We start from the raw sequence: 72089 nt of genomic DNA on the forward strand, positions 1-72089 counted from the left end.
TGACCTCTTTTCTCACTAATTGTCCTTGCCAGCTGCAACTTCCCACCATCCTGTGAGGCCAAAAACCTTGGGGTAATCTTTGACTCCACTCTCTCCTTCACCCCTCACATCATGGACCTTACCAAGAAGGCCAACTTCCAGCTGCACCTCCTCAGAGACATTCTCCCTTTCCTCTCTTCCCCCCAGAAGCTCAATGTCTCCAGAGCTCTGGTCCTAGACTGGACTACTGCAACATCCTCTTTCTCAATTTCCCTCGTTTCTCCTTAGGGCCCCTCTAGCTAATTCAGAATAGGGCTGCAAGACTTATGCTTGGCCTCAAGCCCAGGGACCGTATCTCTCCAGCCCTAAAGTCCCTGTACTGGCTCCTGGTCAAGACTATAAGGGAGAGTATCGACACTCTCCCCTGAACCACAGAAGCCAAATGGGATCGACCCTCCCGCCGTGGGTGGCATGGGTACCTGATGGTAGAAACACAAGTGACCATGTGGCAGCCAATGGGGGTAAGAAGGATTAGGGAGAGGTTGTGGATAGGAAAGGGGGAGGTAGGAAAACCGGGTAGAGGGTTGAGGTAACAACAATGGATGGGTAGGGGGAGTTTAGGAAAAAACACACCTTGATACCTTGTAATACATATTTATAACTTGACATAACCTGCTGTTGCCTAACCTGCATGCTGCATAACCTGGCATACCTGCACTCATAATATAAACATTCATTACCCATTCAACATGAACAGTTGACCTTAGCTAGACTGAGACATCAAGCTGGATAAGAGCATGAGGGTGAACTGAACTGACATGAAGGACATGGCAGGTGTAATGGGACAAACACCTGGGGTTCTCCCCACATGAACTTTCACATGACTCAAGGCCTGATAGGCAAAGCATTGCATGAAGTGACAAAAACAAACATATTATATATTGCCAGCAAACACAAAGCGTTCCAAACAATATGCCATTTCATGATCCATATGCAATGTAAGTCACTGAACACAAGCACTGGAAGACAACAAGTGTATCTATTTCCCGCATGTGTGTTAATCACAAAAGAAATGCAAGGATTCAATGCGGCGTGAGTCCTTAGCTTTAGTCCGGGAGCGAGTAAGAGGCTACATGGATGAGATTGTAGATCGCTGTACGGAACCAGAGCCTCTCCTTGTTACTGCTGCATGGACCAGGTGCTTACTTCCCTCTCCTGTACTTGCCGATGTCTGTCCTGGCTGCCTTGAACCAACACTGCGTCTGCATGGGCAGGCGGACTGCGGCTTAAATGTGTAGCGTAGAAATTAAGTTCCCAGTGACCCGGGATGCAAGCAACCCCACATGCCTGCCCCCACCAATTTTATGACAGTACCTCCTGTCGCAGGGTCTTTCGCCAGCCCTGGCTTTCCAGGATTTCATGCATTAAATTGTTATACTAACCTTGGTGTATGCACCGCCTCGTCCGGTTCTCAAGAATATTCCTCCACACTGTAACCCAGCCATTCTACCAAATACCACAAGCGTTGCTGTCTCCTTCTGGAGCCCACAATCCATTTAACTTCATACTCGGCATGTCCATCCCTCATGATGACTTGTGGCCTCTTGGTAGTAATCCCTAGAGCTGCGGTTTAAGCAGAACACAAGGAAAACCAGATGTATCTTCACATTTTTAGACAACCTTAAAAGTATTGATGTCTGTAATGCACATCTTTCAATGTCATATGGCCCAATAAACCCGGGGTTATATTTACAGGTTCCCACCAGGTGTAGATTCAGGGCACTATGTAATGTAAAGTACAATTATGTAATGTAAAGTATAAGCAACCTGTAACCAAGCTTTGAATCACCTTGCTGCTCATGCGCCCTCATACCCTCGGGTCTGGTGTGCAATACAAATGAATAAACTAAACTAAACTAAACTAAACTAACCACACTCTGTCAACCACTTTGCACCTCAGCCCTTTGGTGTTTCTTATCTGCCTGGGCCTTGTAAGCAGCCTTAGCTTTCTGTAACTTGTGCAGTGCTTTTCGCCTAATGTCAAGAAGCAGCTGTTTTTTCTCTTGGAGGGCAGGAATCTGATCTGACTCAGGCAAAGTTTCAGGTATAATGTTTTGTTCATGCCCCTAAAGGCACTCATTAGGAGCCAGCCCTGACTCTGCATGTTCCCTGTTATTATAGGTAAACTCCGCCAAACACAAGGCTCTTGCCCAGGATGACATACCATCCCCTAATTAGCACTGGATATACTGTTCTAAAGTTTGATTAACTCTCTCCATCTGCTCATTGGTTTGGTTACTGGTGGATAGCGCAGAACTGATTCATAACATGCACAAAAGGTGCCCAAGATCTAGAAGTGAATTGTGGTCCTCTGTCAGATACAATACTGGTAGACCATGCATTGACTGGCATTAGGAATTGCACTGCAGAGGGAAAAAGGATCCTGCTTGGAGAAATAGTCTAACACAACCAGAATGATATCATGTTTGTTATCTTTTTGAAGATCTGTAATAAAGTGCATATAAATATGTGTCCATGGAATCCTGGGTGTAGGCAAAGGCTGTAACAATCCAATTCTTTTAGAATGGTCTGCCTTGCTTCACGTACAAGTCTCACATTTCTGTATGTACATGCTTTAGTGGGTAAATACAATCACCCTGGATGATATGTAAGAGCCTTCTGCACTGTCCGGGAAGAGTGACTGGCCCCCCAATCCTGTAATTCCTTCTTTCTCATATTCATGGGCACCTGTCCTAACTGTCATCAGTGACTACCCCAATGATCTTTCCAGGAGGAATAATAGCCTTCACCTCTGGGACCACTTTCTCCTGAAGAGAGGGTCCCAGCAATGCCCCTCCTCACCCCCATGAACATGACGGGCAGAAGAGTCAAGTACACTCAAAGTCACTCATAATTTTTTGGATGATCCCCAAGTGCACCACTGGTTGACACATATGCAGGGAGGTATCCCCTCAGACAGACATTCAAATCTTTCCCAGTGCATATCCTTCCAGATCCCAAGAATCCAACCTAAATTGTGGATCCAAACACTATAAGGGACTGTATCGATTAGGTGCTAAGAAGCCATGGTGCTGACATCAATAGTGACACCACGATGTAGCAGCGTTAGCCACAAAGAACAATCACAGCCATACACAGTTTACACAAACACACATGCAAACTTGATTATTGCAATGCCCTCTATGCTGGCACCAAGATAAAAATATCAAAAAACTGCAGGTGATCCAAAACAACCACTTGAGAGCAGCACTAAACATTCCTAAAAAAGACCCACATCTCCACCATCAGACAGAACACCCATTGGATTCCCATCCAGGAGTGATTCCGCTTGAAAACACTCTCTTGACACACAGATGTCTGCACAAGTCAACCCCTAAATACCTTGCAGACAAATTCACCACGAATCACTCTATCAGGGATACAGGTTCAGCTTACGTGCATCTACTCTCCACCCCACGATTCAAGCTTCACAATTCCAGCATCAGTAGCTACTGAGTGGTAGCAGCTAAACAATGGAACACTTTACCTGCCGCTCTAAGGTCAGAAACCTCCTTTTGGACCTTCCACAAACACCTGCAAAGGTGGCTCTTCACACAGGAACACTTTAGTAACCTTGCAACCATGTAATTTTCGATATTCTGTCAATGTCTAGAACCATTGTATTTATCAGTGTCAAGAACACTTCTGTAACCATTAACTATGTAACTCTTGATTTTCGCTCTCTGTCAAGAACAGCGCCCAGATGCCTTTGGGCTGGGTGCGCTATACAAATTTCAAAACAAATAAATACACAAAAAACATGCTTGCACAGTTCTGTAGAAAGAGGACAGATACATACACATGCTGTAAAGCTTTTATTATTTCTCTCATTAGCCAAATGCAGTAACGCTGAAACGCAAGGCAACAAGAGATCCTGAGCAAGCTTGCAGATGCTTATGGCAATTAATCCTATGAGACTACAGAAGTATATATGTGGTCTGGTAGGACCACGTACGGCTAACCGATAGGAAAAATAGCACAGCATGAGCATGGAGAAGTCATATTATAAGTCTAAGGAAAATTACAGAAGGCCTCAAGCCACAAAACACCAAACAAACGAGCAGGCCAGGCTGCACGAAGCGCAGACCGAGCTTGCGGCCAACTTTAGAGACAGACAGTCACATTCAAAGCTCCAGACGACAAAGGGGCCAGCTGCAGGAAAATTGAATGAATCCTGAAAATGCAGACCCAAAGAGCCCAATTTTGTGGTCCACAACCACGTGATGCAGCTGAACTAGACAATGTGCATTCACCCCTGATGGGAAGACAAGCCATTCTCAGCAACCCAGATAAAAAGTGAAACAAGTGTTGCAAAGGGGAACGCACTCTCATAGGCAAAGGTGATCTACTACCAGATACAATTTAGGCACATAGGGCATCATTACGAGTATGGAGGTAGCCATGGTGCTATTAGCGCCATGGCTGCCCCCATCCCGCATACCGGGTCCGAGTTCTCAGTATGGGGACTTACTGGGTCATTCCAACCTTGGAGGACTCGGTAAATCTCATTCTGAAAACCATTCTCCATTCCCATTCAAGCCCCCATAGGACTCTATGGGAATGGGGAAGGAGCTAATAACGGACCCGCAAATAGCTCCTTGGTCCCTTAGCGGCTCCCGCTAAGGGCAGCTGGTAAAACCAGCCGGCCTTAGTGGGACCCGCTAAGGGACCTCAGAATGCGGCGGTAAGGGGTAAACGGCACCGGCATCCTTACCAGTGCCTTTAAACCCTTACTGCCACACTCGTAATGGGCCTCATTACATGGTAGGCGGTAGCCATGGCGCTATTAGCGCCATGGCTACCCCTTTACCGCATTTCGGGTCCGTGTTTCCGGAATAGGGACTTACTGGGTCATTCCACCTTGGAGGAAGTGGTAAGTCCCCATTCCGGGAACCATTCCCCATTCCAATTTGAGCCCCAATAGGGCTCAATGGGAATGGGGAAGTAACTAATAACGGTACTGCAATTTGCGGTACCGTTATTAGCTCTGAAGTCCCTTAACGGGTCCCGTCCTTAACACCAGGTCAGACCTGCCGTTAAGGAAGGGACCCGCTAAGGGACCTTATAGTAGGGCGGTAAGGGATTACCGGCACCAGTGCTCTTACCGGTGCCGGTAATCCCTTACCGCCTACCGTGTAATGAGGCCCAATGAGTCCCATAGTCTTTTCACATCATCTTCAAGAGGTACAAAGAGGGTTGAGAACCAACCTGGGTCCCAGGCCTGGGGAGACCAGATCCAGCCAATGAAGAGACAAAAATCCAGGGGTGGATGGTAAAGGGCAAGGGCCAATGGTTAGTCTACAACCCTGCAACAATGTAATAGATAGTTTCTTGGGGACGGGGCAGGCCAGCCAACTAACATGCGAGGGCTAGTAGAATAACCTCTATAGGGTTTAGCTATATGTGTTACTACTCTCAGCACCCTATTAGAAACAGCAATGGGTTTTGTGGGAGGGCCCAGGTGATGACAACATGTGGTATCAAAACTGGGAAACAGACCTTGGAAAATTATGATGTACTGGAGAATTGTGATTGTCTTGTATGATCCCTATCCGTTTTTGTAATAAATGACAGTTCTTACGTGCCCTTGGCTGAGTCCTCTGTTATTTTTGGGGAGAGGGTTGTTGGGCCCTCAGGAGCAATCCCTAAGACCTCTGGCATACTGGGTATTATTCTCACCTACAAGTTGGTAGAAGAGGAGTGGGATGAGCTACGCTAGTCTGGCACGAAGCTGGCCCTCCCACTGCAGAGCATGGAGGGCTGTGGGATGCCTTGCTGGTTTCGAGATGACGGGGAAAGCGCACCGTGTGGAAAGTTCATCAGGAGCCAGCTTGGGAAATATCCTCGCCACTGTCCGTGAGGAGTCCAGCAGACGAGAAGGGTGGCGTGGCATCTTTGGGGGACGTGGCAGCCGAGCAGACTCAGCACATCATAGAGTCTAAGTATTGACATAGCCACACTGCAATTAAGAGGAGAGGAAAAGTAATGGGGGTGTGTGGGTATTATCGAGTATTGTTGAGTACTGCCAAGTATTGTCAAGTTGTGTTAAGCATTGTCAAGTTCAGCAGGGACAGTAGGTAGATGTCATTTTTGTGGTTAGGGCACATACGGTTTTGAGGTAAAAGGTTCTGGTGAACAACCTAGACTATTGACTCAAAGGCACAGATGACAAAAGTTATGAAAATTTTGGATTTCCTGAGGGCTGGGCATTTTAGCTCTGGTCATATCCCTGTAAAGTTTAGAAAAGGGAGCTGGCCTAGGTTGCAGAAAGTGATTTGTCTGGTTAAGTCTCGCGGATGCAGTTATCTACAAGGTGATGCTGTAGGTACAGATCAAACACTACAAAAAAGTGGTATACTCTGCTAGGAGGCAGGAAGACTAATTTGGGTTCATGTTGGGGTTTTGTGGATTTTTGGGTCAACAGGATTCTAGCATTGTGCATGCTGTAAATGATATTTAGCACTACCTTGCTTAGTGAGTTTGTGACGTCACCCTTGTAGGTTTGGCATAGGACTTGGAGAGCGTGAGGTGTTGTGGACACGGGGCCTCATTACGAGTTTGGAGGCAGCCATGGTGCTATTAGCGCCATGGCTGCCTCCAAACTCGTGTCCGGGTCAATGAGAATGGGGAAGGAGCTAATAACGGGCCCGCAAACAGCGGGCCCGTTATTAGCTCCCTGGTCCCTTAGCGGCTCCCGCTAAGGGACCTCGGAATGTGGTGGTAAGGGGTTAACGGCACCGGCATCCTTACCGGGGCCGTTAACACCTTACCACCGCACTCGTAATGAGGCCCGTGGTGTTGAGAACATGAAATTGATAGAGGAGGTTGTCCAATGGTGGTGCGCGGAAGGTGAATGCGCAAGATTGGTGGGTGTGCCTGAGGCGGAGAAGTGTGGAAGGGTGGTGCGCAGAGCAAGCCTGACATGTTGTTGTGGAGCCAGAGAGGGTCAAATGATATTGAAAGAATTACCATTGCAATCAGCAGATTGTTGAAAACCTCGACTTGAGGTCAAGTAAGAATAAATGCAATGTATCAAGGAAATGCTGGGGTAACACGCCCCTACAGCACTTACGTAAGACCCTTCCGCCCAGTAAGGACAAGCTCTGTAAATGTAGGGCAGAATGGACTAAAGGTACTGAGCGAAAATTGGCTATGCCATGGTCACAATGCAGATGTTTCTCCAAGAATGTACAGCAATCACTACTGACACAATTACAGGACACTTTTAAGGGGAAGAGGTTAGCAAACAGCATGGCAATATTCGAACTGTAGTGGATGTTTCAGGAGTGCGAGTGGGAAGTGGTGATGCATCATTGGGCATGAAGGAGGGCTAGAGGGCATAGCCACAAATGAGTGGGTAGGGGGACATATTCTCTTAAAGCTAGAAGGTAAGACAACGGGAGAGGCAGCAGGGGCGACCAAAGAAATGGGTAACGTTAGGAGGTACAGCAAAGCCAGAGACTGGGCAGAAATAATGGATGAAGTAGACCGAAGAGAGATGAAGCAGAAGAGAGCGCGAGAGATCACAAAGAGAAAGGGAAAATGATGAAGAGAAAGAGCAAGAGCAGCGGAAAAGGAGAAGAAAGGAGCTAGCAGAGAGAGAGAGAGAGAGAGAGAGAGAGAGAGAGAGATGTAGGAAAGAGGATGAGATGGTGAAGCAAGTGTTAGTGGATAGGGAACGGAGGAAGTGGCAGGAGGAGGAGCACACGATCAGAGAAATAAAAACACAGACAGTTAACACGATAAATGACAGAATGGGAGGGGGTAGGTGAGAAGAGTTGGACAGGACAACCTCACAGGACAGGAGTGTCGCTGTGTAAAACAGGACAGGCATGGGGACCTTCAGGGGAGGAGGCAGGCAAGACTGGCATGACATTGACTTCACCATGAAGCCCAACACAGACACAACTTCTAGGATACAGTACTTTGTGGATGATTTTTGCAGTAATGTGGACCCTGACTCAGACAACGACTCAAGGAGTAGCAGGGATGTGGAAAGAGGGCAACTTCAGCACCATTCAATGGGGAAAAGCGCAGAAAAAAGTGTGACATGGGCTATGGGGAGAGGTACAGGGGGTTCTAAGTAATACAAGGATGACCGAACACTGTGCGCGATGGACAAATTGTGCAACCTAGATGACCTGGGTGCATATGATGACAGAAAGGGGAGGGGAGGACAATAAAAGGATACACTGACATTAGAGATGCAGACAAGCAGATTAGACTGACTAGAGAAGCAAATGGAGAGTTAGGATTTACACAAATGGCCCTATTGGAAAATGGAGGGGGGCAACCTCAATATATACAATGGAAAAACATTGACAAGGTAAACTTGAGGTGTCGGCTATGCTCGTTAACCACTGGTTTGGGGAAATGGATGTACGAAATAGAAAGAATGAAAGCGGAACAGAAGTTAGCAGTGGGGACATAAAGGGACTACTACTAGCAATCCTCGGGGAGGCCAATGATGATGTATGGAGATGGGAAGGGTACCCAAGAGTGACCATCCAGGACACGGCACATGCTGGTTTGCCATTTACAAATGGCCGAGCAGCTGTATGGCAAGCTCTGAGGACACAATACCCAGACAGGTCAGACGTTTATTGTGATTATTGCACGCAAATTGGGGGAAGACGAAGACCCCTTACACTGTATCCAGACGATCCGAGAGCTTTGACTCCTTGAAACGCGAGAACCATGGGAAAAAACTGTAGGATTATTTTACTGCATATGGTGCCAACAGCTATCAGAGCCAGTACAGAAGCAGCTTAATTAATTAGTGGGCATGGAGTCAAAACCTTGGCCGGAAATACAGCTCACAATAGTACACCATTGTTGGCTATTGCAAGAAAATACAAGGAAGAAGCACGAGGAAAGGAAGCAAGAGGAAGCAAGGTTAGTGCAGAGGATGTTTTGCAAACATGCACTAGAAGGGGCGTTACTGACAAGCACAGGAGAACAGGGGACACCGCAGCAACAGTGCGCACTGCCACCCACGGGTGTAGGTTTAACGGGGTGGGGGAACATGCATCACTGGTTTTGAGGAAGACGGGGGCCACCTAGAGGACAAGGGTATGGACCACAGATACATCACAACCAAGATGAGTACTATACACATGACCAAGCACAACAACAAGGACCAGCACTAACCACATACCCACAGCCACACCAGCCCATGACACAGATACCACAAATGCAAGCACCTATTAGCGCAGTATTGCCAGTCACCACAGATGCCCCCGATTCAATATAACACACAGCACCCGTACATGGCACAGCAGGTGCTGTATATACAGAATAGCAAACAATCAAACAACAGGACAGTAGCATGCACAGACTACATAGCAACAATCCCCATTAGGAACCTGGGAGGGGTCACCATGGTGGGGAACAATCAATTTTCAGGGAATGGGATGTCCTTATACCCTCAATAGGACAGCCCACAGATGGACTTCATGTGTTCCACCCTGTTGATTACACCCAACCTTGTGGAGGAACCATGCATAGGGTGAGGATAGGTGACAATACATTTTCTTTTCTTGTAGACACAGGGGAGACTAAGTCCTGCATCTGGGAGGGAAGATATAGGTTTTCAGGTGATGCCATGAATACTCAAGGATTCACAGACAATATTTTATTTTCTATATGTGAACATGATTTACCTTTGCCCTTTCTTTACTCCCGACAGACATCTGTAAACATACTGTGGAGGGACATTATGAGAAGACCTAACATGACCATTTAATTCACGGACAGGGCAATAGTGTGCTCCACACCAGGGATACATTTTCTCAATGTACGAGAAATCATTCAAGCCTATTGTTGACGGAAGGTAGGGTGTACCAGTGAATGAGGAACTGTTCCAATACAGGACTGAGACTGTAATAGCATGGCTCTCAGGGATTCAAGGGAAGATGTAGCACATTCCAAATGAGCACTTATTCAGACCAGAGATACCATTGGATGAAGCAGATGGGACAAAACTGCCACTAGAATTGGAGACAATAATTGTGGGAGATGAGTGGATAGCAGTAGATGGGATGGATGACACAGGACGACCATGGCAAACAGTGATCGGCGTACCCGAAGGACACAGGTTCACCACAGTGAAAGATGAAGAACTATTCAGGGTACCCAGCACCTTATTGACCACTAGACACTATGATGTGGTGCTTCTGATGGGGGTGGGAGGAGTGGAGATCAAGCTGAAGCCAGGAGCAATCTTACACTGAGTCAAACAATTCCCACTCTCAAGGGGGGTAGACGAGGGCAATTATGAGACAATTGCAGCATTAGTGAAGCAAGGCATCCTAGTGCCATCAGAATCACCATGCAACACGGCTGTGTACCCCATTAAAATGTCAAAGTCAGGTCACAGTGTTTTATACAGGACTTGCGCCTTCTTAATCATATTGTAGAAGCAGAATATCCTTTAGTTCCGAATCCAGCGACAATTTTGTGCAGCATTCCTGTTGAAGCTGCCTGTTTCACGGTCATAGCCTTGAAGAATGTGTTCTTCTCTATACCACTACACCCAGACTCACAAGACTTGACTTATTTTCTGTATAGAAGTAAAAAGTGGAAACATACAACACTTCCTCAAGGGTACTGTGAATCATCCTCCATATTCAATAGGGTCCTCCAGATGAACTTAAGCAATGTATAGGTGCAGAACATGGTCATAAAGTATGTAGATGACATATTGATCTGTAGCACAACTGAAGACCAGTGCAGAAATGACTCAATACACATGCTGACAGTGCTAGCTGACAAGGGATACAAGGTGGTCAAGGCCAAACTACAGTACTGTCAGAAATAATTACTATACATTGGACAGATGATCTATCAAAATGGCCGACAGGTGATGCCAGAAAGGGCAGAGGCAATACGAAGGACAACAAATCCCACAACAGACAGAGAGATACAGCAATTCTTGGGGTTATGTAAGTACTGCATGGCATGGTCCTTTGACTACAGCACTAACATCAGGCCTCTACTGAGTGCACTGAAAAAAGCACAAAAAGGGGAAAAGATCATACAATATACAACAGAAATGACTGATGCATTCAATGAACTGAACAAAGCAATATGCACAGCTCCAGTGTTAGGGATCCAAGACTATAAAAAGGAATTATTTTTGTTCTCACACTCCAATGGAGTAGTGATGACTGCAGTACTGACCCAGAGGACAAGCTTGGTGCACAATCCACTATCATGCTACAGTGCGAAACTAGACCCAGTAATGAGAGGACATTACATTTGCGAACAAGCTTTGGCTGCAGCTGCAGCTGCATTCACAGTAGAAAAGTCAGCAAGTATGTGGAGCATGTCCTCTTTTCAATACTGGAAAGACACAAGAGCACACTGACAACGCGAAGAGCATGAGGGTATGAGGTATTACTATCAAATCCAGCACTCAAGGTAGTGAGGTGCAGACTTGTCCATTCAGCGACATTTCTCAGTGACATTCTAGAAGAGGGTGACTACTCACATGACTGCACAGCAAACTTACACGAATTCAGTGGCACTCGCAAGGTACAGGAGGATGCACTTGAGGGGCAAGATGTGTTCATCAACAATTGACCAGGCAGATGGGATCAGACATATGAGGACAGCAGTGGTGAGACTGAGGGAGGATGGAACCAGTGAGGTAGTGGTAAGTGCATGATCGACATCACATTATTCAGGGCAGGCAGCAGAACTAGTAGCCTTAATATTAGCATTGGAGCACAGCAGAAAAAGGGAGGTGATGATCTACTCAGATTCAGCCTAAATTACATCCACAGTAAACTCAAACTTGCACGATGGCTGAGGAGAGGTATCAAAAGAGCTGAGAGATCACCAGTGGAACATGCCCTCCTATTGGGCAGATTGGTGGACGTCATAAATTATCCTGAGCATCCAAAAATAGGGAGGTGCCAAGCACACACATGAGGGGAAGACCCTGTCTCAAGGTGAAATGAAGCAGCAGACACAGAAGCAACGTGTGCTGCATATTTTGGAGAACTTGTGTAAATGGAGGCTTTGCCACATGCCTGTGACTATGCAAAGACAATGATACTAAAGGAGGGTTATAATGTTTTGCCAGCAACACAAATAATGGAGCTGCAGGGAGCTGCACCCGGGGAGGAAAAGGACCTATGAATTAGGAGGGGATGTACAGAATCTCCAAAGGATGCCCTATGATGGCAGAATAACACATGGGAGGTGGTTATGCCGCTGGCATTGTTGCACATGGCACTGACACAGGTACATTATCCAACACATAGAGGGAAGAAGGTGCTTGCCGTTCATATTGGAGAAACATGGTTCTGCCCTAACTTGGTGGAACACGTTGCTGAATTATGAGTAATTGCTTGACCTGCAAGCAGTTTACTGGAGGACACACATTGAGATTTGTATTTGTGAATGAAGCCATACCTAGCCCACTTGGTCCATTTCAACTCCTCCCCGTCAACTATGTCGACATGATCCAAGTCTGCCAAGGATACCGCTACATGATAGTGGTTATATGCCCATTCTCTCAGTGGATTGAGGCAGTCCCTGTTCTCATCCTGATGCCCTCAGAGTGGCGAAATGTCTGGTTCGGGAAGTGTTCCCACACTGGGGCATGTGTGAGGTCCTGCGGTCTAATAAAGGCCCTCACTTCTCCAATGAGATGTTCAAACACATCACAACGTTGCTGGGCATCCAACACAAACTCTCCTGTGCTTATCACCCACAAGCAAAAAGGGTGTGTGAATGCCTCAATGGCCTCCTGAAAGAATCAATTGCCAAAACAGAAAAGAGTACCAATAAGAACTGGCTACATTGCCTGCCACAGCCCTGTTTGTATTGTGCAAAAAGTCTTGATCTGACTACCATTTAACCTTACACAAGGTGGTGACAGGATGGCGCATGCAACTTCCCCTGGCTCTTCCCACTAAGTCGCTCAAAGATGCACAGAGTAGTGCGAATGTTTTGGGTCCGGAAATGTATGATTATGTTACTTCCTTGATTGCTAGTGCCTCTTTTATCTCTCGCCAGATACAACAACCCCTATGCCCTGAAGCAGACGGGGGAAGTGACAGTGTCACCAACACCGAGGACTTACTTGAACAACTGCCCGTCTTTTCTGGGGATAGTGTCCTCAGCCGCAACTTTGGTGGGGGCTGGGATGTACCCAGCTTTACGGGCCCACACATCGTAGAAGCAGTGAATTAGAGAGCAGTCAAGTTTGTGGGGAAAAGAGCAGTCAAGTTTGTGGGGAAGACTGTCTGGAATGACATGAACAATGTAAAGCCCTACAAACCTGTGGCCTCACCGGAAAGGAGATTGACAGGGCCAAGGATCATCGGCAAGAAGATCAAGGAGATAATTAGGAAACCAGCACTGCTGAGTGGAGGACACCCAATGGTTACTCGCTCACGGGCAGCAGAGTTGGGGCATAGACTTTCTACACATTCAGAGTGAGAATACACTGTTTGTAATTTTTCTCTTAACATACATTCGTCGAGAAAGTGCAATTGTCTTGTTTTATAACTGTTCATGTTGCCTAATGATTGACAACGTGATACTTTTTTGGGCCAATTTGTCCACTTCGTTAGAAGGTGCAACAGATTCCGAGCATGTCCCACTAGTGTGCACTATGACATTTTCATAGCATGTTTGGCCCAACCTTAATCGCAACTTGAATGAAGAAACCCATCTGTCCTTGCAGTAATCAGAGATCCTAGAATTACAACTGTGTGGAAACAGCTATTTATATCCGCAATTTCCGACTATATGGTCAATGGGACTTAAAACAAATTCAACACTAATCTTTTAACGCACAGTTTTTGTGCATTTCAGACAGGCAACTGATATCTACAAGCTGCACAAGGATCCATCTTGTCATGTCTTTTATTCCCAAGTGGGGTCCTTGAATTCATTTTCTGTCGAATATCACTTCTGTCCAGTGAAACTGCTGTTTCCTCTACTAACATTACCCCAACCACAGCAGGTGGAACACCATGTCAGGTGGACAGGAAAGCACTGTAAGCACAGTAAGGAGAGGTAAGCACAGTGCTGACACAGACTTTAGGGGGTTGGACTTATATCTTACTAGCACTGCTCGAGTGTCTAAAAACATGTGGTATAAACACATGACCAAAGTAGGCAAGGAAACCACTAGGGAGAGCTGTTATGTCTGCTCACTAATCTCCTATGCCATGAGTGCCTCCAGAACATTATTAGTAACTGAAATACCAGCATCAAGCGCCCAAAGCCTCATGTACCTATTCATTGCTACAACCTGAGGAAGATTCCAAGGAAAAACAGCAACACTGAGATGGATGTCTCAAACAACATTCTCCCATGAAGAAAGTTATATTAAGACTCTTGACACAATGAACAGTTATTGGCAGTTACACTAAGCTATACAGTACATAACTGATGGCCCACAGAAAAGCGTCACAAAAACAATAACACTGAAGAAACTACCTTCCCCAAAGAGTGGGGTGAAAGAAATAGGAGGACACCAGGATGTGAAGGGAAGGCAACGGGAGAGGCAGCGGGGGCGACCAAAGAAATGGAGAACCTTAGGGTGTGCAGCGAAGCCAGAAAATGGGCAGAAATAATGGCTGAATTAGACCGAAGAGAAAGGGAAGCAGAAGAGAGATGCGAGAGAGCATGTTGAGAAAGGGAAAAGGAGGAAGAGAAAGAGCAAGAGCAGTGGGAAAGGAGGAAAAAGGAGCTAGCAGAGAGAGAAAGAGAGAGAGAGAGCGAGCGAGAGAGAGAGAGAGAGAGAGCGAGAGAGCGAGAGAGAGAGAGAGAGAGAGAGAGCAAGAGAGAGAGAGAGAGAGAGAGAGAGAGAGAGAGAGAGAGAGAGAGAGAGAGACACGAAGGGAAGATGATGAGTGGGTGAGATTGAACAAATAGCAAAAGAGTGTGCCTGAAAGGAGGAGGAGGAGCCTTACTCACCCTGTCTTAACAGACACATCTTCCAACTGTTATTGCTCTGCCCTGATAGGCTTATGGCTTTCATTGTATTACATTCAGGCACATGATTTGTTATATGTTTGTGGAATGCTTGCCTGGGAACTCAATGGGACTGATATATTTTGATCAATCAGTATGCAGTGTTATGTCATTTTAGCACTAGGGTTTGCTATATCTTTGTTGTTTTTGCTTGAAAGCACTCCCACATCTTAATATTGGGAACAGGCTCTCCCCGTAAACCTTAGACAATCGATGTGCAGCATTTAACTGTGTGCTCTGGAAAGTTACAGTTGAGATGTTGGTATGCTTCCTTGCAATGTTCTGGATGATATTGTCTGCTGTGTGGTGAGGGATGTCATCCTTGTGAGTTGGCTGACTAGATTTTGAGGCCTACATGTACTGTATTCTCAGTGTAGTGCAATAGGCTACTGTCATTCATCATTGCTGTTAATACATTTTATATTTCCCTAGCTAATGGTAAATTCTGCTGGTTTCACTATGGCACAGGGTTATGTTCAGCTATATGTTGAATATGCTATGATTCACTAAAGGGTGGCTACTAATGCTTTTTTGGGCCTACACAATGGAATCTTATTTGTGTGTGTGTGTGTGCAGTTGCTGGCTTCCATGCTGTTTGCTCATTTGTATAGGGTCTCTCGCAGCTTGAATGTCTGTCCACGTTTAGGGTGCTGGATGTAATCTCCAATGCTGTTGTAATCCCCCATATTCTCATACTACCTCCCCATTCACTCTACTAGTCAGTCTAATCTGCTTTTCGGCATCTCTAATGTCAGTGTATGCTTTTATTGGCTCCCCTTTCTGTCGCCCTGGAAGATATCGAAGCCTTTGTACATATATACCCAGGTCATCAAGGTTGCATGTACCATCATGAAAGGAGCATGCAAAGTTACCAGTGAACAGAGGCCGCTTGAAGAGGTTGGTAGGTAGAAATAGACCATGTTGCTGCACTGCCACAGGATGCATAATTCGTCCATCTATCGCGGTGTTCAGTCATCCTTTTTTCCCTTAGATCCCCCTGTACCTCTCCCCATAGCCCACGTCACACTTTTTTCTGCACTTTCCCCAGTTTACTAGTGCTGAGGTTGCCTGCTTTCCTCGTCCCCACAACTCCTTGCATCATTGTCTGAGTCAGGGTCCACAATACTGCAAAAATCATCCACAAAGCTCAGTCTCCTAGAAGTTGTGACTGTGTTGGGCTTCACGGTGAAGTCAATGTCACGCAAGTCTTGCCTGCCTCTTCCCCTGCAGGACCCCATGCCTGTCCTGTCTAACATGGCGACACTCCTGTCCTGTGTAGTCGTGCTGGCTGACTCCTCTTGCCTACCCCCTCCCATTCTGGTGTTTCCTTTGTTTACTGTCCAACGTGTTTTTATTTCTCTGCAGGATAAAGCACACTAATAAGGCCCCATTTGTTAAGGAATAAGTCATGCAGAATTCCTTTACACATGAAGTAGGATTGATTAGGAATAATTCATTTGTTTTCCAGGAGCTCACACCTAACCCTCACCACATGTACATAATAGAAATAAATACACCTTTATAAAGTCACAAGGTTTATAGAGGCACACATATAAGCATGTAAATACATACACAATCCATGTCATTATCAGAGAATGAAGTTCGCAAGCAAGTTAAGGTCCAAATTGGGATAGATGAAATCATGAGAAAAGGAAGCCAGGCAAGTAATATTTCCAATGATGAATAGCAAAGTGTATCATAGAATAATGGTACACTACGATAAGAATGATAAGATGTAACATTTTTCGTCTTTTTCCGTTCAGGCATACACTATAAAACAGGCAATTTTGCAGAATGTGATTTGTAGATGTTTCCCTGCTTAGGCAGTTTAATACATTTTTGTTCTTCTCATATCTTGTGCATTGATTTTTGGCTCTTTTGGATTGATTTTTGAAACTTGGATCAGGTCTTAACCAACACCTCCATCCTGTCTTCCAGGTGCAAGACGTTAATCTCAGCATCAATTAGGCTATTAGTAAAGAGCTATATTGTCAATTTTGTTAGAATATTTAGGGGCTGAAGAATGTGTTCAGTATATTCAGTGTTTAGTTTAACAATTGACACTTTGACATTAACACTTAGCATTGGGGGAAGTAGAGTGGGTTAGATGTGTTATGCCACAATCCACAACAGTGCTGGCTTAGCAGCAGGCGCACAAACCCAAACATTGCCACGTTCTGAAAAGAATGCAAAATTGAAAGCTGAATGGCAGCACCTTGAAAGGAAAGATTCCGTTTGTGTGATGTATCAGAAGAGAGATGGTACTTTGAAATAGAATGCTTATTGTTCATGTAAGGCATGATGGAAAGAAAGAAAGAAAGAAAGAAAGAAAGAAAGAAAGAAAGAAAGAAAGAAAGAAAGAAAGAAAGAAAGAAAGAAAGAAGTGAGAAGTGTAACATATTCCCTGGGTCACAGGAAGTCGTGCTAATCAGAATACTGTCCAAAGGGCACCAAAACCAGGGACTAGAAAATTACATCAGCTGATATGGGGGTGGTGACGGGTGACAACACGAAAGAGACTGGGAAATGGTAAAGAAAATGTACATAATCATATAGAAGAGGAAGTGTTCAAGGGGGGTTTGAAAGAGAGGCATAGAAAATTGGGAAGGGAGGACTTCCTGGAGGAAGAAAGCTGTTGAACCAAGGGGTGAGGCAGACTTCTGAAAGACATGGAGACCAGAAATCATTTGGATGGTGAGTCTAAATAGGTCAACAAGTAATTAGGGCCCTTACTACAGGCTGATTGGCAAGGTGTCAGACTGGACACCAAGAGCATAACTTCCTTAATCTTTTAGGAACCAGAAAATTGAATGGAGTAGCCAGATTCAACACTCTGAGGGCGAGTTTGTCCCTTTCTTGCAGATGGGGTCCTAATCTAACAACCTATCAAATGATAAGCAAGGGAAGGAGAATAATCAAGTGCTGAAACCATATCCCTATTTGTTTTGCTTTTATAATGAATTATTGCAAGTTAGGGCCTGAGAGGATAGAAAGAAAAATGCATGTGTTTGACATTCCATGCTGGAGTAGAGTGTGTTGTTGCACATGTGCCTAATGCTAAATGTTTATTCCAAAGGTACTCATGTCTAAAAAGATGACCTTGTTGAATAGTCTGTCTATTCTTGCTGATACTGAATACACATATATATAAAGTGTCTAAGTGTGAAAGTGTGTAGTGGTCATTATTGTGTCTAGAGCCTGTGCGTTTTCTTGCATGTAGAGGTCCATGTGCATTATGAGTGAAAGGCACAGTGTGAAGCCTGAAGTTGCATAGCTAAGGTCCTGAGGCATAATAAAGGGGGTAGAAAGGAAGAGTCTGGCTATTTCTTCTTACAACGTGCATCAACTTTACCTTATCTTGCACCTTCTGTATGGATTTGTCCACTGAGGATATGGTTTTCTGGATCCATGCACGTTTGGCCATAATGAAACTTAACTCATTTTGTATTTTGGCCTTTTTCCTGGGGGTTGAGGCGTGGGGTGGGATTGATTTCATTTGACTTTGGGAATTTCCCTTTCTCCTATGTGAAGTGCCTTTTTTATGACATGTTACTGTTTTATCTTCTGCTGTAATGGGCAACGGGATATCGTGTCCTCAGTCACTCTGGGATCCACACCATATGATAAAAGAGACAGTGTCATTAGGAAAATGTTGGTCGTCTGGGTATTCTTCCTGGTCTTTTCTTTGCTAGCTGTCCTCCTTCTTCTATTGCACCCATACTTCTGTCTCTCACTTCAGTAACATTCCATGGGGCGACCTCTGCCCTCCCTCTCATCTCTTCCCTGCCTCTTTTGGTCTCTTCTCTTTTCTCAGTCTCGCTTCACCAGGGGGTAATGAACAGCATATTGGGGTGTATTGCTGTTTGTCTCTCATACTGTGGTGTCAGGATGGCAGACAAGCTTCAATTTCTTAGAAGGCGGATGTGGGTTGTCCTGTGCTCTCTCTGCTTTTCACTGTGTGCTCAATGACGTCTTCTAGCTTGGACATGTGCCCTCCCTATGGTCTATTGGATGTGTACACCCTTTTTGCTGTTCTCTTGATATGTGTGTTCTCTTTGGCGTCTTCTGGCTATGCACTCTCTTTGGCATCTGTTGGATGTGTGCTCTTTCGTTATCATCTATTTGATGTGTGCACTCTCTTGGGCACCTTCTGTAAGCATGTCTTTGGCATCTTCTGGATGCATGTGCTCTTTGCCCTCTATTGGATGTGTGCGCTTTCTTTGGCGTCTTTGGGACGTGTGTGCTCTCTTTGGTGTCTCCTATATGCGTGCGCTGTTTGGTGTATTTTGTAATCCTTGTGTGTGATCGCTTCCTCTGTATTGCAGGTTTGCTTCTGCAGAAGGTCAGTGCCGTGAGCTACAGGCATGGAAGGATTCTTCTTGAGGGAGGCTGTTTGCAGCACAATGGTGGGAGCTGTTCTTATGGGTGTGCATACCAGCACTTTGTCCCTTACAGCTGCGAAAGATGTTGGGTCATTGGAACCTTTATTTAATTATTATTTGTTCTCACTATGCATGGACCTCTTTCTGTCGTGCGGAGCAGCTTACTTGTTACCTCATGCGGCTGAGTGCTGTGCTATTGAGGCATGTGGGGAGCAGCTGGACAGCTTACTGTTGGTGGGGCTTGAGCAATGGATCCTGCAGTTGGAAGCCGTTTGCTGCAGTCTTCAGGCCTACTCTCTTGGGCCAAAAGAAATGCTTGTCAGCTGCCTGAACTCTCCCGCTCCAAGCACTGCTGCATGGATTTGGATCACAGCGGAGTGTTGTAGGTGAACCGGGATCGGTAGAGGTGTTACAGAGGGTGGATTTGCCCTTCTTGTTTTCTCTTCCTTTCCCCCGGTGGAGTACCCTTTTAATCTACCAGCTGGGATCGGCAGGGTCAATTGCCCTTTTTCTCTTTTTCTTTTCCAGAAGCTGTGTGGATTTTATTTCCCTTTCAGGTTTACTCTCTTTGTCCGTATCATTTCTGTTCGTCGCCAGATGTCTTATCCTCTGTTGTAATGGGCAGAGAGAGATGGTGTCCTCAATCACTCTGGTGTCCACACCATACGATAATAGAGACGTCGCCACTAGGACAGTGTACCTTCTTTATTCTCCCTCTCCAGCTTCTGCCTCGGATTTCATAGCCCCTCCTCCTCCTCCCTCATCTCTGGGCCATGCTCTTCCTCTTCCTCCTTTAAGGTCATCTCTGGTTTATTGAGGATTGTTCTTATTTGCTCTACACCAGTTACCACAGTACAATTTATTTGTCTTCCTTATTAAGGTGAGTCTCTCGGTCTATGTCTATTCTGATGAAAAAAACGAGCCCTTCTTTGTACAGACTTTCTCTTCCTAAATCTACTGCAGGTACCCACATTTTACTTCGATCATTACCATCTATACAGTTAAGTTTATTTCCCCATCCCAAAATGACCGTTGCTCTTGAATTCTGTGCTTCCAAACTGCAGCGGATGCAGGGAAATCACGACCATATGCTGGGTGCCCCCTTCGAACCGGAGATCCCGGGAAACACGACCTTTGGAACCCTGACCAATCTTCGGGTCGTGCACTCTGCAGGCTCTTGGTCAGTCGCGCACTTGCATTTCATGGGATGCTGAAGCTGTCATTTGGTTCCAGCAGTGATTCCACCGCACTTCCATAGGTAAGAACGACAGTGAACAGGAGGAACTGCAAATGTTGCATTGATGACTGGGTCATGGGAGCTGAGTTAAGAAGATAAGTGCCCATCTTGTGGGCGTCAGGCCATATCCTTGAGAAAGGTATGTTTTACAAACTTCCTAGAATACTTAAAATACAAAAATAGCAAATAAATTGAGAAGGTGATGGGCTCAATCAAACAACTGTAAGATTTTTACTAAGTGCTGGTTTCTGTTAATATACTTCTATTTTTTGCTCAAAATTGTACCCCTGTATAGTTGCCTGAACTTTATCTCCTATTTATTTATTTATTTTATTGCATTGGGTTTTACGCCCAGACCCTGAGGTATCACGGCATAGGTTACAAGATTACTCACAGCTTCCTTCAGATTATTGGTTCCTTCCTTCAGACTATTGAAGTTACCAGAAAAGAAACTCTTTGGAAGGTACACCAGTTTCTCACAGCATAGCCTACATCATTTTAAGAGTGTCTTACATGTATTTGACATCAGAAATATAAAACATGAATTCGGCAGACGCATGTCTTTATTGATCAACGTGAAAAGCAAGAATACAGTCTTCATAATTGTGTTTTTTTCCCGTTTTATGAGTAGATCGCACGTCCTTCTGACTTAATAACAATACGTACATAAAATGTCATATAAATATATAAGCCATGTTGCTACCTTCTGCGTGAATGGCAACTGCAGTAGTAATTAACATTGAAAATTAACGTTGCGTGAAATTGAACATGCCACTGATACATTAAATGCAAAATATAGATATCTGCCATGTCAGTAGATATGGGCAGTTCTTTACATAGTTTAGGGCTTTAGTGGGGATCATTAATAAGCATTGCAGATCACTGCAATGTGTATCTAACGTTAAAGTTATTCATAATATACACACATATTTATATGTATGTAAGTATGTATGTATGTATGTATGTATTTATTTATATAAAACCAGTGAATACACTTTGGTTAAAGTGGTGTTATCGTTGCTTCAGTGCAGAACAACGAAGCCCCACAAATGTGTCAGTTGTTTTCTGAAAATATGAAAATACTATAACTCGGCCACTACCCTGCTCTGCTCATAATGTCTCATGATGTATTCATTGACATGGAAAATCTGTCTTTTTACAGATCGTATAGGCTATGTTTTGTGTTGGCCCTGAAATTAAATTAAATGGGACCAAATTTAGTTAGTCAGAGGTATCACTGTTTATGTTCCTCATGTTGTGTTATTTGATATTTGTATGGCGCCTACTCAAATTGGCTGGGGTGGCTAAATGCCCTTTGGCAAACCGTGGTCTGACAAACATGTATATGGCAGTTGCTGTACCATCCATGCAAGCATTTATCGCCATGTAAGTGATACGCAGAGGTACGGTAAAGTAATTTTAGTGCAGGGCATATTGCAAAGGAAGAGGGAAGAGTGATGTGTCAGAGACTATGTTACAGATGGACCACATTTTGCATGGGGCTGCATTCTGTGGGTTGCAGCGCGAGGGTGAGGGTGAAGTCAGAAGTCTGTCAAATCCCTAGGGCAACTATCTACAGTTGAGGGCTCTGCTGTTAATTATGTGCAGGATACCTGCTCTGAAACTAACAGGCAGTTGACTGACAATCTAATTGTTGGTTCCGGTGGAGGAATCCAGTCCCAACAGGGATTTGTGAATCAGTTTGGTGTGACAGAAATCAGTGCCAGTTTGCCTGTCGCATTGTATGTGGGCTTGGAGTGCACCCACTGCTCTCTTAAATATGATAAATCAATGGAATGCCTCCACACAATCACCAGTTCATATTTTTTTAAAGAAAGCAAACGGTCTGCTGTCTTTAAACCATAATGCAGGGAGGACCTAACTCCGTTAATTGTCTGTACAGGGATTTTTCCCAGTTACTAAATACTGCACAGGATTACATTTTGCAAACTCGAAGATACCCAACTTTGCTCATTGATTGGAGTAACTGTCCGGTTTTGAAGAAGGCAAAGGGCCGAAACACATGTCACCAATGGACACAATGCATTAATAAAACATTTTGAACTGGCGCTTGTGTGGAGTCATTCCATTGCTTTAACATGCAGTTGACATGCAAAGATGTGATTTAGGACACACATTCCATCATTATTTAGTCTTCTTTTCTGTAACCTTTTAGTAGAGTACAAATACTGCATTGGCTTCGGGCATGGTCGAGATGGAAATCGAGCTTGTCATCCGTCTCAGTGCTGTTCTCCTTTAGTGTGAGTCCCTTGATCGCTGGCCTATCTGAGTCCCCCAGGAGTTGGATTTCCTGCATGGCAGAGTACTGACTGACTAGCCCATATTGTGAGGCCCGGTGCAAGAGCTGAAAGAGGGGTAGTGTTGGTTGTCTTAGAGGAGGAGGGACACTCAGTGATAGTAGGGAAAGAGGTGCTGACTGGGTTGTGTTAGTCAAGTGTTTTTAATTACGTGTGCCTGGGTGCATCGAAGAGCCAGGATTTGAGTGCTTTCCTAAAGGTTGGGGTGGTCCTCTATGCGGCAGATGGATACAGAGAGAAAGTTCCAAATTGTGGGTGCATGCACTGAGAAGGAGATGCCCCCCAAATGAGTTGATTTGGTCACTGGAATTTCAAGTAGAAGAGCTGTGCCCGATCTGAGGTTTCTGTTCGGTCTGTAGCAAGTGACATTTTCCTACAGGTATTCGCATCCTTTGTTGTAGAAGGCTTGATGAGTGATACACATTGCCTTGAAAGAAGCCGACTTGCAGCCCATGGAGGAATCGGAGACTGGGGTGATGTGTTCTCTAGGGCCTAAAGCTAGGAGGAGCCTCACTGCAGTATTTTAAACTCGTCTGAGTTTTCTTTAGCTGCAAAGTGGGAGCCCCTAAATAGTGTTGGCATAGTTTAGGTGTGAAAAGATGATGACAAAAATATCATAAACTGTGTGGAAAGGTCATGAAGGGAAAATGCAGCAACGGATCTGTATGTGGAGGAAAAACATGTTGACCACTGAGTTTATGAGACGAGACAGAGTCAGGTTGGATTCAATATTGCAGCCAAGATAGTTTACTTTGTTGGCAATGTAGGGGGTGGGCGGATAGGGAGGAGGGCCGGGTGGTGGGCTAGGGGAAAAGAGTGGGTTTTTTTTCCCACATAGCTTGATCTCTGTTTTGACAAGGTGGGTTAGAAGGTGATTGCCCAACATCCAGCGTTTGATTTCGAAGAGGCAGGATGTGAGATCAAGGGCAAAAGTGTAAGACCTATTTGAGATTTTGAAGATTAGATGCGTGTCATCAGCATAGTTGTAGCAATATAAAAAATGACCTCAGATGAGGGCAGGCAGCAGGCTTACATAGAGGTTAAAGAGGGGAGGGGAGAGAGAGGCACCTTGTGATACCACATGGAGAACTGGCCGGGGTATCGAGGAGAATGGAGACAGATGAACAATTTGTGATCTGTTGGAGAGGAAGAGGATATCAATTGCAGAACTAGGTCCCTGATGCCTAGAGTGTGCAGATCTCAGTCAGTATGAAGTGGTCTATGCTAGTGACATGCTGCTGAGTGGTCGAGCACGATTAGGTGGCCATTCCCACTGGGCATTTTACCCAGATCTCTAAGAGCGCCAATGTGCCCACTGGAGATGTCCAGGGTGTGACCTTTATCCATGCCACATGTGCTCCCAAAACTCACATGGGACCACTTCCTGACTGAACACTTACCAGTTTAGGTATATAACCTCAAAATGTAATCCAAGATATGTGTTCTCAGACAAGTATATGAAACACTGGTCTGGATTGCAGTCTGTGTCCATTCCTATACTGATTCCTGCACCACGATATGTCCTGGTCTGCTTGTATACTCATGAGTAAAGAGAGTTTTAAAGATATTAATATTTTGACCTAGAACCAACTTCTAAAACCAATAAACTCACCTTCCCCGTGCTTACCTACCCTTACCTAATTAACTCTAGCTACCCAATTGTTTCAAGCAAACACGTTCATTCACGCCTGATTAGCATTCTGTAGCAAATTAGCATTCTGTTGTGGGTGAAACTAACCTCTGGAACTAAATGAGGGCTGATGATGTTTTCAGTAAATAAGTGTCTCTGCAACACACATCTGAGAGAGAGTGTTCCAACGTACACGATATTGCATCATCAAGGGTTGGGCAGAGCTGTAAAAATGTGGCGGTAACGATATTTCCGCCACATTACTGCTCCCCCAATCCCAAGTTTGGGCAGAAAGTTGCAGATAAAAGCTGGAGGTAAAACGTGACACTTTCCACCCATTTGCAGCGCTATTATCGTGTCGCTATTAGCGCCGACGGTAATTGCGCCCAACATGCCTTCATACAGTCCTATGGACACTGAGTTGCAATAACGCTATTTGTATTGGGAGGTATCCCTGCGGATTTACCACTGGGAGACCACCCAACTTGTGATGTGGGCCATTGTCTCTTAAAAGCATTGGAAAACAGTTTAACCTTGGCACATACACTCTGCATATACCAATGGACTCCTTCTGTGGGGCAGTTACCCGTGTTTCAAGCTTGAGGTGAAATGCAGTGAGACCTCTCCACAGAGCTTGGTGGCCTGGATATCACACGAAAAATACTGCAGCCTTTGAGCTGCGTAAGGAATCACTGCTCTGTTTTTGGACTGCAAGAGAAATGCAACCCCATCCCACTCAAAGGTAAAATGGACACACTGAACCTGTAAATATGGTCTAGTTGTCAGCAGATCTACGGCCTATCAATGATTGGGGGTAGTCATCAAGATGAGCTAGACCAACATGCACACATGTTTTAGTATAGCTAAAGTAGGCTTTATTGTGGATAGTTGCAGCATTTGGCCAAATAATTGATAGTAACTTCAAACAAGTTTGAACAACAACAAGATGGCTTCTGCTTGGGTTTAACATTTCTCAATTTTGCAAGTCTTCATCTGAGTTCCATTGCTGGTTAGAGTAGCTAGTTCACAGTCATTCAGAGTCCTGAATATTTTGTTGACCCTGCCACATCTTTCTTGTATCCTGGATGAACAGGCTCAGAATTCTGCTTTTACTGCTCAATACAGTCGCAGATCCTCCCAAGGATTTCATGGTCAATATGTGCCTGCACAATAGATCTCCCAAGGGACAGCATCTGGGGATTGGTAAGAGCTGGCGTTCCCCCAGAACATCCACACTAGAGCTGCTAATCTGGTCTTCCCTTTTATGTCTAAATTGCCACCTCCCTGACCCCGGGTATTGGGTCTATCACACTAAACCCTAAACACATCTTCCTCCTTGACAATTCACAATGGTTTCTTTCCTAAAGGAACCCCCCTTTCTCCTCCTCCATCCCCTTTTCACTCTCCTGTCTCTTATGCCATACCTTACAGGCTCCACCTCTAACCTCTCCTCCAATTCTACTTTCATTCTCAATAATAATTACTTTGCATCTATCTTCCTATGGATTCCTCGAACCTCCTTCTGAGTACTCCTTGCACCTGTCTCCTGATATTCCATATACATTTTTCTATGATGTTTCCCTGTCCTCCTTGCACCTCCTTACAAATTCCTCTTTCATCATCTCTCCACCTAACTCTACAAAACCCCTGTCAATCTCCTCTCTGATGTTCTCTCCAAGCATTTATTTTTTCCTCTCCACACTAGCCAACCTCTTCTATAATGTTCTCCCCAAACTTCCCCCAATACTTTCACTTCCTTCCTCCTCAAACCTCTTCCAATCTTCTCTGATGTTCTCTCCAACCTACCTCTCAAATAACCTCTCCACTTTCCTCCTCCAAATTCCTGCAAACTTCCATTCTCCACGGCCCTTGCAACTCCTTCTATCTCTGCTCCTCCACATCTACTCTCTCCTGCAGTAACCCCTCTCACTCTTGCTTAACCCTGATGCCCACCCCAAAGTTGAAGTGTTTGCAGTTTTTATAACTCTATCCCCTTCCTCTGTGCCACGCTAAGAATGATTGCACACGTAAGCAGTGATGGATTCAAAGATGGGATTCGTTTCTGCAGCACTCTGCATCTTATGGCAATGCAGGGCTGTCAGGTTGCACAGAAAGAGCCCCCATGATGAGTGTTTGCAACCTTGTACTGGGCAGTGCATACAACAGTAAGGGAACTTGTACTGCAACCCGTGACTTGAAATTCAACATAATTTACACAAAATTGACCTGATTGGAAACAATAAAATAAATCTAATTTGCTAGATTTTATTTTTATTTTTAACCAGCCTATACTTAAGACAATTAACAATATTACTTATACAGTCAAAAAACAGATATCTTCAAATCATCCATATATCTACATATTGTTCCACATATATATCACCAGAAATACATGTTATTAACTTTCCATCAATAGAAACTGATTAAAAACCAAATATAGTATAGTGAGGCAACATAAAAAAATGACAAGGTGAACTGAAGACTTAGGGCCCGATTCATGGAATAGTGCACAGAGATCCCACAAAGCCTGTGTTACATGAGAATTACTCTGTACTTGCCTGCACGCTCTGAGTATTTATGGGTTTGTTCATGCAAAGTAACAGTATACACAATTCAGGGGTCGAACGTCCCCAACACGGCCCTCGCAAAGCAAAAACAGCCAGAAAAAGCAACCTTTGCATGCTCCCGAGATGCTCATACATGCACCCTTAAATCAGTGCGTGGAATCCCCCGCAGTTAGGCCTGCATCTCGGGGACCCTGCAATGGGGTCCCCCGTAACTGTTACCAGCACCCGACAACATGCGTACAACTTACCGTAGTTAGGTTAAAACTCATAAACTCTGCATGTGAATCCCATAAACTGTTCTTGTAACCTCTAAGTTAGATTAGTACCCTGGCTGCATACAAGCACCCCTAAATCCAACAACCGATCGTACGTCTGCGCAGTGAATCGTATGCACAAGTGTGTGTACGCCTGCCTGCCTTCAGGTGGTGGATGGAATGAGGGCTTTGTGTGCCGCCATTTCCCTCCCAAGATGGTGTATGGTCAGATCCATGAATACGTATTGTTCCCTGCAATAGTGGGTGTGCACCCCCTTCCCTGCCCTCTGAGCAAACCACCCCCATGCTCTGCGTGGTGTCTCGTGCAAGGCACTTGGCGCTAGCAGAGACATGCCGAGCCTGAGCGCCGTCCCTGCAAAGTACAAATAAGTGCAGCACAGTCAATTCCATGAATCGACAAACGGGATTATGCACGCAGTTTGGCGCGCAAAATTCCTATCCCTATTTACCACGCAAATAATTCCATGAGTCAGGCCCATGATATTTTGAAAATAGGAGAAAACATACACCACAGTATAATAAACAGGAATCCATGCTGTGTATTGAACAGAAGTAAACTCAATTCAAATTCACTGTTTAACATATTCAATTAAAACTGTGTTCATGCTATAGTTTAGCTATTCTTATTGTAGTTTGGCTGAAGAATTAGTCCAAACTTTGTAATGATAATTGCATACTGTATTAAGAATCACAATATTGTTTGAATTGATCGTTGCATTCCAGTGTATGTTCTTTAATTGATTTCTTTTGATGTAAAATGATGCAACCATTTTTTTCTGTTGATATATATGTAGAATAATATGTAAAATGTATTTTGTTAAAAAAGTAGTTGATGTGAATATTTTTTTTTTACTGCCTGATTAATTGTATTAATTGTCAGAAGGATATAATGGTTTAGGAACCCCAAAATATAGCAAAGTAAGCGCCATTAATTGTTTTCAACCACAACCATTTTTTGTGAGTTATCTTATCTCTGGCATGCACAACTTGCTCCCTACCACCCGTTGGTCAGACTGACCTTGCACAGTGTTCCACCACCAGGCTGGTGTGTTGGCTGAGCTGAATTGAATGTTGGTGAATCAAAATTAATCCTTTCCTCAGCCGGAGTGTTCTGTTTCTCTGCAAACCAGGTTTATTTAATGTTATGTAAGTGAACTGGGCATCAAACCAGCCTCAGCAGGTAAAGGGATTGGTCCAAAGACCCTGACCTGGTTATGGTAGTCACTAGACCTCTCATCTGGCATTGAATTGCCAGGGGTGTGGCCTAAGGCCATGGCAAAAGAAAGGCGACCACTTGACATGGCTTCAGGACTTGCCCAGTTGGTGATGACACAATGATGCTGTATATTATTACAAAAGACAATTAAGTCAAAGTACAAAAATTGATTAAAAACATGTTATGGGTAAGTTACCCTCCAAAAGGAGCATCAGCAAAGCCACCAGATTTGCACTTTCGGATGGCACGGGCTCGGGCTCTGCATTTGTCCAGGCACTGATATACTGGTACTATCTGGCACTATCTGGTCAATGTCATCACCTCCTCCTCAGCCTACTATTCTAAAGTCCTCAATGCGGCCAGACACTTCCTGTCACGCCAGAACTGCCTCACCATTGCCAGGGCAATAATTGGATCAAGGCTGAACTACTGTAATGCCCTACTCGCTGGGATCTCCGAACTCCAGCTAGTCCAAAATAATGCACTATGGGCGGCCACAGGTACCGCGAGAAAAGACCACATCTCTGAAGTTAGAAGACAGGCCCACTGGCTCCCGGTCAAAGAGAGAATTGTCTTCAAAACACTCCCCTCACCCACAAATGTCTCCATGAACTTGCTCCACCCTACCTGACCCAAAGAATCACCAAGCATACTGCCACAAGACCCTTAAGGAAGTGCTACTCCAACATGATTGTCACGCCTAAAACGTGCAAGGTGCACACCGGTGGCTCCAGTTTTCCAACCCAGGCCGCCATCCACTGGAACGCACTGCCACCTCATGTAAGAATGATTGAGTCGCACCAAGCTTTCCGCAAAGCCATTAAAACCAAGCTTTTTGTATGAATTGTACATGATATCAGTCTGTAACTGGAAAACGCATATCAAGCATCTTTATGCAACTATACTTGTATCTGTGTAATTAAGAGACCTCTGGTCACCTGTCGAACATCTGAATCAAAAGTCCAACAAATTCTTGTAACGGCGCCTCGATGCCCCCAGGCTGCAAGTGTGCTATACAAATGCAAATAAATAAATATAAATAAATATAATGATAGTGTCTGACAAAATGTCTGCATAATGCTTATAGAAGAGCTAAAACTGTTGTTTTGCCCATTCTTGTTTTTAACAGGAATTCAGTGCAAGGAATGACTTATTGCTTATAAATAAAGTAGCTAAAGGCACACTTGATTAAGACCGTTTCATTATATTGGAAACGTGTTTAGTTGGTTTATATCTGAAATTAAGGCAAAAGGCTGGTCATGAAGGACAGAGCTAGAATCAAAGAGATCCAGGAGGGGTGGGCATTTTGAATGGGGATAGGTAAATAGTGAGTAGTAATGGATGTAGGGACTGGCATGGGTGTGGTTGGCCAGTGGATAGGTAAATAACCACACAACACAAAGAGGCTGTGGTTATTTCCTCACATCTCAATGCACTCCTGTCTTCACTTTCATTGACAATAGTTTCAGCTTATAGAGTACACATGCAGCATCAACTAATAGCTGAAACTAATAGCTCAGACTTGGCCTCTCCTCCTCCCCCACCCACTCTCTCCTCCATCTCTGCAAGGAACTAGCCAATCCATCTGCATTCTCCACCTCACCGCTTCCTGCTCAGGCCCTGTGTACTGCACTGGCCATCCATTTCACCTCTAAAATTCAGGGCATTCTGACCTCTCTCTGTTCCTCCGTTTCCTCCATTCCTCCCCATGCCCCGCTGCCTCCCTTGGCCTCTCCTCCTCCCCCACCCACTCTCCCCACCTTCTCACCTATCACTACAGATGAGATCTATAGAGTAATCCGCTCTCTGAAGGTCTCATCCAAACAGTTGTCTCCTGTTCTTCCAGATCCATTAAGGACAACATTTCCTCCCTCATTCCGACCCTTACTGACTTCTGCAACCACTCTTTAGCATCTGGCTATTTCCCTTCCTCTCTCAAGTACTCCCTTGTGCACCCCCTGCTACCCTCTCATGTCCAGCCATCTACCACCCGATTTCTACTAGACCCTTCCTTGGGAAATCTCTGGAAAATGTGATCTTCCCCCAACTGACCCAGCACACTGAGCTTGCTGGTTTTTTACATGACCATCAATCTGGTTTCCGAGCATCCAGAGGCACAGAAACTGCTCTCCTGAACACCTGTGAAGAACTACTCGCAAATCTCGACTCTAACTCTCCTGCTATTCTCATTCTCCTTCCCCTCTCTTCCGCCTTTGACACGGTCAACCATTCTATCCACATAAAGCAGCTCCAAGATACTCTTGGTATCTCAGACCATGCACTGGATTGGTTGACCTCCTTTCTCACTGACTGCCCTTCTACGGTACTCCTACGCTCCTTCCCATCCTTCACCACTCCCTCTACATGTGGTATTCCCCAGGGCTCTATCCTCTCACTTTGGCTTTTCAACATCTGCTTTGCACCTCTTCCTCTACTGACCTCTGCCTTCTCTTCTAATTTTCAGTGTTACACAGATGGCACACAACTCTTCTTCAAGCTCCCATCTTCCCCCTCTATCAACCCTGACTGCCTGTCTGCTATTCAGTTTTGGTCCACCTTCAATGATCTCTGTCTTAATGCCAGTAAGAACAAAATCCTTCCTATTGGGACTCCTGTTGCAGTTTCCCTGCTGCATTCTCTGGTCATCCTTTATGGGCTCACTGCTCTCTACTTCCACTGAGGCCAGAAACCTAGGTGTCACCTTAAACTCCTCTCTCTCTCCTTTACTCCTCACATTTTGGACCTTGCCCAGAAGGCCGATTTTCAACTTCACCTCCTTGGAGGCATTCTCCCTTTCCTCACATTCCCCCAGAAGCTCAATGTCTCTAGAGCTCTTGTCCTCTTCAGGTTAGATTACTGTAAAAGGCTCTTTCTCAACCTGGCTCTTTCTCCGCTGTGTCCTCTTCAACTAATCCAAAATAGCACTGCAAGACTTGTCCTTGACCTCAAGCCCTGGGACCATATCTCTCCAGCCCTAAATTCTCTCCAAGGGCTCACAGTTGCTGCAAGGATCCACTTCAAGATCCTTTGCATCATCCACAAGGCCAGTCTGGAGTCTGGGACTACGATATCTAAAACTCTCTCACACTAAATACTCTCCTTACAGATCCCTTTGATGTTCTGGCTCCAATTCTCTGCTGATCAAACGTTTCTCCAAGCAGAGGGCTGTGGGCAAATTGGTCTCCTCAGCTGGCTCCCTCCTTAGAAAAAGTCTCCCTCTCACTCTTTGTCTTGAACCAGTCACCTCAAGGATCGCTAACAACTCAAGACCCGTTTCTTCTCCTCCTTCTTCCCTCTCCCCCTCCCTGGTACTAACCATCCCCTCTGTCACCGAGATTGGCGGTTTGATCCCTCAAGAGTTCAATAGGGTCCTGCCCTTCTGCCCAATCGCCAACAGCAGACACTTCTGCACTGCACTCTGGGCCAACACCCAATAGCCGGGTGGTTCTGCCCAGTCACCACCAGCACCGCCCATCCCTTTCCCAGCCCTCAGGGCCCATGCCTTCCTTGGGTGGATTGGCTCCACCCTGCACTTACCTGTTGGGTGGTTGACTTCCCTCTTCCCTCAGGATGCCTCCACCCTTGCACTTAGCTGTTGCCCCCCTCAACAGGCACCTCCTGCACTTCCCCCCGGGGCACCCTAACAGCACTTATCCCACCCCCCTCAATTCTCTCAATGCACTTGCACATTCTGAATGTCACAAGGCCTAGTAGGACCTCTGTTTGCCTCATTATTTCTTCATTGTCTTTTCCACTTTTTATTTACTCCCTTTTTCCCTTCCCTTTTATCCTTGTGGCGCTTTGAAACACTGGGCCTCATTACAACCCAGGCGTTAAGGGGTTAACGGCGCCATAAAAGGTGTTGGCGCCGTTAAACCCTTAACGCCTGATTACTAGGTCCCTTTGCGGGTTGCACTTTAATGCCTGCGTTTAGCAGGCGTTAAAAAACCAACCCGCAAAGGGACCTAGGAGCTAATTACGGCACCGCAATTTACGGTGCCGTAATTAGCGTCTTCCCCATTCCCATTGAGCCCTATGGAGGCAAAAATGGGAATGGGGAAGGGCCAATGGTGAATGGGGAATTACCGCCCCGCCAACCTTGGAATGGGGCGGTAATTCCGCCATTCACCATGGCGGAGTTGGTAATTTACCGGCGTCAACCATGGCGCTAATAGCGCCGTTATACATGTGCCTTACAAATAACCAATAAATAGATACATAAAAACATGCAAATTCAGGGGGGAAAACGTTCTTAATGAGACAGATTGTTGTCAGCACAACATAACAAAACCACGCGAATCTGCCAGTTTTCAAAAGCAACCATAATTCTGCCACTGCTGGCGTAAAACATCAATGACAAGGCTATTACAATGTAATCCTAATGGTGCCACAAATTCCAACTGAGTAGACATATATGTAACCAAATGTTCAAGCAAACATCCACACCAAATCATTTTATGGAAAAAATGGTTTGTTAACATTTCATGTAAGGGATAATACAATATACATTGTGATCAACTGAAGATGCCCAGCAGAACAAGTGCATGGAGAGGCATCATGAGCAGTGTAAGGTGGGGGCATAGGCACTGACATGGCTATGGTTGATCAGTGGATGGGTAAGTAGCCAGACACAATACACAGAGACTGTGGTTATTTCCCCACATCTCATCTCACACCTGTCTTCATGACAATAGTTTAGGCTTATCACAACGCATTCAGCACCAACTAATAGCTACAACTAAAACATACAACTTCAGGGGAAAAAACTAAACTGTGTTAAAGAGACTGTTTGGTGTCAGCACAAGATAACGAAACCCAACAAATCTGCCATTTACGCTTTCAAAAGCAACCACAATTCTTGCCGCTGCGGTCGTAAAACATCCACGACAAGCCCATCACCATGCACTGCTTATGGTGCCACACATTCCAACAGAAAGGACATATTTGCAACCAAATGTTCAAGCAGACTTCCACACCAAAAAATGTAACGGAAAAAAATGGTTTGCTTACATTTCATGTGAGGGACAATAAAACATATGTTGTGACAAACAGATGATTTCCAGAGGAACAATTGCATGGAGAAGCGTCATGAGCAGAGCATGGTGATGGACTAGTTTGTTTGACTTTGTTGAAACCCATCTTGCAGCCTCTGAACACTCATGTTAAATTTGGTGAAATTTCATGCAGGCTATCATTTAAAGAAAAAAAAATCTTTAAAAGTTTGCTTTTATAGTGGCTTTTTTCATAGAACCAAATAAAAAAAAAACATGCCCCAATGGAACAAAATATCAAAGAATGGAATGAAAACAGCACACACACATGAAGTCATTTGGTAGATGAAATGGAAAAACAAACATCTAAATGTACCATAGACGGACAAAAAAGCTATAGGTATGACGTTATATTCTAAGCATCAACAATATAAATGAATAATACTCTGATTGAACAGATGAAATCGCCACACTCACGTACGTAGTCGGTATGAACATAAATGGCGGAGGATTGCCCACACAAACTGACATCACCATCACAACAATAACCTGTGTGCAGCAAACATGTGTTGCTGTCGTGTGAATTAAAATCACCGAGGACAGGAGATGACACACACAAAGACATACAGCCAATACTTGTTAAGCAGCGCAGCACCTGTGTCTGGTAACCGATTGGGGACAAATGTATGCAAGATCTACAAATGTAGGTTTATTTTACCTACCATCACTGCCTCCTTGATTATACAGCACATTTATTTAAAGGGTTGCAAGAAAAAAAAAGCCAAATCGTAGCCCTAGAGGACCAACAGACAGCTCAAATCTACCCCAATAGCATGTTGGTTAATCTACGATATTACAGGACTAGCATGTATTTTCTATCTGGATTTGACACAGATAGTACAACTGCAAACATCTAAAAATGACAATTTCTCTATGAAGAGTGCAGGAAGTAAGTCTCTTCTCCGAAATCCAATAAATATGCAGTGCACTTGCTTTAGAAAATAATTCTGGTCTATATTTATTGCTAAAGCAACCACAAAAGAATGCCATGTGCAGAGCGCACAGGGTGCCCCACATCAAGTGTGGGAAGCCCCTCCATTCCGCCCACCCTAATCGCAACATGGGGCAATTATAAATAAGCCACTACACATCATAGAATGAAAAGTAAATACCAGATCTAAATGACGCTCAGTCCATCTTCACGCTACTCCCTGAAAGTAAGCATTTAAGTTATACATACCTAAATGTCCTTCCACAAATGCCACTGCCAATGCCTTTGTGCTCGGAAGCACACCTCCAGATAAAGAATGCTTCTTCGCCCATTTTTGAATAGACAAATCAGCCCTTTTGCTGCTGCAGGACATGCTAAATTGCTGAAATTACCACAGTGCACTGGTGCGTGACCGTGCCTCCCCTGCTTTTCACCCCTGGGAGTGATTTTACATTTCTGGAGGCACTCCATAATGGCTACCCCGCGCAGACCCTCCACCAGATGACTTGATCAGCCCAGCTGAGCGGATCCTGAGTGGCAGGCTCTTTCCACAACACCCTGGACAACTCAGGAGATGGCAAGCAAACGCCGGCCCCCTCAAGGGCCATCTACCAAGGACCTTTTTTCCTCCCTGTCTGACCCAGTGCGGGCCAAGAGGACCATGAGGCCCCGTCCGCCTACAACTTAGCTGATATTTCTTTTCACTTCAGCGGTTCACTAGACCCACTGGTAAGCTTTCTCATCCTGGATTACGGTCTGCTCTTTTTTCCTACTACCATTTACTCTTGGCCACCTTTCTCCTGCTATACCTCTCTATGTAATTGTCATCTTGCTCCTTCTGTCTCCTGATTCTATTCCATGATCACTCGCACCCCTTGTGTTCAGCGTTTGAATCTCTTCCCTCTTTGCTCATTATCTTCTCCATTTTGTGCTGTACTTGTGCTCTGTGGTAAAGTTAACTTAGGTGTGCTTTACATCTGTGCATCTCCATTTTGTGCTGTACTTGAGCCATCTGGATAACTCCCAGGCCTGTTCTCTCCCCGCTAGGTCCCTGTCCTTAATTAATATCCAGTGTAAATGTGTTCTGTATCCACAAGGCTCTCTCCCAGGTCCCCTCCCCACAGTGATTACTGTTGTTACTGCCATTTGTCTGGTGCATTGTGCTTCTGTGTTGATCCCTATTTTGACCCCTCCATCCTCCCTGTTCTGGGTTATGCGGCCCTCCTCTTTCTCTCTCCCTCCCACTTCTTACAACTTTCCACCACTTCCCATATATGGTGCTCTCCATTTCTCCCATTTTCTCTAACATACTCTCTTCTATCCTATCCCTCTCACTAAATCTGGAAGGAAATGGTTCAAGAGGGATATATTGGTCTCCAACCCTGGCCTCCCTATCAATGATACCTACATTATAGCTTCCTCCAGACAGACTCTCACTGACATCCTCTTTGTCATTTCCTCCAGACCTGTGGACCCCTCATATAGTCTCTGTTCTCTCTTCTTTCTCATCCGCTCCCATTAATGGGGGCACCTGGTGGGAGGTTCTCTTGGTGGCCTCCTTCCACTCCACCAAGACCATCAATAATGTCTATCAGAATGGTACCGTCTTGGTCCATGGCTCCAAGCCCAATCTCCACCTACTTGATAGGCAGCTCCCCCATATAATCAACTTCATCCCTTCTCCTGCTACTCCTTCTAACCCCTCTCTTGCTCCTCTGCAACTTCCTTCCTCCTCCACCACCTCCCTGGCATCCATCTCCACTCCTCTGGCCCTTATGCCACCTCTTGCATCTGCTTCTGGCCACTGTGGGGCTCATCTCCCACTTCCGCTGGGTTCCCCTCACCCATGTACTGTAAATGTGGCAACCTCCTGCATGTCACTACTCTCAACTCTCGCTCTCATGTCAAACACTCCTCTGACATCTGCCACCTCCTAGAAGACCTTGACATTGATGTTGGCGCTCTCACTGAGACATGGTTCATGGCCAGCTCTGTCACAAGTTTTGATACTCTCTTCCCTGAAGGCTACAGGATCCTCTCTCTACCCAGAACCAACCGGCCTGGAGGAAGAGTAGCCCTGATCTTTCCGGAGTGGGTTCCCGGCTTATGTTATTCCTGCGTAGTCCTATGCCTCCTTTAAATGCCTGGTCTGCAGGCTCTCTATCTCTCCTGGCTTCTCTCTTACTCTGGCCATTATCTACAGACCACCTTGCCAGGTCAGCCTCTACCTCTGAGAATGGGCGGGCCTCTCCCCTTCTCTCATTGCCTCGACCTCTCAACTTCTCCTCCTCTGAGACCTCAACATCCACTTGGATGCCTCTAATCCCTCCTCTGTGCTCTTCTGCAACCTCTGCGACTCCCTCCCCCTTTCTATTCTTCACTCTGGCCCGACACACCCAGCTGGACAGACTGTGGATATTCTTATCTCCTCAGACATCCCCTCTGTATCCCTCTCTCTGCTCCTCTCCCGTGGACTGACCACTTTATGCTTTCCTCTCAACTGACTCTTCGTGTCCCTCAGAAATGCCCACCCCCCCAGCACTGACACCGTCCTTCTCAGTCATTCGGCATGTGAAGCGAGTGTGAGTGGACACCTTGGCCTCTACCTTCTCTGCTCCTCCTACTTCTGTGGCTGACTCACACTCTGACACAGCCCTCTCTAACCTGCATCTTTCTATCTCCAACACTCTGGGCATTGTTTCCCCTGCCATGAGAATCTGTCTGAAGCCTATCTCCAAGTGCAACTCTTGGTATGACTACGACCTCACCACCCTTAAACGCAAGTGCAGGGTGGCTGAGAGGAAGTGGTGGGCTTGAGGTGCATCCTCTGAAAAACTGACCTGCCGCCTGCTCCAAAGGCAATATAGATTCTCTGCCACTCCAAGAAGAGGGTACATATCCAAGCCTGCGTCTCTGCGGCCTCTAATAACACAGTCAAACTCTTTAAAATCTGCAAGGAACTGGCAAATCCAATTGCAGTCTCCACCACTCCTGTCCCCTCCTGACCCGCTGTATGGCTATGGCGTCTTGTTTCACTACCAAAAATCAGGACATCCTGTCCTTGCTCCCCTCTTCCTCTCCCTCTACCCCTCTCAGGCCCCCTCTGGCCGCCTCTCCTTCTCCTCCTCCTTTTTCTTCCTTCTCTCTGACAACAACTGACAATGTTTCTTGACTTTGCCAATTTAAGCAATCATTCTTTCGCTACTGGATCTTTCCGCTCTCTCCTCAAGCACTCCCTTGTGCATACCTCTTCAGCCGATCCCACCTGTCCGGCAAACTATCGCCTGATTTCTATCACTCCTTTCCTGAGCAAACTCCTGGAAAAGCTGCCCATCTCCAAGCTCACTCTACACACTGAATCTGTTGGTCGTCTCCATCACCATGAATATGGCTTGAGGTCAGCCAGAGGCACGGAAACTGCTTCTCTGAACTCCCATGAAGATTTAATTTCTAATCTTGACTCCAGCTCTCCCTTTGTCCGTGTCCTCATTGATCTTTCCTCTGCTTGCGACACGGTTAATCACGCCACCCTGATCATCACACATCAGGACTTGGCATGGCTGACCTTTCCTCCTGGACCGACCGTCCCAGGACCAACTTGGGTCCTTTCTCTCCACCACATCTCTTTCCTCATTTGGTGTCCCCAGGGTTCCATTCTCTCACCCTGGCTCTTCAGTGTTTATCTGGCCCCTTTGGCACACTTGATCTCCGCCTTCTCTTCTAACTTTCAGTGTTATGCGATGACACTCAGCTTTCCTCAGGTTCTCCTCAGCCACCTCTCCTCCCTCGCTTATTCCTGACTGTTTTACGTGATTCAGGATTAGTGTGTCTCTAATGATCTCTGCCTTATGCCAGTAAGATGGAGATCCTTCTCAATGGGACCCCTGCTCCAGCTTTTTCTCTTTCAGTCTGGCCACCTTCCGTAGGCCTTCTTCCTTCACCTCCTGTCAGGCAAAAATCCTTGGTGTCATCTTCAACTCCACTCTCTCCTCCACTCCTCACATCACAAACCTCGCCAAGAAGTTGCACTTCCAGCAGCACCTCCAATGAGGTATTCTACCTTTTCTCACCTTCCCCCAGAAGCTCACTGTCTCCAGACCCCTGGTTCTCCGTAGGCTGGACTACTGCAACAGCCTCTTTCTCAATCTGTCTGCCTCCACTCTGTGCTCTATGCAACTAATCCAGAACAGGACAGCAAGACTTATCCTTGGCCTCCAGTCCAGGCACTGTGTATCTCTCCATGCCTGACATCCCTCCACTGGTTGCCGGTGGCTGCAAGGATCAAGTTCAAAACTCTCTGCATCTTCCATAACGCTTTCTGGGGCCAAGGCCTGCATTACATCCAACGTTCTCTTCTGAAACACCTTCCTTCTAGAGCCCTTCATTCTGCTACCTCCAACTCTCTGAGGGTCAGATGCTTCTCCAGGCAGAGAGTGGGAGGTAGATCTCCCTACTCTGCAGGTGCCTCCCTCTGGAATGGCCTCCATACCCTTCTCACACTTGAGCCGACCACCTGATGTTCCGGAAGCAGCTTAAGATAATTATTTTTCTCCTCAGCCTTCTCTCACTCGCTTCCCTGCTAACTTCTTGTCTGCAGTTCTGACTGGTTGCTTGGTAACCTCAGAGTCTTAGTGGATACCAGGTTCCTCCATGACTAGTCCCCCTTGCACCACCTGGACCCACCGCACTCGGGGGGCTGTAACTAAAGCGTACAGCCCCATGACTCCTAGCACTTACCCAGAACCATGCTGCCCTGGCCACACTACATAGAGCTTGCTGTCCTGATCCCTTCCCCCTACCCTCTGCCCCACACATCCCCCTGCCCTTTCCCCTGCACTTTGCACTGTCGCATTTGCACAATCGGAAAGACACAAGGCCTAGTAAGATCATTGTCTTGTCTCCCCTTGTTCCCTCCCTTGTATCCTCAAGCCTAGTAACATTTGTGTATAGGTGCGTTACAAATAACATATCATATCATACCCAGGCAAATGGCCAATCTGCCTATATTCACTGAACCTCCCCCATTTCTACCCCACTGCTTGCCTTTACTAATTCCCCAAATCCCAGACTAATTAGGCAGATCTTCTCTAAGGCAAAATGTTGTGGAAAAATGTATCAAACACTCACAGTCATAACCTAAATGTATGGAAAATTGCCCATTCAGGCAGCCCTGATGACGTAGTATAGATGTGTGGACTATGTTTTCAATTATGTGGGTGCGACACGGAGAAAGGGCCAGACGCAGGGTTCTGAATCAAGTGCATTTATCCAATCACAGTGTGTCTGATACTGTCATGTGGGTGTCAGACAAACCCCTGATTGGAGGAATGCTTTAAATGAAGAAACAGAAAACCGAATTATGATATATCCTGAAATGAATCCCAAAGCACACACTCCAACTTTCAGCAAAAAACTAAAAAGCGGGACTCTGCGGAAAAACAGAGTTCCGGTTACATTATAAACAACCTGAAGTCTACAAACTAGAGGCACATTTAGCAGTCTTCCAAGGAGCAAATGCTGATGGAGCACTGTGGTGATCTACTTCGAAGGTGAGTGCATGAGGTCTTTAGTGTAATGTTGGGAGTGCTGTTATGTGTGAATATGCATTCCACTTGTGCCAGCTGGTGAACCAGCGTCGTGGGCACAAGTGGGTTGCACTCCCATCTCCTGCTGCTATCCTGTGTACCTAAATGTGTGCCTTTAAGAAAACTGACTCTGGCCATTTTCAACCGGAAGAGATAGGCAGTGGGACCAGGTAACTCAGAGTACCTTTTCCATCTTTATGAAGTGTGATTTTTGGGTGATTGGAAAAGTGCAGGTACATAAGAAGCTACAGGCTGTGTCAAACAATGGGCTTGTCTTTCATGTTATTGCACTTTGCATCTGTAAGCAGGTTTGTGTAGGTTTACATGACTTTGCTGTCTAGGAACCTACGGTCTATCATTCACGATGTGGAAAATAATGCTAACTTCATCCTATTTTTGCTCAACATGTTTCTACAATGATTTGTATGTTTTAATGTTGGTGTATTCTGTGACTTGTGTACCTTTACAGTCACACCTTTAAAACAGAGGATCATTTTAGGTCTTCAAACTCAAGAACACATGAACACATATTTTTACCATCTTTTGGTGGGACGATATTCAGAATATGCTCAAGTCCCAGCTTCACCACTTAACTACTGCATGTTCGTGGGTAGTGATTTAATTTCACTGTGCCCTATCTGCCAAAAATAGGAGTCCTTAGAAGTCTTTCAGTTCTCAGTGAATGCTATTCCAAAAAAAGCCGCACACATGGTTTACAAAATCAGTGTTGCATCTTATATAGTTATCGTGACCTCTCGTATTCAACATACCAATAATAATTTGTTGTTTGAAATTGTGTTGGTTGTCCTGTGGATCTCTCTTGTTTTTCCAGTTGGTGTTGCTCTTGCACCCAAACTCAGTCTCCTATGTTGATGTTCCGCAATGCAACACAAAATACAATTATGTGCTACAAAATACATGTGTAATGCCACTAATCTGTCCATACCATTCTGTAACTTTCGGTTCTATGTTATAATCACAACCGTTGAAGGCTGCACTGGAAAAAGGATGCATTTTTAGCACAATTGTGTGTGGCATTCAACAGCTGGCATTGTGAGGGATGAATACTGATGGTGTGGAAGCAGAAATTAGATACATTGTCAAACTGAGAGTGTCAGAGTGACCCAGATGCATAAAGTGTATTTTGTGAGGAATGAGGAGTGAGGGTATGAGTGAGGGTGGGGTGCAGAACTATCATCAAGAGGACTGCAAAGGGGTGAGGGGAACTGATGTGAAAGTTGCAAGGAGGAAGGCTAAATAGCCATTGATGAACTGAAGTGGAGGAGGAAGAGAAAACAAAAAGCTGAAACAGAGATTGACAGTAGCACCAGAGAAGAAGCGCCTTGCAGAGTCCTAAATTGCTTACCTTTATCTTCATTTGCACCTGTAACTTTCCTTCCCCCTAAAATGTCAATCAAACCTGGGAATATGTTCAGCATCATCACTTTGGATGCCAGGTTAGCAATTGAACATGGCACTTGCATTCATGCATTTTTGGAGAACGTTGACATTCACTTTCTGGCACAACAGAACCCTTGTTCATGAGAAACTATACCACCTTGGGTGATACATTATTGTTGATGTGTCATATAATCATGTGAGCAATAGACTGAACAAAGCTGTGCTGTTGTCACTCGCATTCCCATCTCCATCTCAAGCATCCCTGCAGCTGCTAGGTTATCCTTCAAAACATCGCCACTATTCATGGACCCTCTGGTGACCTAACTGCTGTTCTTGACAGAATTGTACATCTACATTGTACACATCCAAACCTCCATGTCATCTCTAATAAGTTCATGCATTTGGGGTGATTTTCAAATCTGGATTGACGGTCCAGTAAAACAAATCCACTCTCTCTTCCTGAACTACTGAGACAACCTATCCAGCGACATTTGACCATCTGCACCCACTCCTGAACCTCCGACCAGAGTCAGATTTCCACCAGCTCGTAAACTGACAGGCCTTCCTATTAAAGCTCATATCCTCACACTGACTTTCAACAAACAGTTAGACCAATAAATCAATCTACCCTGCTCTATTCGTGATAATCCTAAATTCCAACAACACGCTCACAGGCATGACAGTCATTTTACTTTCCAAACATGACTAAGTCCTCTGCAGTAATCTTGATATCCTGGTCCCTATTAATCGGTAGGAAAGTGAAACCAACTAAAACATTTAATAACTGGTTTAGCACTTAAAATGACCCCTTGAAAAGTAAACACACACATTTGGAGTATTGTTGGAAAACAAACAAGATGCACCAAGATATAATTAACTGAGAAGTTAGTATTCCACCATCAAGTATAACAAATAAAAATAAAAACTCCCGCCACAATATATTCACTAAGGCTGCTAACAGGTCTGCTAAAGTTTTTGGGATTTGCCATGTGTCAAGTTCTACTGCTGAAAGCACTTTTGTGACTCCTTTCACCTCAAAACCTGGCAGACAAACCTTCCTTCTTCGTAAACATTATCAAGCCCTTTCATTCTGACATTGCAGGCCATCAGATATACTCCTCCTCAGCCATCAGATATACTCCTCCTCTATGAGATGATAAGCTTAACCTTAAGACATCCTTCTCCACTTTTAGGCATGTTACACCCACAACATTAACTTGGTGCAAAACACGAAGGCGTTATCAGAGCATATCACCCTCTTCATCGGTGCCAACAGACACATTATTAGGAGAATCCAAACCCTCCAGAATAATGCCCTCAGAGCAGCCCTCAGCATAACCAGGAGAGAACATATATCTGAGATGAGGCAACAAAACAACTGGCTCTCTATCAACGACAAAATCCAGCTGAAAATCGCCTCACTCACTCACAAATCTTTGAACAATGCTGTACCCATCTATCTCTCTGAGAGATTCCACAGAAGAACTTCGTCTAGACCTTCTAGAACAATCAATACTAACTGCCTCACTATTCTCAGGTTTAAACTATCTAAGGTTGGGGGCAGCAGCTTCCCTGTTAAAGTGGCCCAGCTCTGGAACTCCTTGCCACCCCACTCCGAGCTGATCAATCTTACCAGAACTTTAACTTTCGACATAATTGTATACACTGGTTTAAAATATCTGATTACTAAGGCCTGACTCCCTCAAGATACTGTATTTAGACTTTTCTCTAAAGCTCTTCTTAGACCATAGAAACAGTACCCATGCTCGCCCTATCTGCATGATCTCGATCCACATCTGCTTCCTTTATTTACTCCTATAACTCAAGTTGTGAACTTGCTTGTGTCCGACTTTCAAAATGCCATTTTTATGCTATGTCATATTCTGCTATATGTATGTATGCCTGCAACCTAATCTCTGAACCTCATTGTAACCTGTATTCTGCATGTATCTTAAGCTGTGAACTTCCTTGTAATTTCTACCCCCTGGTACCTCCGGGTCTGGTGTGCAATACAAATAATAAACAAACAAACAAATATATGGTCGGTGCACTGCAAGCTGAGCATCACTTGCGGACATGGTATGCATGATCTTTGTGCCCTGTGTTCAATGGAAAAGGAGACGCAGTATGAACTTACAGTATTTAGTCTGTTCTCTACAAATGTATCCTCATGTCCAGGATCAGATGGTCTTTGCGCATGTAGTGTAGTTGAGATCCTGGAGATAAACCTTGCAAACAGCAGTCTGGGCGAAATGGAGAAAACTCTGGATCATCCACTTTAGTGCCACTTATGACATCAGTTCTTTGAAACAAAGAGCTTTAACAAAAGGTAATGGCAGCAGGCCCAGAGTGAGAATCTGTTCAGTTTAGTGTTTGAACTGGTGATTAATGGGGTGTTTGCAGTCATAAATACATAGATAAGAGTACCTTCAGCCACCACATGATCTCTCTGATTTGTGATTTTAGCTCCACAGATGAAAAGAGTATAGTGGTTCTCTTCTATATTGTGGCACTCCTGTTCATGATTGTTTCTCGCAAACTATCATTTAGTATTTTTAATGTGGGCTATCTGGGTTAGCATGCCCAAGGGCCCATCTTCTTTACCCATGTTGGCTTCCTTTTCACTAATGCCACCAAAGACAATGTTAATGCTTACAATGTGCATACTGAAGCATTCCACAATGCTGAAATTGTGCGGCCTTACTTCTTTGCTAGTGTGCAAGAGCACGAGCTTGTGAGTGGCATCCATGGAGTGCATGTACGTGATTGTGTCTGAATAGTGGACAGGGATTTTGGTTCAGGTTATTAGGGCTATTATTGTGAAGAAAGACATACCTGTGTCCTGCTTACTCAGGATTATGTTTCTTGTGTACAAAAAGGGAGAATCAAAAGATCCTTTTTTACCGGTCAATTGCCCATCTAAATGTATTAAGGACATTTGTTTAAACTGGCTAGTAATATGACGGGAAGAATGGGCACAGGTGATGGAAGTAATTCAAAAATCCAGGCTGGCATTTAGGACAGGTGTTCAACCATAAACCATTGTGTGGCCCTAGCCACTATTTTGAAAGAATCTACCAAAAACAGAGGCTAACACCTATATATCATGTTTTAAATGTATTTATTTACAACAGGATTTTAACTTCCTTGATCAAAAAACATTATTGGGATGATTCTACAACCTAGCAGAGACCCGGCTGGCAGCATAACAGCTGATTGTTTGCCCTCTCATAGAATATCATTTGAATGTGTAATTATTGGGCAAGGGAATTGAGGGAATTGCAGATGTCTGGGAGGATGTGAGATCCCTCGGGAAAACTATGAGGATAGACAACAATTCAGAGGAACATGTAGATTTCATATCTACTTCTAGTAAACCGTCTTCCAAATGGGCCAAGCCAAGCACCCAAGTAGCGCAAACTGACCCATAAGATGTCCTCATGGGCATAATGGATGAAGTGATTGTGCAGATTGAGAAAATAAAAGAGGCCCTGACTTATGTGAGGACTGGAAATGATGGCATATACAGTAGAACAGACCATCTAGAAGCCAGGATTAGCTTGTCAGATGATCACTTGGTTGTCCTAGAGAGGAAGATGTAAGCCAAGTGCTTACATCTGCATAAGGCAAGCAAGCAAGAGAAGGAGAAACCTAAAAGTGGTGGAATGCCCAGAGTGGGGCAACTTGGAAATTCAATCACATTTTTACAGAAAATCATCACACATATCCTGGTTCTACTGCCAGGGAAAACCCTGCAAAATGACTGTGCCAAATTCTCCCTAGTTCTGAGAGGTATCAGGTAATATGGTCCCATATATAATGTCACCAGGAAAAGCCATTGGTGACATTGTATATGGTGACTTTATGTATAGAGACTGGTTGCGGGGATGTCCCCTTGTAAAATAATCAGGGATTGCAGGGGTGTCCCCCCACATGTTCAATGTTAAAATGTCTCTGCAAAAAACTGTGACTTTGTTGTCAGGAGACATTTTTGTGGGGACATTAGTACATGGAACCTTCTGAGACCTAGAGAAGGTCAACCATCAATACCGTTTATAGTGAGATTGTTGAAAACTGCAGTTAAATAAATTATTCTATTCTGAGCTAAATAACTAGATCAGGTTGTTTGGGGCAAACAAGACATGGCATCCTCTTTTTAAATGATCCAAGAAAAGCTGTTGTAGATCTGAGAAGAGTCTTCAATGGAACAATGAAATTACCTGAGTACGTGATAGTCATGGAGAGTGGAGGCCCCCATGAATGACCATAGTTATTGTTCTGGATAATGTTGTTGTGTTTGTACATAATTAGTATTGTCTACAAAGTAATTGCTGTTAGGCGGAAACCTGTGCAGTTCCCTCTGGGACCACTGCAAAAGATTTAGGACTACAGGTGTTTGGCAGTAAAACCACTTGGTAGCAGTCTGTGCAACACAGATTCACTTGGTAGCTGTGGCTGAGCAGTCAGACTTCCCTCAAGAAGAGTTAGGCAGTATGTGGAGTATACAATATAGGTCAATCTACACAGTAGAACAAGCAAACACGGAACAATGCTTCGGTGTAAAGATATAAAGGTATTTATTTATAACAACACATCTATGGAAAACACTCTGGTACTAATACGGAAAACAACTTCAATCACAATTACTATACGAAGAAAAAGATCAATCCCCCTAACAATAGCTTGACAAGTCTAGGTTCACTGGCATCACTTATTTGCAGACAGAGGTGTATGCTTTAACCTAGATGGTACTCTAGTATTCGTTTGGACGGGAGAGAAAAATTAAGGCAAGTTATGAAGTCAACTCGGTACCAATACTTTTCGGACAAATGCAAGGCAAGTAAGGCAGGGTCTACTGCAGATCACAAAGTTCAGAGGCCAGGCCCACTCGGAGAGAGTCAAGGCGATATGTCCCAAAAAGTGTCTCAGTGGAAATGCGCTTCGAGTCTTTATCGCAAAATTGTTATGGAAAGATTGGACCATTTCAGAACAACACGTTAAAGAAAGCTTGGAGGCGACCCAATGGAAAGGCGAGGATTAAGACACCTCACTCGATCCAGCAGCAAGGGAAGCCAGGCGGACACAGTACCTTGTTTGTGGAGAGACAGCTCCGGGGGGGGGCAGTTGTTCCTGGTGGTGGATGCACGTCGGGTCTTTACCAAGAGTAGAGATGATCTCGTCGTCAAAGAAAAAGTGAAGTCCGGTGCACCACTAGGGAAGAGGCCAGCCGCGGAGTGCTCCGTCACAAGGCACCACCTTTTGGTCGCGGTACAGGGATAGTGGCTATCCGGTTGCCGAGGTGCTCTGCACAGGCAATTCGACCACTGCATCCTGGAGCGAAGAAAAAGCAAAGGGGACTGGTTGTTCCCACCAGTCAGGGGAAGAGACTCTCCGGCAGGGAGATCTCCTCTGTCGTCGGGAAGTGGTGAGTCGGTTCCGCAGGGCTCCACCAGAGGTGTCGTCGTTGCAGGTCGGCTCAGCTTTACCCTCGTCGGATTCTTAGGTCCTGTGGCGACTTCTGAAGATCCAGTCCCAAAAGCCCTGCTTTTATGCAGAAAACCCCCATTCATTCAGCCTAGCTGTCAATCAAAACACGATAAGTGGTGAGCGGGGTGGCTCTCCACTTGGGCCAATCACACCAGAGGGCGACTGGAGTTGGCAAGGCAACTCAGTCCAGGGTGCCTAAACCCCCTCCCACACCCCTGTGGTAACCCAGACAGAATGGCACCACTTTGGAGGGTCTCTGTACAGAAGCCCGCCAAAAGTGGAACAAAGGGCTCAACCTTTGGTTTAGGAGTCAAAGAGACGAACACAGACGCCATTTTAAAAACCGAGTTCTGGCAGAAAATACCATCCGATAGACTTATTTAAGATAAGTAAACCGGTGGTATGTTAGAGATTAACGAGGAAAAGTATCAATCTCCAACAATGGGAAGAATCCCATAGGGTTATATTCGGGGTCGAACATAACAAGTAGTTTCCACTGCCACCAGCCAAAACTCGACGAGGGGGGACGGGACAGTGCCCCCTCGAATAACAGACCCAGGAGTAATCAAATTACCCCTACTAGTACGTCCACAATAGGATGGTTTGTACTAGTTCTGTTAGTAAATTTAGGTCTAGTAAAGCCAATGGTGAATTTACATGCCCGGGGAGACAGTAGTCAGTCCCCGGGTATGGAGTCTATGATGGAGGTCCGCTAGGACACCCCAGTGGTACGGCACGGAGGGTGCAGTGTAACACACATAGCAAAACATATGAGACCCAATGGAGTAAAAGACCCCATAGCCCATAGAGCATATTGACATTCAAAGGAATTACACACATTCATGCCCAAGAGTGGGAGATAAAGAGTCTCACTCTTGGCAGGATGGAAAAAAACAAACTCCAGAAATCCAGCAAAGCTGCTGGGGGACTCACTAGGTTAGGAAATTCAGCCTAAACAGAGAATTCTCCCTAACACTCGCCCCCCCCAGACTAAGGACAGGAGGATTTAATCCATTCCTGGATGAATCTCATACCTCTAGTCGATGACATACATCCTAGAGAGACCATCAGCATTTTGGTGGTGACACCCTGACCTGTGCTCAATGGTGAAATCAAACCCTTGCAGGCAGATCGACCATCTCAATAGTTTCGGGTTGTCCCCTTTCATTTGCATTAACCATCTCAAGGGTTGGTGGTCAGTCTGAATGACAAAAGTAGAACCAAACAAGTATGGCCTAAACTTCTTCAGAGCCCACACAATAGCAAAGCACTCTCTTTCGATTGTTGCCCACCTTGTTTCAGGATCCTTCCGCTTGCGGCTGATGAAGCAAACGGGTTGCTCCCTACCTTTCCCATCCATTTGACTGAGTACGGCACCTATTCCTACATTTGAAGCATCTGTCTGCACAATGAAGTGTTGGCGGTAATCAGGAGCTCTGAGTACTGGGGCTTGGCAAAGAGCCTTTTTCAGGTTTTCAAAAGCCTGATTGCACTCCTCGTTCCATCTAACCTTTTTAGGAAATTTGGGCGAGGAGATGACATTCAGTGGAGAAGCTATGGTCCCATAGTTCTCGATGAAATTCCTGTAATACCCAGTAAGGCCTAGGAAGGCTCTCACTTGGGTTTGAGTAGTAGGTGTTGTCCAATTTTGCACAGCTTCAATCTTACTGAGCAAAGGCCTTATTTCTCCACCTCCTACCTCATGTCCAAGATAGACTACCTTACTCTGGCCAATTTGGCATTTACTCGCCTTTATGGTCAGATTGACTCGTCCAAGAGCCTGCAAAACATCTCTCAGGTGGGTTACATGTTCTTCCCAGGAATTGCTGAACACTGCTATGTCATCCAAGTATGCCATGCAGAAGTCCTCCATCCCATTCAGAACCTGGTTTACCATCCGTTGAAACGTAGCAGGTGCATTCTTCAATCCGAAAGGCATTACCTTAAATTGGTATAAGCCAACGGGGGTCGAAAATGCAGTTTTCTCCTTGGCATGGTCTGTCAGGGCTATTTGCCAATAGCCTGACGTCAAGTCAAATGTGCTGAGGAACTTGGCGGCGCCAAGTTTATCCACCAACTCATCTGTTCTTGGCAAAGGGTGGGCATCAGTCTTGGTGACTGCATTAAGAGCTCTATAATCCACGCAGAATCTAAGCTCTTTAGATCCGGCCTTTGGTAATAACACAACTGGGCTAGACCATGGACTAGTAGAGGGCTCTATTACCCCGAGATCAAGCATCTTGCTGACCTCACCTTTGATCTGGGTTCGTACGTGTTCTGACATTCGGTATCCTCTGCTTTTGACTGGCAGACAGTCACCAGTGAGTATGTCATGCTGGCCCCAAGGGGTCAAGCCTGGTGAAAGCGAGAACAGAGAGGCAAACTGATTCAACATGGATTTGCACTCTTCTTGTTGCTCGGGTGTCAGATTGGAGGAGAGATTTACGCCTTCAATTTATTCGTCCAAAGGCAAGCCTCTGAGGAGATCCGGAAGAGCTTCACTCTCTTCTTCTTCCTTGGATGATGCTAGAAGCAACGCTCCTACATCAGGTCGTGAGACATACGCTTTGAGTCGGTTGGTGTGGAAGACGGTCGGGGCCTCCTTGGGATTGCCCAAGTCCACCAGATAGTTAACCTCTCCAAGTTTACCCACAACTCTGAAGGGTCCCATCCATTTGTCTTGCAAGGCCCCCTGCCTTGTTGGGATCATAACGAGAACGAGCTGGTCTTGAGCAAACTCAACCATGTTAGCCTTTTGATCGTGCCAGTGCTTGACCAATGCTTGTCCAGCTTTCAAGTTATCGCTTGCTTCTGTCATCATGTGCGACATTCTCCTCCGGAGACCTATCACGTAGTCAGTCACTCTGACCGGCTTGGGGGAAGGAGCACTCTCCAACCCCTCCTTAATCAGGGCCAATGGACCTCTGACGGGATGACCATAGAGAAGTTTGAATGGGAGAATAACCTACTCCCTCCTGAGGGACTTCTCTATAAGCAAAGAGAAGGCATGGCAGTAGAAGGTCCCACATACGCTTAAGGGGTTCCTCTAAAGCACCTATCATGCTCTTCATGGTTCGGTTGAACCGTTCTACCAACCCATTGGTTTGTGGGTGGTAAGCTGTTTAGAACTTGTAAGTAACTCCACAGGTTTTCCACATGGCTTTCATGTAGTGGGACATAAAGTTTGACCCCCTGTCAGAGATTACTTCCTTAGGAAACCCGACCCTAGTAAAGATACCAAGGAGGGCCTTAGCCACAGCCGGGGCTGTAACAGTCCTCATAGGAATTGCCTCAGGATACCTAGTAGCATGGTCTACTACAACAAGTATAAACCTGTTGCCTGAGGAGGTTGGAGGATCAAAGGGACCAACAATGTCAATCCCTACTCTCTCAAACGGGACTCCCACAACTGGGAGAGGCACTAAAGGTGCCACATTCTTGGAGCCAACCTTACCAGAGGTCTGTCAGGTGTGGCAGCTCCTGCAGTGTTTTTCTACTTTGACCCCCATCTTTGGCCAATAGAAGTAGAGAGATAGCCTTTCCTTAGTCTTCTTGAAACTCAAGTGACCAGCCAATGGAATCTCATGGGCTAACTGCAAGAACTGTGGTCTGTTCTCTTGGGGTACTACAAGCCACTTGTAGTCTCCAGGTGCAGACTCGGTCGGTTCACTGTAGAAGAGGCCATCTTCCCAGTGCAACCTGTATTTCCCAGGCTCTTGCCCTTCAGCCTGAGCTTCTGCCTGGTGGCGAAGACCTTCCAGAGTTGGAAATTCTCTCTGTCCCTTACTGAAGTCTGCCCTGCTGGGTGCATCTTCTGCCAGTAAAGACTGCAGCTCAGGATGGTCAACAGGATCCAGATCTCCAATGAGTTCCTGGCCTTCCATTAGCTCTTCTTCAGAGTCTAATTCTACCACACAGGGTTGTACCTTCCTCTCAGCCTCATCTGGAGGTGGAGTTACGGGTGTAACTTTGGGCAACCGCGGGGAAGTCCGTGTTGGCTGCACTGAAATGCTGGCTGCTGGTTTCGGGGTAGAAGTCTTAGGTTTCCCTTTCGCTTCTGATTTCGTCGAGACAGCGGCCGACAATTCCAGTGGAGCAGGAGTGATCTCTTTCTTCATCATCTTCGGGAGAGTACCGCGCATGGTCCTCTCTCTTGCGGGTCTGGTTAGCTCCTGTAACCGTTTACTAGGAGGTCTGGGAGTATGCGATACAACTCCGAGAGTTTTCAAATCGTTACCCAACAGTACGCGTCCTGGTACCTCACTCTGTATGCTGACAGATATCTTCACAGTCATGTCGTTACACTGGATGAGAACTGGTAATTGGTGAAGCATCTGCACAGGCCCTCCAGCTAACTTGGTGAGGCGTTTGGGTGCCTTAGCAACATCCTCAGCCTGAAAAAACGATTTATCCACCACAGTTATGCTGGCCCCAGTGTCCCTAATGGCAGGAGTCTCCTGACCATTCACCTGGACACTGTCCTTATAATACTCTTTAGTATTATTGGGGATAGAATTATAGACATCTAAATTCTGTTGTTCCCACAACCCCAGAGATACTAAAGAAACGCTGGCTGAGACTCCAATGGGTTCATCAGCTAGCAGTAGAAAGTTTCCACTTGCCATTTGGACTTCCTCCTCTGGAGAGAAGGCTAAGGAGACAAGCTGGACCCCTGAAAGTTTACCCTTACATCTGGGATCTCCTTTCACGTGGTCAGTCGAGCCACAAACAAAGCATTTACCGAATGCTTTTTGGAATGGTGGCTTGTTCTGGCCTCCTTCCGGTTTGGCACCAGAAGACACACTATTCTGCTGCGGTTTTCCTTGTGGCTTACCCTTCTGGTTTTGTTTGGGGCCCTCTTTGGAATTTGAGTTATTCGAATTCTCTTTTGAGTCTTTTTTAGGTTGTTTTCCCTCATCCTTCTTCTGAGTTGCCCCAGAATCCTTATGAGTAGCCCTGTTGGCAACCCATAAGTCAGCAGCCTTAGCTAGCTTCCGGGAATCCAATTCCTTCGAATCAGCCAAGTGCTGTCTGAGCTCAGGAGAACAGGCATCATAAATAGACACCAACATAAAAAGATTCTTCATACCCTCATAAGTGTTCACTTTGTAACCCTTAATCCATCCCTCTAAGTTTTTCAATCCTTCACTCACCCAGGTAGCCCAAGGGGTACCATCATGCTTTTTGAGGGTTCTAAACCTCTTAAGATACCGGGAAGGGGTCTTCCCTAATCTAGCTATCAAAGCTAGTTTCACACTTTCGTAATCCGTCTTATCCGCCTCCCCCCCAACTCTATTACCACATCATTTTTTCAAGTTCATAATAAGCAGGGTTACATGTGGGACCTGGTATGGGCCCCGTAGGTACAGCTGGTAAGGCAGGTAGAGGAGCAGGGGAGACAGTTTCGTTAGCCTCTCCTTCCTCGTCAGCCTCTTCATCACTATCGTCAGAATTACGATTTAGATCAACACCATCACTGTTATCTACATCTGCTGGAGAAGTTGGTTCCTCTGAACCAGTACCCAGACTTTGGTTTTCCAGCAATCTCGCTATCAGTTCTAACTTCTTGCCTCTTACGGAAATATTCTCTTGCCTACAGAGAGCTCGTAAACTCTCAGTATTTTCACCTGACAAGGATTCTTGACTGCAAGCTTCCATAGTAGACATGTTTTTGAAAGTTGCTTTTTAGTGCTAAGCTTTGTGGTTAGTTATCCTAAAGTGTCGAAAAGCACTCTAAACTGTATACACGATACAAATCCCACCGCTGTACACCAGTGTTAGGCGGAAACCTGTGCAGTTCCCTCTGGGACCACTGCAAAAGATTTAGGACTACAGGTGTTTGGCAGTAAACTCACTTGGTAGCAGTCTGTACCACACAGATTCACTTGCTAGCTGTGGCTGAGCAGTCAGACTTCCCTCAAGAAGAGTTAGGCAGTATGTGGAGTATACAAAATAGGGCAAATTACACAGTAGAACAAGCAAACACGGAACAAGGCTTCGGTGTAAAGATATAAAGGTATTTATTTATAACAACACATCTATGGAAAACACTCTGGCACTAATACGGCAAACAACTTCAATCACAATTACTATACGAAGAAAAAGATCAATCCCCCTAACAATAGCTTGACAAGTCTAGGTTCACCGGCATCACTTATTTGCAGACAGAGGTGTATGCTTTAACCTAGATGGTACTCTAGTATTCGTTAGGACGGGAGAGAAAAATAAGGCAGGTTATGAAGTCAACTCGGTACCAATACTTTTCGGACAAATGCAAGGCAAGTAAGGCAGGGTCTACTGCAGATCACAAAGTTCAGAGGCCAGGCCCACTCGGAGAGAGGCAAGGCGATATGTCCCAAAAAGTGTCTCAGTGGAAATGCGCTTCGAGTCTTTATCGCAAAATTGTTATGGAAAGATTGGACCAGTTCAGAACAACACGTTAAAGAAAGCTTGGAGGCGACCCAATGGAAAGGCGAGGATTACGACACCTCACTCGATCCGGCAGCAAGGGAAGCCAGGCGGACACGGTACCTTGTTTGTGGAGAGACAGCTCCGGCGGGGGCAGTTGTTCCTGGTGGTGGATGCACGTCGGGTCTTTGCCAAGAGTAGAGATGATCTCGTCGCCGAAGAAAAAGTGAAGTCCGGTGCACCACCAGGGAAGAGACCAGCCGCGGAGTGCTCCTTCACAAGGCACCACCTTTTGGTCGCGGTACAGGGATAGTGGCTATCCGGTTGCCGAGGTGCTCTGCACGGGCAATTCGACCACTGTGTCCTGGAGCGAAGAAAAAGCAAAGGGGACTGGTTGTTTCCACCAGTCAGGGGAAGAGACTCTCCGGCAGGGAGATCTCCTCTGTCGTCGGGAAGTGGTGAGTCGGTTCCGCAGGGCTCCACCAGAGGTGTCGTCGTTGCAGGTCGGCTCAGCTTTACCCTCGTCGGATTCTTAGGTCCTGTGGCGACCTCTGAAGATCCAGTCCCAAAAGCCCTGCTTTTATGCAGAAAACCCCCATTCATTCAGCCTAGCTGTCAATCAAAACACGCTAAGTGGTGAGCGGGGTGGCTCACCACTTGGGCCAATCACACCAGTCGGCGACTGGAGTTGGCAAGGCAACTCAGTCCAGGGTGCCTAAACCCCCTCCAACACCCTGTGGTAACCCAGACAGAATGGCACCACTTTGGAGGGTCTCTGTACAGAAGCCCGCCAAAAGTGGAACAAAGGGCTCAACCTTTGGTTTAGGAGTCACAGAGACAAACACAGGCGCCATTTTAAAAACCGAGTTCTGCCAGAAAATACCATCCGATAGACTTATTTAAGATAAGTAAACCGGTGGTATGTTAGAGATTAACGAGGAAAAGTATCAATCTCCAACAATGGGAAGACTCCCATAGGGTTATATTCGGGGTCGAACATAACAAGTAGTTTCCACTGCCACCAGCCAAAACTCGACGAGGGGGGACGGGACAGTGCCCCCTCGAATAACAGACCCAGGAGTAATCGAATTACCCCTACTAGTACGTCCACAATAGGATGGTTTGTACTAGTTCTGTTAGTAAATTTAGGTCTAGTAAAGCCAATGGTGACTTTACATGCCCGGGGAGACAGTAGTCAGTCCCAGGGTATGGAGTCTATGATGGAGGTCCGCTAGGACGCCCCAGTGCTGCGGCACGGAGGGTGCAGTGTAACACACATAGCAAAACATATGAGACCCTATGGAGTAAAAGACCCCATAGCCCATAGAGCATATTGACATTCAAAGGAATTACACACATTCATGTCCAAGAGTGGGAGAAAAAGAGTCTCACTCTTGGCAGGATGGAAAAAAACAAACTCCAGAAATCCAGCAAAGCTGCTGGGGGACTCACTAGGTTAGGAAATTCAGCCTAAACAGAGAATTCTCCCTAACGACAACCTACTTTCGGGGTTGTGTTTACTTATGCATAGTTTGCCAACCTTCAACTATTTTGTATTTTTACTGTTCCCCATCGTGAGGATTTAACCGGGCAACATCTAGTTTTGGGGAACTTTTCACCAACTGCAAATCAGGCATGCACAATTGTTTATTTATTTATTTAACAAAGTTATTTTTAGGAACCTGGAACATGCCAGTTTAACAGTATTGATTGCCTACAGCCCTCCTCCACATTTGGGACAAGAAATAATGCAGGGTTGGACAGAATTTAATATATAAACAATGTATACATCTTTATCATTCTCTATGAAATCGCAATATCAAATGTTACTACAATGATGAATGAACAATGCACTGGTCAATGCAATTGTTAATGCTGCTTTTAACATGGATGTATGCTTTTGTGAAAGAACCTTTGTCAAAATATGCACATTTGATCAACACTGAGTGCACATTCACCAGGATTGAAAAGTAAATGAGGGCTTAGAAAAAGCTTTATAGAAAACTAAATGAAATCAGAACATCCTTGCCTATCTAAAGTTTTTTACTTTTCATATGTCTTTAAATACCTCCTTTTTATCAATAGATATGCCAGTGTTTCCAGCAGCACTTTAGAATACTCAATGTGAAGACAGGCTACTTGACATTCCTGCATGCAAATCACTTGCAAACAATATATCTATTCAACATGTGTGTTTGCTAGATTCCCTTCAATTATGTTTCTATTGCATCAGAGTGTAGAAAGTGCATAGTTTGTCATTCTGCAATAGGCAAATTAAAGTGGGGAAAAAGTAGCAGTTAAAGACTCTTTCCCTTTCTTCTTGAGTGGCTCAAAGTGAATAACAGGACACTACTCCAAGATATAACAAAGGAATTACTTCAATTACATTATTTCCTAGGCATGTGCAACGTGAGACAGTATGGGGCTCCCAGTCTGTACTTGGCCATTGTAAAGAGGGGTAGTGAGGGATCTTCAAATACACACACCACGTGAGTCTATCTGATCATATCAATGGTTTCCAGAAGCACTTACACTTCTGAAATATTTGCTAATTTCCCAGTGTATACAGTCCATTGATGTGCCCTCCTCATTCATTTCACAAATCAGAGGGGCTGGGATTTAATCTATTTCGCTTAAGAGTATACCACCCCTCAAAATAATATTTACCCTTGTCTTTATACTCACATAGGAATTTAGTTGGGCTGTCTCGCAGACAGGTGGGTACTGTCTCAAGCATTGGTTGAATTCTTCCCCTCTAGTAACAGGTGGTCATCATTCAGCAAATGGTTCATCTTCCCTCCACCACCTGTTTTTGCTCCTTCTGTATTTGGCCTGTCTGGTTCCTTTTCCACTGAGGAAGGCATGGGCTTGAACTCCCTATAAACCTCTATCACATTGGTCTGTCAGCAATCTAAAATGAATTCAAAGGAAAACAACCTATTCTATTCTCGTTTGTTTTGTTGGTAATTATTCTATCTAAACCCTCTCCCAGTCAGTTCCTAAATCTCTGGGTTTGGACTTTTTTTAGATTACAATCCACCCCCTTCAGAGGTGTGTATCATTTCCTGATTGTTATTTGGTGAGCCTGTGTGATTGGACAGTTTTTAAAAAGTCCACTTTGTACTCGTTGGGCATATTAATGAAGAGGGCAGTCCAATGGGAATAACAATTGCTTACACAGTTTCCCTCCCATATGATGTGATGTCATCTTGGATATTTTTCATTAAACAATTATGTTTTTCTAAAACATGTTCCACACAAGTGATAAAAGGTACTATTTAGTTTGCCAGATTGCTCACACCCAGTAGAATGAAATGGTGCTATTATTATATTGATATGACAAGTGAGGTGCATGTGACAGATTTGTGTTTGTTATTCTCTGATACTTTCACTTAAATATTCTATTCCCATTTCAGAATATCAGCCTAGCCATCACTGGTAGAGTATTCCATTCTGGATAATAAAACAAAGTAGGTGATGTGAGACTCCTATCAAATGTTATTCAGGAAAATATGATCCCATATGTAAGATTAAAAGATGCTCAGAGCTGGGCCATTTATGACACCAGTGCGACCTTGTTCTCATGGCGTTATTGTATTTGTATTTATTTTATTTATAAAGCGCAGCCAGGCCCGGGGGGCATACGGGCGCGTACGTTAGATCTGGTTACAGTTACAATTAAAAGCAGTCAACAAAGGGTTATGTTACAGTTACAGGTATGTACATACTTAGTGTTGCAAGTGCATACATACATAATCAAAGATGTCATACATACATAGTCTAAGATAAATACATTAATTACAAAAGTGTGCAGTCAGCAGTCAATCATGCTAGGAACAGGAGGTTAGGCTGTCATAGAGTCCATGTTGTGAAGCCAACACTTCGTGTTGTGTTTGAATAGGTTAAATGAAGGTTCTGCTCGCAAAAGCGCAGGGATTGTGTTCCATAATTTAGAAGCTTGTACAGGGAAGCTAGCTCCTCCCGAGTTATAAAGTTTGAATCTCGGTATGGACATAGTGTTAGCTTGTGCTGCTCTCAGTGGTCTTGAGGAGGTGTGAGGCGTAAGTTGGTTGGTAAGGTATGCTGGTGCTAGGTTGGCTCTGGCTTTGTGTGTAAGGGCCAGAGTTTTGAGGGATATTCTGTGCTCGACTGGGAGCCAGCGTAGTTTGCGTCTGGTCTCAGAGATGTGCGCCTTTTTGGGAATGTTGAGGGCGGCCCTGATGGCATTATTTTGAATTACTTGAAGTTTGTTGATATTTTTGTGGCTAGTGCCTAAGTAAAGGGCATTACAATAGTCTATTTTGGATAGGACTAATGCTCTAGCAAGAGTAATGCAATTGGGTGAGGAGATAAACGGCCTACATGCAGTGATCAGCTTACAGGTGTAAGCGGCTGATGATGCTACTGCATTAGTTTGTTTGGAGAAGGATAAGGTAGCATCGATGTAGATACCAAGGGTTTTGGTATTATTTGACACGGGGATGAGATTGCCATCTATGGTGAAGGATTTGAATGCATGATTAAGATTTTTGAGTTTGGCGTGGGTGCCAAGGATGATCAGCTCAGTTTTTTCGTCATTGAGGCAAAGACCATGATGTGCCATCCATGCTTGTATTACTGAGTATATTTCATTAAGGGTTTTGCTGTCTGTTTCATAGTTTCCCGAGATAGGAATGAGTATCTGGGTGTCATCCGCGTAATTAGTATACGTGACACCCAGATAGTCAAGGATATCAAAGAGGGGCTTTGTGAATACATTATAAAGTGTCGGGGACACACAAGAGCCTTGCGGGACTCCACAGGGTACTGACGAGGGTTCAGCAGAATCAGTGGGAGAGAAGACCCTCATGGTTCTGTTCACCAAGAAGGAACTGATCCAAGCTGTGGCTGTGTCTGAGAAGTTTGCTGCAGTTTTCAAGTGGTGGCAGAGTGTTTGGTGGTTGACCAAGTCGAAAGCTGCTGACAGGTCAAGCAGTAAGAGGAGTGCCAGTTTGCCATTGTCTTTCAGAATTTGGATCTGGGTCGTGAGATCTATTAAAGCAGTTTCCGTACCGTGTCTAGGTCGGAAACCTGATTGCCTAAATCCTAAGAGATTGTTTGATTCTAAGTAGGCCTGTATTTGTAAGTAGGCTGCTCTGTCCAGTATTTTTAATAAGAAAGGTACAGTCGTTATCGGCCTATAGTTAGACGGGTTGGCTGGGTCAAGTGTAGGTTTTTTGAGGAGAGGTATGACCCACGCGTCTTTTAGGTTATCAGGTACTACTCCAGATTTGAAGGATGCATTGATGAGGTTGGTGATGAATGGTGCTAGATCGTGCGCGGCGGCTTTGCTGGTCGAGGCAGGGCAGGCATCACCTTGGCAATTTGACAGAAGGACAGAAGGACAGAAGAGGTGATGGCTGGAAGGTTTGGAATTAATCCTAACCCTTGGCATTGCTCTGGGCAACCCTCCAGACTATTGTTCGTTGTCTGCCAAGCCATTACAAAAGGGGAAAGACCATATGCAAATCAGGCTTGTTCCCACCCCAAAAGGGGCGGTCCAGCATGAACTGCTTGGTCACATTCCTTCTGCACGAGATCACAAGCATCCCCACACACATTTCAGCCTTGTTGGAGCTCATTAGTGAGGAGTAGCATGGGTCTCTATGCTCAGCACGCACGCAACCCACGTTTGGGCATACCCGTCTCATTCGGGGTGACTTATGGAAAACAAAAGAGGTGATGGCTGGAAGGTTTGTAATTAAGCCTAAACTCTGACACCCATCACTTTTTTGGTTTTAGTTTGTCTACCTATGTAAGAGAGGGTATGCCCAGACGTTGGTTCCTTACCCACTGTCCCATAGGGAACCAAGCTGAACCTCACAGATGAGGCCCAGCAAGGCCGAAACATTTCTGGGGTTGCTTGTGTTTCCGTGCAGAGGGGACCTGGTGCAGACAGGATTAAAAACGGCGGGGTGGATGGTTGCCCAGAGCAGTGCAGTGGTTCAGATTATTCAAAACCTTCCACCCATGACTTTTTTGGCTTCACTATTGTCAGAAGGTTCTTTGAAATTAGGCTGCTCAGGGCCAAAAATATACACAATTTCAGACTCTTAAGTAATTATTACTGATGACTGTCACAAACGCCAGCTTTAATGTCTCTGCAAGCATCAATGGTATCCATAATGGAAGTCCTGTTAGATGAAAGTTGAACATTTGATCTTTTGGTGGAAGAATTCTGACATAAAGTTTACAGCACAGGTCCCAGTCCTTGGTTTCAGTTCTTTTGGGAATTTGACTCCTAAGCACTGTTGTAGAGGTTCAGAGAAAATGCCATGTTGCTTTTTAGCCAATGTTGCTGGATTCATGACTTATGGCAAGAGGGGCTCAAATGAGCAGCAATTCATTGCCTCTCACAGGCTAAGAAGAGGAAGGTATGGGACATGTTCTGATACCAAAAATCCCTAGATGACAACCAAATTAGTTAGAGATCAGAGAAGAGTGCTGAAACGCTTTACAAATATGAAGAACTGAAGCAAACCTTGTGAAGGGCCAAACTTTTTACTATCATGCATGCTGGGAATGTGCCGGAGAATGGCATGAAAACTGCTTGTGGCAAAGCAAAGACGATAAAGTATTTGGGTAACACCCCATGCCTGGGAATGTCAGATGAGATGGCATTAATAAGGAAACACCAAATTACTAAGTGGTCTAGAGATTTCCATAAAGAGCGTTATAGCTCACATAATTCTGAGTTAGAGTAATTCTTCTCCACAATATGCAAACCCACCCTGTCGGCTGGTACATGGCTATGCTTAGACAAGGCAATAGAGTGTTAAATACTCAGGGGTACAATGTAGGACATGAGCTTAAATGGCACTCTGGAGACAGATGGAATTTCAGTGGAATTGTAAAGTACTTTTGAGGGTAACTTCTCACCTCTACTTAGATGTCTGTTTAATGAAATCATTGCCTGGGTGGAGCCATTACCACGAACCAGGCTTTGATTTCCCTGATTTTGAAACTAGGCAAGTACTCTATGGAAAAGGTCAACTACCAGCACATCGCACTGCTTAACGTCGACAGGAAGATATATAGGAATATATGTGGCATCCTAGGAGAATGTGATGCTCAGCCTCATGCATAGCAATCAGTGTTGGGTTTATGACAGAAAGAAGAGGTGCCTTGGGAGGGATAATAGGTGGAAATTGCTACAAGTTCTGCACCTACATGATAATGACACGCCGCCACTGTCGGGATTCATGCAGAGAAAACATTTGCTAGGGTCGGTTGGGAATACCTAAAGCACATACTTAAGGTCCTCCAATTCAGAGAGCTATTTCCAGGTATCTTCAAAGCCCTATATACAATATCTGCTTATATGTTAGTTAATGGAGTAGTTGCAATCAATCATAAGAAAATGTTGACTGGAAATGTTTGCAGAATGTGCGTAACTTAGGCAAAGGAAAGCCCCAACTGCCTTGAGATTGTAAGCATTAAGATGAAACTCCTCCCAAAACTCCTTTATGTACCCACTATGCTCCCACTTACGCTGTGGCAAAAAAAGTTGACAACATGCAGAAGGCATTTCCTTGGTTGATCTCTAGTGAGAACAAAACCACCAACCTCATGTGCAGTACACTTATGAGACAGATAGAATCAGTGGGGATTTGGTTTTCCCAAGCAATCAAAATTATCATCAGACATTCATATTTAAGGCCCTTCTTACTTGATTTTGACTTACAGGATCCGAATCCCCTAGCTGCTTGCACATTGAGAGAGCTCTACTCCTTCCAAAGACCCTACAATCTTTACTGTCTATTAAAAATAGACTGCAAGTAAATAAGATTCCACAAAATATCCCCATGCTCGTGAAGCTTTGTGAAGTTATTACCCCTTATGAAAGATAACTATCTCCTGCATAGTGAAGCCTGCATCTGGTGAAATCATGCAGCTATGTGCAAAAATAAACTATTAAAATGCAGGATAATTTTTAGTTGAACTATGACTAAAATACTGATAAGATGTTCTCCTTTAGGCATCTGAAATGTAAATACAAGTTGAGTGAAGGAGACTATTAAAAATCTACTCTAGTGGAATGGGTTTTGAACTCACTCGCATCCCTCCATGAACTTCTCAGATTGTCTAGATGCTGTGCACTGTGCGCATCCACCCTCTACGGGCGTATTGTACACCCACCAGGCATTTCTGACTCTTCGGACTCTAAGGAGAAATGGGGCAGTGATCTTACTGTGGTTAGTATTGATCATTAATGGAGATTAAATTGATCAGAACCCAGTTAGGATGAAGGTTGACCTTGTGACCAAGTTTATTCAGCAACACATAATTTACAACCAGTACTGGACACGAGAAAATGTGCATTCAAAATTGGGCGTTTGGATACAAATCTGTGCTGGCCATGCAAGAGGAAAGAGCGTTGGATTGTTGATATGCTATTCCCATGCGGCAATGTTATGGATTCTGGTCTGAAGTGCTGGGCAGGGAAGACTTAAAACTATCTACAACAATATTACTTTTTTTTACTACCAATTCTTCCACTCTCTAAAGACTCCATAGATTTGCTGTATAGTGCATTGTGTTAGCAAAACACTACTGTGTTGAGTAATTGGAAGAGCTCAAAGAAGCCATCGGTTGAACACTGGTTACATGAAATGATGACATGTCTAACAGAGAAAGGGTCTCACACCAAAAACATGATCTCCTGGGTGCATACAAGTCAGTGTGGTCTAGATGTATTTAACTCTGTGTGTGAAGTAGCCTTGTAAGCCCACGCTTCCCTTCTGCAATCTATACTTCTGATGAGCCCGCGTTCTCACACGTTCCCCTCCTTTCCCCAGCCCTATCTGCTACCACGCCCTCAGTGCTACTATAGACATTGTCGAAATTAGAACCTTTGACTTCCTTTGATCCCATCCCATCTTTCCAGGTGGATTGTATCGACTACAGGTGGATGAAACAAGAGTTATGGTTAATAATATCAACTGCTAGTGCAATTGGCCTAGCGTGAAAAAGATAACACTAGGGCAAAGTTTGCCCTAGTGCTATCTTTTTTTACTATAGGCCAATGTCCGCCCTGGAGCTAATGCCATGCAATGGTTGTATAATAAGTCCCAGTGACCAAGTGCTAATACCATGGAACATTGCACTTTCAGCAGTGCACAGTTTCGGTATTCTGGCCATTCGTCGCAAAACAGAGGTGTATCATCTGTTTTGACCCCCCATAAGATAGTATGAAGGGGTGCTATTAAACCAAAAAAAAAAAATTGAAAATTGTGGAGGCAGAATGTTGTGGCAATGACTGGCTAACAGTAAATCAATTAATTACCTTGAAATGAAGGAGGCAAAGCAAAAACCCACTTGGGTGTCTTGTTTGACCATGAGGAGATTTCCTGATGTGAGAAAATGAATCACTGCTATGCCCCTCAATATGTAGTGGATAAAGGTGCGATTGTGGCACTGGAAGACTCGTGGAAAGGAATGTGACTTTATGATTGGGGGTGGTGATGATTTGACTTATTTTCTTTTAATTTGTGTAAAGCACATCAGAAGAAGAAAGGGACCACCCCTCATCAGATATGGGGCTCACAGTTGCAGTGAAGCAAAGCGCAGTAAGGTGTTAAAATAATATATTATTGATCTGAAAGGAATAATGATGAAAACGTTAATGGACACCTGTTATGCAACTTTATTAAGGTTTCTAGTGTTTTTCAGAAGATTTAAGCGTTTGTAACTTATTTTGTAGAGACATGACGAATTTACTGTTGCAATGTTTTGATCTGTATTGCAATGCTGAAACCCGAATACATCTTTCTTGTTGCTGTCGTTATTTGCAGGGTATGCAATCTTCAGCTCTCCAGATGTTTTTGACTATGAATCCCGTGGTCCCTCACCCTTGACTAAGCTGATTAGTGTAGAAAGTAGCTGAAGTGCAAAACATGGGAGAGTCAAAGTTTGCAGACCCTTGTAAAGGTCAAGTACATGGCATGGTGGAACCAGGTCTACTACATCAATATTATTGAAACATCCACCAGCAAGGTTTTAGAATTGTCTGGTGTACAGCTAACTCCCTGGTCACGTTTTGAACTGTGGCTGCAGAGTCAGGGTATCGCCTCACCATCCAGCTATATATTTTGTATTCGTATTTTATTGAATTTATATGGAGTTATAAGCCAAAGTGCTTAAATAAACAACGTGTATGATGACATAACAGTTAGGAAACGACCATGAATTTGGAAGCCAAATATATGTATGCGATCTGAGTAACTAAGTGGGGCATTATACCGTTTGACCAGTTAATGAACATCTTTTCAAACTGTAATATTCCAGAAATGTTGTAATTTGGGCTAAGCTATAAGTACTATTTAGGATGCAAACATATATTCTCGGATGGGTGAGTCATCCATTAAAGTGACTGGGCCTCATTACGAGTTTGGAGGTAGCCATGGTGCTATTAGCACCATGGCTGCCTCCAAACCGGGCTCCATTACCGGGTTCCTGCAATGGGGACTTATCGGGTCATTCCGACATAGGAGGACCCGGTAAATCCTCCTTGCAGGACACATTCCCCATTCCCATTTGAGCCCCCATAGGGATCAATGCGAATGGGGAGGGAGGTAACAACGGGCACATTACAAGTGTCCTGTTGTTACCTCCCTCTTCCCCTCACGGGACCCGGAAAAGACGTCTGGTTTTACCAGATGTCTGATCCCGGACCCGCAAAGAAAACCTCGTAATCAGCCCTGACGGAATCAAGGGGCCGGTCCTGTCCCGGCCCCCTTCATTCCGTCAACGCCAGGTTCGTAATGAGGCCCACTGTGTCGTTCCTTATACGTAGTGTGATTTTTATATCATTCGTATTCCTATACACTGTATTAATGTCCAGGAATTTAGAATGCATGATCATACATGTCTTATGTGTAGTGAACCACTACACCACGTGAATTGCTGGAATATGGTCCTGTTTTATTAAGAATGAATGTTCGACTCAACGAAGATACTGATCAGCCCAATCTGAAGAAGGTAAGACAGAACAATGGCCTCCACCCCATGAGTCGAGCACTAACCTGAAAGGATCCGACGTGCTCGTGAAGTGTGTTTGCACTGTAATGACCATGGGACCAGAGGCCAATGAAATGACATAGATGTTCATGGCAGATCCCAATAAGGTGATTCTGATGACAGATGCACGCCAGCTCCTCACAGAAATATGACTGCTTGAAATATTTGCATTGTTTTGGAACGCACTGCATACCAGAACAGGAGAGTAGTAATACGAATCTAAATGTGGGTGGTGAATACAGACGTGTCTTCCCAACTGGTCAGAAGAGGGGTGACTGTGCACCAGCAGCAGAAAGGCAAATCTGACTTGACGGGACTCCATGCTGGAAGCCAGTTTGAAGGGATTTAGAATCATGGCAGCCATGCCAGGATGCACCATGAATTGCAATGTATCACACTTCAGATGTGTTACCAAAAGGGCTGAAGGTGCTGGATATGATGAATACGTCTATGAGCTTCTACCCAAGAGTTGCCAGGTGCAGAGATAGGAGCGGACACTGCAGGCTGCCAGATCAGGTTCTGAATCACCAGATGCCCCCCAAGCTTCATCAAACCGTGTAAAGGAAAGCTTACAAATGTTAGGAGGACGTGTCCCTCAGAAGGGGGATGGGGGTAGTGTTGTGAAGGCAACACTTCTGTAGCCTGCAATGCCTTCCACAAGAAGTAGGAATGCAAAGGGAGATTTCAGTTTAGGCTTGCAGATGGGATGTTATGATGGCAGCCAGGCTGCCTCGAGAATACACAAAAAGTACTGGAGCTGTTTTAATAATGAAATCACAACCCGATACCTGAGTCAGGTCAGATTGTTCTTCCTATGTCCAATGAATCAATACCCTGAAACAAGATTTAATGTTTGGGGTATTAATTGGAGCTCTAGTGCCACCTATAAGCCAAACCTTTTTAATTGGAGTACAGACGCGGGGCAGCTCTGCTCTAAGCAGCGGCACACAGCTTTTGGCCGTTGTTTTGTCAGTTACCTGCCCATGACCATTTTAAAGCCTATTGATATGATATGATATGATATGGCATTTGTAACGCGCCTATACACATGTGTTTCAAGGCGCAACGAGACAGGGCGGGAACAAGGGGAGACAGACAACGATCCTACTAGGCCAGGTGTCATTCAGATCGCGCAAGGGTAGAGGGGAAAGAGAGAAGTGCAAGGGGGAAAGTGAGCGGGGAAAGTGCAGTACAGGGTTAATAGCATACAGGAAAAATAACAAGGGCCAGCTAGTGGCAAGTGGGAGTAAGTGCAGACAAGTGCTGGGAAGGGGGGCTGTAGGGATACAGACACAGTCCCGTAGTGCAGGGGGTGCCAAGGAGGCAGTGCACGGGAGAGAGGGTGGGCCAAGGACCGAGAACGGTGAGTGGCCCAGTTGCAGATTCAGTGCAGTTTCAGTAACTTTAGCAGGGGAGCGGGGGAGAGAAAGCGCAGGCGAAGAGGAAGGTTTTAAGGTGCTTCCGGAACTGGAGATGGTTCTCCTCAAGTTTCAGGGAGGCAGGAAGGCTGTTCCAGAGGGAGGCCCCTGCAGAGGAGAGAGATCTGCCACCAACTCGTTGTTTGGAGAAGCGACTGACCCTGAGGGAGTTGGAGGCGGATGAGCGAAGAGCTCGAGAAGGAAGATATTTAGGAAGAGAGAGTTGAAGGTATTCTGGCCCAAGGCCCCAGAAGGCCTTGTGGACAATGCAGAGGGTTTTGAACTTGATCCTCGCAGTCACTGGGAGCCAGTGTAGTGATTTCAGTCCTGGAGAGATACAGTCCCTGGGTTTGAGGCCAAGGACAAGTCTCGCAGTCCTGTTCTGGATGAGTTGCAAAGGGCAGAGAGTAGAGGTAGGCAGATTTAGATAGAGGCTGTTACAGTAGTCCAGCTTTGAGAGAACCAGGGCTCAAGAGACAGTGAGCTTCTGGGGGAAGGAGAGGAAGGGAAGGATACCTCTGAGGAGGTGTAGCTGGTAGTGTGACTTCTTAGAGACGTCGGATATGCGAGGAGAGAAGGAGAGTGTGGAGTCGAAGATGACCCCAAGGTTTTTTGCCTTGCAGGTAGGAACAGGAAGAGGCCCAAGAGAGGCCGACCAGAGAGCTGCAGGGAAGGAGGGAGTGGGTATGCCGATGAGTAGAATCTCAGTCTTACTGGCATTAAGGCAGAGGTCATTGGCGGCACACCAGTCCTGGATAGCGGAAAGACAGTCAGAGATGAGGGAAGGAGAAGAAGAGGCCGAGGGTAGCCTGAAAATGAGCTGGGTATCATCCACATAGCACTGAAAGTTGGGGAAGAGAGCGGCGATGCGTTGGGCGAGAAGTGCCAGATACTGGTTGAAAAGCCAGGGGGAGAGGTTAGATCCCTGGGGGATACCACAGGTGGAGAAAAAGATGTCAGAAAGGAAGGACCCCAGTTGGACCTGGGAGGGTCGATTGGAGAGGAAAGAGGTCAGCCACGCCAGAGCCTGACCAGTGATACCCTGGTTATCACGGAGACGGTTGAGCAGGATGGTATGGTTGACAGTATCAAAGGCAGAAAAGAGATCAAGCAAAATGAGAACACATGGAATGTTAGAATCAAGGTTCGAGAGCAGGTCCTCACGGATGTTCAGGAGAGCAGTTTCCGTGCTTCTGGCAGCTCTGAAGCCAGACTGATGGTCATGAAGACTGCCAACAGATTCAGAATGGAGATTAAGCTGGGAGATGGCCAGTTTCTCCAGGAACTTGCCCAGGAAGGGAGTGATAGAGATTGGGCGAGAGTTAGCTGGGCATCCCTACCCACTACCCTGGCTAAAACAAACTCTGGTGGGGTCTCTTTGAGCTAGCTCTAACATGCAATATAAACAACCTTTGTGGTGTATAGGGCCTGTCCATTTTTTTTTTCTAAGCTGTCTTCTGAGAGTTATTTGTTTACTTATCACTTTAAACGAGCTCCTGGTATATTACAAATATGGTAACCAAGTTTTCCTTAAACCACTTGATTTATAAGCTACGTGTGCCTCCTCCTTTATGTTTGTTGCACTGAAGTCCTGTTAAAACAAGCATTGGCAAAGTCAACAGCTTTTCAATGCATATAGGTATTATATAGACATTTTCCAGGCACTATATGCCTATGTACTCACAACATTGTCCAGCTGCAGCAAATTACTTATCAGTTAGTACTATTATGGTAGTGCCTTGCAGATGTCTATCCTATGCCTAAACAAAAGCCAGATTTGTTGACTTTGTCAATTTTGTTTGAATTAAGGACCAGAACGTGAGCCCGGTCTCTGGTGGCATGGCGGTCTCTGGAACTCATTGCCTCAGTTGAGTACTTCTGATGAGGCATCTCCTGCAGGCATTGCAGTGCACATGCATGCTAGATGCAAGCATAGCAACCAATCGACCAGGCCGGTTGATGAGTGTCTGTTTGATTATTCAGACCTATGTGTTGTCCTGCCCAATATCTTTCACCATTACTGCATTATCATGCAGTAAACCGTGAGCACCCCAATAACATACGCGGCAGCCCTGGAGCAAACCCTTGAGAAGTTCTTTCTGTCTGGTTTGTCTTCAATGACAATTGGTAATGCCCACTTGTTTCAACAACAAAACAAAGAAAAGCAGTACCAGCCCATTGCATAAAAACTGAATATCAAAGCATGCATCGGCCCCCATCAATTAAGTTATTACTTCCGTTGGAAAACGAGTGAGTTATAATAGAGAGGTTTAATGAAACACTGCTGCGCCGAGAAGTCAAGCTCCTTTTTTTGTGGAGTGAGTTTGGCTGTACAGCACTGTATTTATGAGCTGATACCCATTATTATTTTGAGCAAGGTATAATTCAGTTGTCAGGCGCCAGCTAAGGGAAGGAGATTTAATCAGCGAGAGCTGCTTTGCTGCTGAGCATAAAACAATGCAGGTCTCATGAAGCAATCACGCCAGTGTGAAAAAAAAATGGGATTAATTAGTATTGTACAAGAACAGGCAGCGTGCTCATTAAACCCGTGTGAGCTGCCTCTTGATAAACTGCCACTTGATAGGGCTGCATTAATGTGACAAGGCAAGGACTTTATTTCAGAATCCTTTCCGATTAGATCTCCCTTTCAGGATACCTGCTCTGAGTCTCCAGGCGGTGGCAACGCAAAAATCAAAATGGCCGCTGGGGATTCCGTCTCCAGTCGCAAGACCTACATGAAATGGAACCTCGAATTAGTTCATCCGAACGGAAAACCACAATCCATAAGTCAGTCTCGGAAAAATTAACTGTCCTACGAGACCGAGGGTACAAAAACATGGTCGCAAAGGAGGACAGTAAACATTTAAATGCAGCTCAGTGAGTTAGATTTTTACTGAAGCCTCTATTTGAAGGAACATGGTAACATTTTCATGCAGGTCGGTAAAGAATTAGATTGGACTGATAAACAATGGTACCCAGGATAGAAGTGTGCTGTGAAAGGATATTTTTTTAAAGTAGTACATTGGCGTCAACGTTCAGCAGGCTGGACCAAAACTAATTTGACAATGCTAGGCCGTGTCCATAAATTCAAAAAAGCAATTGTTTTGCTGATTTGCTTTCGAAATTACTCAATAGGGTTTCATTCATAGTTCGGAAATAGACGGCGTCTGAAATGTTCACTCGGTTGTGAGCTACCTGAAATGTAATGATGGAAGGATACGTTCTACAAGCAGCTGTTGTTTGATCGGAAAGGAAATACACGCACTAATGTGTGAACTCAAATGAATACAACCGAGGTGTGTTGGGCAGGACAATATTGAGTGCCAAGCTGACTCTTGTCCATGATTCAGGTTGCTGTAATGCTTCCCTTTTTCCAGCGGGAAACATGATATTTCAGAATGTTTTATGTACGTTGATCATGCATCAATTTACTGTTGCAATTGTTTAGGTGGTTCTGCATTGCTGACATCACCTCCCTGTGTCTCATGGCGGCGTAGATAGGAAATAGTGTGATCGCACTCTCAGACTGACAGTAGCAATCAGAGGGAACTAGGGAAGGGAAATTATGCCTTTAGGGAAAACATGCCTTTTTCTGCAATAAGAAGCTGTAAGGAGATATGGAGACACCAGAATGAATCATCAGACACATTCCACTTGTTTAGCAATTGCAGAGGCCCTATATCCATTAGATGCAGTCAACATAGCTCCAACGAGAGGCACACCAGTTAATATATGCATCGGCTGCGCTCCCTCCATGCACGTATTGTTCGCAGTAGAAATTATTTGATTATACTTCTCCATTCCCTGGCAAAAACAAAGATAGGAAGCCCCTGTTCTCAGCACCATCTTGATGAAAATGATACTTATTTGAAAGACTAATACTGACATGCACCTAGAAGGGAAGCACTCGGTCACCGAATGATCACGTGGGACCAATATTTTGCTTTAGCTCCGCAAAGAAGACCAATTTGTTGTATTCAATTTGAGTACGATTACTCGGCTGTAAATTGACTACAATGATTGTCCCCATGTTCTATATATGTATACATTGATATAGCAGATAGAAAAAAAAAGAGAGAAAAAAATTAGAGTCAAAGGCTACCCTAACCTAAAGCGTGACATAGAGTCACAAAAATGCAGCGGAGCTAGGTATCTACTAGCTCGAAAGGACAAAACACCTTGGAATACAAAAATATATCAAAAATATTTTTTTTTATTTACACTAACACAAAAGACATATTTTTACAAAAAGTGCCGTGGCACTGAGAGTATGTATCATTGAGTACATTGTAATCTGCACATTCGTGGGTTAGTAGGCAGAGTGATAATTTTTTATTTACACTAACAATTTGACAATATGAACGTATTGTGATCTTAAGCAATGCATGTAATAAATTATCACTCTGCCTACTAACCCACGAATGTGCAGATTACAATGTACTCAATGATACATACTTTTTTCTTTCACTGCCGGGGCGCTAAGGCCGGCAATGATGCTATGCCAACAGCCCCACTGAAATTTTGCATATCTTTTGTGCCTGTTCTTCTCCAGTCCATAGTCACTGACTTGGGTCTATTAGTTGCTGTGGAATTTCATCCCTCACTCCCAGTTCTCTAACACCTTGGGGGGTGGGGGCTTCATGATCCACCTTCACATGTGCCAACACTCTGTGCACAGACACAATCACATGAGCTGCAGTGCAAATACACATAGTTATGATTGTGCAAGTCCAAGCAGCACTTTCGCATGATATGATATGATATGGAATTTGTAACGCGCCTATACACAAGTGTTTCAAGGCGCGACGAGGCAAGGGAGGGGGGAACAAAGGGAAGACAGACAACGATCCTACTAGGCCAGGTATCATTCAGATCGCGCAAGTGCATGGGAAGAGGGGAAGGGAAAGTGCAAGAGGAAAGGGTGAGGGGAAAGTGCAGTACAGGGGTAGAAGAATGACAAGATAAATAATAAGGGCCAGCTGGTGGCAAGTGCAAGGTAAGTGCCGACAAGTGCTGGGAGGGGGGGCTGTAGGGATGCAGAGACAGTCCCGCAGTGCAGGGGTTGCCAGGGAGTCAGTGCAAGTGGAGAGTGGCTGGGCCAGGGACCGAGGTTGGTGAGAGTGGCCCAGGTGCAGGTTCAGTGCAGTTTCAGTAAGGAATTTAGCAAGGGAGAGGGAGAGAGAAAGCAGAAGCAAAGAGGAAGGTTTTGAGGTGCTTCCGGAACCAGAGATGGTTCTCCTCAAGTTTCAGGGAGGCAGGAAGGCTATTCCAGAGGGAGGCCCCTGCCGCAGAGAGAGATCTACCTCCAACTCGTTGCTTGGAGAAGCGGCTGACCCTGAGGGAGTTGGAGGCGGATGAGCGAAGAGAGAAGGAAGATATTTAGGGAGAGAGAGTTGAAGGTATTTTGGCCCCAGGCCCCAGAAGGCCTTGTGGACAATGCAGAGGGTTTTGAACTTAATCCTTGCAGCCACTGGGAGCCAGTGTAGAGATTTCAGTCCTGGAGAGATACGGTCCCTGGGCTTGAGGCCAAGGACAAGTCTCGCAGTCCTGTTCTGGATGAGTTGCAGAGGGTGGAGAGTAGAGGCAGGCAGATTTAGATAGAGGCTGTTACAGTGCATGGGATTGCGCGTCTGCAAACAGTATTTATACACGTGCTGCTATCATTGCACATGTACAAATAGTTCTTGCAAGTGTGAAATTGTACCAAAATACCACAATGAATGTCTACAGGGTGAAGTGGCACGTTTTAAAGATACCGTGCATGCATCTCTACCATGATTTAGAGAGAACCTGGGGAAAGTGCTGCCCAACACATAGCAACGAAAAGAGTTCCGTTTAACTTATCAGGTTAGTATGGCAAGGGTGCTTTCATACGACAGCATGAAAGAACCACACTATTGTTTCAAGAATGCTAGTCTGATATAACGGTTTGTATCCATTAGAACATCCAGGTGTAATTTCAAAAGGCGTGTGGCTCTGTGCGCCACAGTACACAGCTTCTACTGCAAATGGGGGTTGGAAAAGTCAAAGTTATCCACTGACCTCATCATGAGGTGCATTCTCTCTTTGCAAAGAAGGAGCAGCAGATG

The sequence above is a fragment of the Ambystoma mexicanum genome, chromosome 3p, assembly GCF_040938575.1.
Source record: "Ambystoma mexicanum isolate Mex_15411 chromosome 3p, UKY_AmexF1_1, whole genome shotgun sequence".
Classification (NCBI taxonomy): Eukaryota; Metazoa; Chordata; class Amphibia; order Caudata; family Ambystomatidae; genus Ambystoma; species Ambystoma mexicanum.